Source organism: Arachis hypogaea, chromosome 6 (genome assembly GCF_003086295.3).
Source record: "Arachis hypogaea cultivar Tifrunner chromosome 6, arahy.Tifrunner.gnm2.J5K5, whole genome shotgun sequence".
Classification (NCBI taxonomy): Eukaryota; Viridiplantae; Streptophyta; class Magnoliopsida; order Fabales; family Fabaceae; genus Arachis; species Arachis hypogaea.
The window spans coordinates 111,913,887-111,975,251 of NC_092041.1; the positions used below are offsets into that span (position 1 = coordinate 111,913,887).

At 32.1% G+C, this 61,365-nt stretch overlaps 1 protein-coding gene, 2 long non-coding RNA genes and 2 pseudogenes across 30 annotated transcripts; 2 read left to right on the forward strand and 3 right to left on the reverse strand.

Moving 5' to 3' along the window:
- The first annotated feature begins 23,292 nt into the window (after window positions 1-23,292).
- On the forward strand, window positions 23,293-29,150 carry LOC112755739 (subtilisin-like protease SBT4.8). 27 transcript variants are annotated; one of them, XM_025804018.2, is made up of 5 exons: window positions 23,293-23,531; window positions 23,803-24,021; window positions 24,818-24,958; window positions 25,088-25,140; window positions 27,142-29,150. In XM_025804018.2, exon 5 carries the CDS (start codon window positions 27,161-27,163, stop codon window positions 29,015-29,017), a length of 1,857 nt encoding a protein of 618 aa, XP_025659803.1. In that variant the 5' UTR covers window positions 23,293-23,531; window positions 23,803-24,021; window positions 24,818-24,958; window positions 25,088-25,140; window positions 27,142-27,160; the 3' UTR covers window positions 29,018-29,150. The 27 variants fall into 27 exon arrangements, with proteins under 27 accessions (XP_025659803.1, XP_025659809.1, XP_025659801.1 ...); XM_025804016.2 differs by having other exon boundaries at window positions 23,295-23,531; window positions 24,818-24,900; XM_025804019.2 differs by having other exon boundaries at window positions 23,320-23,531; window positions 23,897-24,021; window positions 24,818-24,900.
- Window positions 29,151-31,376: 2,226 nt separating this feature from the next.
- On the reverse strand, window positions 31,377-33,694 carry LOC112755740 (protein PHOX1-like; annotated as a pseudogene).
- A 142-nt stretch (window positions 33,695-33,836) lies between these two features.
- LOC112755741 (mitogen-activated protein kinase kinase kinase 5-like) lies at window positions 33,837-37,374 on the forward strand (annotated as a pseudogene).
- Window positions 37,375-38,188: 814 nt separating this feature from the next.
- Window positions 38,189-39,605, reverse strand: LOC140173521 (uncharacterized). The gene is made up of 3 exons (XR_011862681.1): window positions 38,854-39,605; window positions 38,650-38,765; window positions 38,189-38,440 (listed from the first exon to the last, which is right to left on the reverse strand). It is a non-coding gene; the product is annotated as an uncharacterized lncRNA (long non-coding RNA).
- A 526-nt stretch (window positions 39,606-40,131) lies between these two features.
- Window positions 40,132-46,446, reverse strand: LOC112755743 (uncharacterized). Of its 2 annotated transcripts, XR_003814619.2 has the most exons (4): window positions 45,104-46,446; window positions 42,982-43,067; window positions 41,100-42,727; window positions 40,132-40,724 (listed from the first exon to the last, which is right to left on the reverse strand). It is a non-coding gene; the product is annotated as an uncharacterized lncRNA (long non-coding RNA). The 2 variants fall into 2 exon arrangements; XR_003179070.3 differs by lacking the exon at window positions 41,100-42,727 and having other exon boundaries at window positions 40,340-40,724.
- Between the last annotated feature and the right edge of the window lie 14,919 nt (window positions 46,447-61,365).

Sequence of the window (61,365 nt, forward strand, 5' to 3'; positions counted from 1 at the left end):
CAACCGATTTAAATCGGGTCTTTCTGGTTTGATTTCTTATTCGGTCAAAAAGCTCATCCGGACCAGTTTTGTCACCGGTTCACTGATTTTCCGTTGTCTAAACCTATCTAAGAGAATGGTTTTAAGGCGTTGCAAAATTTGGCGTTGCTAAAGGCCATATTTGTTGTAGTAGTAATACTTGAAACTAAGGTGGATTTGGGCCTAGACGTAAGGTCTAGACTCCTTTGGATGAAGAATCTGACTTGTTCTCTGGGATGGTGGATGTTCCAGCATCCTCGCTTGGACGGTGGTAGGAGTACTTGTAAAGAATTTCGATGCTTAAGTTAGCACAGGTTTAAAACAGGTTTAAGTGAATTGAGATTAATACCTTATTTTGATGAGGTTATTTATACAAATAGGTGATGGCTTGGCTGTCACTCCTAATCTTTTCACTCATAATAGTGGGCAGTTTCTTCCTCAATATATGGGGATTTATCCCACGTTGAGGTAGTGGTTCAGCGGTGAATAATATCTGAAGTAGTGTTTGACATGGTCTTACCTGCCATGCAAATTGGGTGGGATTCGGATTATGGCGCTCATGTCCAAGTAGATCGGGTAGGTGGACCCGTACGTCTAACTGGACTAGTATGGTTAAATCTGTTTGGCTTCTATAGATCCTTTGTGGAATTGGATTTGTAAAATTGGGCCATGACTTTTTTTTTGGGTCATGGTATGAATAGTGCCCCTACTCATGAATGAGTTTATTGAAGTTGGATCTCGTGCAAAGAAGTTTGTCGAGCTATTACTTTAAGGGCTTGTTTGGATGAGCTTTTAAGAAAAGATCTTTTTTCGAGTTATCTTTTTTTAAAAGATCTTATAGAGAAGTAAAAGTAATTTTATGTTTGGATATCTCATGTAAAAAGGTCTTTTTATCAATCAATTATGTTTGGGTATAACAATATAAAAGTACTTTTTTGTTTATTTATTACATGAAAAACATCTTTTTTTAAGGAAAAAAGATCTTTTAAAAAAAGATGTAAATTACAGCTTCTCAAAAAAGATCTTTTTTTTATTTTACTAGTGCTTTTACTTTTACTACTAGAAATTTGCCAAACACGTTAAAAAATAAAAAAAAGATCTTTTTTCATTGAAAAAAGATCTTTTTTTAACAAAATAATGGCGCCCAAACATGCACTAAGTCTGTTGAGAAGCCGTACAGGAGCAACACGTCTTACTTGAGTAGGTCGATATTCTCGACGTGATTTGAAACAACGTAGATAGACAACTCGATGTTATTTAATTAGACTGGCGTTTTATCTTTCCATAATTGTTTGCGCGTCTTTTCAATTTTTTTTATAACCATGCACAACATTTAGAAAGGGTAGAGTTACCTTTTACCCCTACTAATAGTTATATATACATAGCCTCCTTCTTCTTCTTTCTTTTTCTTTCATTTCACTTTTTTTTTCTGTAAAAACTCCATATTTTTCTTTGATTTCTCATTCTACCAAAGTTTCTAGAAGCACTCATCCTTTTTATTCTCTTCTTCGTATTTCAGGTTGGCGTTTTTTCTTAGAACATCTTCTTTATCTTGGGGCATTACTTTCAATGTAGTTTGCTTTATGTACCAGTTTGGTGAATAAAATATAGATCATACTTTATGATTTGTTGATTATAGAATGCCATTAGTTATATAATGATTATTATCAAAATCATCTTGCTTCTGACTTCTTTTGTATAGTATCACTTTTATTTCTCAATATTTTTATAATGGTCAATTAGTGATGTTTTGTTTGGTAATGTAATCGTAATAGTAGATCTTGCAATAATGATCAGAATATTCAGGAGTGGGCTTTATCAATCTGGCTTTAATTTTGATGATAGATCGACTAACTTTGATAAAGTTGATATATAACTAAAGCTGCACTAATAAAACTGATATGTAGTTGATTAACTACTGTATATTATCTGGTTCAAAATAATCTTTTATTTGGATAAATTGATATCTATTAAACTGAAAAACTCTGAGCTAAATCTTAGAATTGTGAGTTTTTTTTTTTTAGATTGATGATGAAAATGGTGTCCATATTTTTATAAGTTTTTATAATTTTGTCGATAGATCCAGACTAAAAGTTAAGTTACTATGTGTTAGGATAATGTTTAGGTTTAGGAATTAAATTTTATGTAATGTAAAAAACCGAAGTTTTATTACTTTTGCTATAATTTTTAAAGAGTTTTGTATTTTGACTTTTGAGCTTTTGTTTTGTGTTGGTTATTTATAAAAAAAAATTATTTTATTTCATTGAGGATATAAAATATAAAGTACAGTACATAAATTAAAATAAAAAAAATAAATAAAAAATTTAAAAAAGTAAGATGTTTAAAAGAAATTCATCTTTTTAGAGAATGTTGATATTTATTTTTAATAAAAAAAATTTTTTATTAAAATAAAAATTGATAGTCATCTTAGATTAATGTCTTAAATTTAAATTATGCACATCAAGTATAAATTATAGTTGTTAGATAACGAGTATTACACTGTTATATGTTTGAGCTTTTTCTATTACTATATCGATAATTTTTATATTATTGTAATTTTTTTATTTTTTTAATCATATTTCTTTGCTAAACATCGTATTCTAAATTATATATATAATTTTTATTTTTTTTGGTGACTTTATATAATTTTTATTTGATATTATTTAATATAAGTCAGATTTTTTCCAAAATTAATCTTAAACAATAAGATATGCTGCCCGGCATTCGCACAGGCTACTCTACTATTAATATGGATTTGAATGTAGAATTTGGACTATGAAAAGTGAGATTGAGTCAAATTTCTAGGGAGCATGTGACATAGAACAAGGAAAATATTTTAATCGCAAACGCGTTCCCGTAAGTCCATAACATCCTCTGTTTTAATTAACCAACAACTTTTGATTGTTTACGAAGGAAAACTTTGTTGCAATTTGTATCTAGTAGGTAAAAATTTATGGACAATTATCTTTATATAAAATTAATATTTAAAAATTATTAAATGAGTTGATAAATTTAATTAAATTATCATTTAATAATTTTTAATTATAAATTTTATATAAAAATAATTATATGTAAGTATTCACTTGCATAATATCTACTATGTTATCACTTTTAATTAGACTTTGATAAATATAAAAAAACCTAATACATATATTTTTAGTTGCTAATTATCAACAAAAATTTTATATATATTAAAAGTTAATTATTAAATTAGTTATCATGTATTTATATATAAACTAATATTTTTACTCGTAATTATATTATAGGAATATAAATTTTTTAAAATTATATCGATTTTATCCAGACATTATAGATTATAGCACAAAAGATTTATAGAATCAAACTACTTTTACAAAAAGATCGTAAGGGACAAAAGTTCCCATCGGCTAAGAAGACCAGGATCTCCGTAGATAAAAATTCAAATAATAAGATTTTTAGTTTTTATTTTCATGTGAAAGAGTTTGATTTATTACTAATAGTTAATTTTAATATTCATTATCTAAAATTTAAAAAGATTTAATTTGTATACTTTTGATTAGGTGTTAAGTTTGTTGCACAAATAGAAATAATTATTTTTTATGCTTGCTATTTAAAAATATTTTTTTTCTTTATGTATATAAAAATATAATTAAATATTAGCATAAAAAATTATATTGATAGTTATAAAATTAACTCAAAATCAATTTTTTTTAAACAATTGAATCTTGATTTTAACTTTTAATCATAACATTAGTATTATCTCTAAATTATATTTAATAAATATTTAAAAGAAGAGAAATAAAAATAAAAATAAAAATTAGAAAGATAAGCAGTAAAAAATTAAAACTAAATAAAAAAACTAAAAAAATATGTTTATAATAATAATAATATGTTTTATTTGAATAATATTATTTTGTTAATTTTATTTTGTATAGAACAAAAAGATAGAAAAAATAGAGAATGAGAAAAAAAAGAGAGAAAGATAAAAATAAAGATTGAGAGAGAGAATTTGTTAATGTTAAAAGAAAAATTTTATTTTAATTATAATAAAAAATATCAGGTGACACATTTTGATTTGTCTAATCACTAATATAAAATATAAATTATAAATTATATATATAGTGGAAAGGGAAGAGAAAAATAGAAAAAAGAAAAGAGATAGATGAGAGAATTTAGGAATGGAGTTTACTAATTTTGCAGGAAAATATTTTCTCTCAATTTTAATAAGAGAATATCATGTGACACATTTGGTTATTAAATTAGATAATAATATATAATAAATTATGTATCGAGTGAGAAGGGTAGAGAGAAATAGAAAAGAGAGAGAGGTAGATGAGAGAATTTAAGAAGGTGGTTTATTAATTTTGGAGGAAAATATTTTCTCTCAAATTTAATAAGAGTGTCATGTGAATATTAGGAATTATAGAGGCATGCTACACATACAAGCATTTTTGGCTTACAAGTTGGCACAAGCCCAACAAAACATACGCTCCCACATTCAAGAGTAAATACTAAATACACACGTTATTCAACTACTTCCTGTTTCCAAAGCGCGCTACTCACCATACATTATGAACGATTCTTCTTCTTCTTCTTCTTCCTCCATGAAAACGAGTTTCTTGCCAAATTTGTTCGATCTCCTTCGATTTTCATGGTTTCTGAATCAAGCTTTGAAATCGTTTTGAAGATAATGGAACTTAAAAAATACACTCAAACGATTATAGAAATACACCCAAACGATTACAGAAATACACCCAAAAGATTATAGAAATACACCCAAACGGTTACAGGAATTCACCCAAACGATTATAGAAATACACCCAAAGGATTACAGAAATACACTCAAAGGATTACAAAAATACACCCAAAGGATTTAAGAAATACACCCAAAATTCGTTGAAGTACACCTTATGCATAATTCAGAACTCTTCCTCTTTCTCTTCCTCGTCTTCTGCTGCTTCTTCTTCATTTTCTTATTTCATATTCTCATAATTCTTTTTGGAGGAAAAAATTAAACAAAGAAGAAAAAAATACATAATGTTGCAAAATCAAAAGAAGAATGAGGAGAAACACGACGATGAAGATGAAACACTTCAAAAACGATTTCAGAGTTTGATGTCAAAAAACAATGGAAATCGAGAATAACGAAGAAAGAGAACAGAGAGAAAAGCATGTAAATGAAAAAGGAGAAAGAGAAGACAGAAATTCGAAAAAGGAAACGAAATCCTTTCAAAAATTAAAAATCTGTTAGAAGCACGTTTGATTAGAGAACTTGTAAGACTTGTATAACAAAATCACTTATATGTAGAGATTAATTCAATAATATATAAAAGAGATAGAGTGAATGAAGAAATAAGAAGGATAGATAAATAAAAAAAAAAGAGGAGACAACTCTTTAAATAAATTTTAATTAATAACTACAAATACTACAATAATTTATCTTGTATGTTTTGTTAATAGGCACTTATTTTGAGGAAGTCACAAAAATACCAAAAATATGATTTATTTATATCTTTATATTTTAAATAAAGATAATATTTTTATAATATACTAAAATTTAATTTTATAATTTATTATTTAATAATAAAAAAAATATTTATATATAAAAATAATTATAATATTTTTATTAGAGTATTTGTCTTGCTATTAAAGCGTAAATTACTTTTCAATGGTACATAGGTCTTACCATGTCAAAAAGAAGATAGGCCTAGCGTGATGTTTGTAAATTATTATACAATCTCGCTACGTTACCAACATCATTTTTGCCAACTCTTATTTATAAATATGTTTAATAGAAGTGTTTTTGTGGATGTGTCTAATAAAAATATTTTTTTTATGGCTGTATCTGATAGAAGTGTTTTTATAGATGTATTTCTTGGATGTGTCTCTTTATACATATATTTAAAATATAATACATACTTATTGTTAGTAATAAATTGACAGATAATATATTGGTACCCTATACTTTTCCATTATTATATTAAAATTAAAGAGAAATTTGTATTTAAAGAAAAAAAAATTGTTTTAAGGGTATCTTGTATTTGCTTATTAAAATTTGTATGCTTTTGCCAAAAAAATGTATATTATAGAAACTAAACATTTTGTTACTTATCACTTATCATCTACCATTCAGTTACAAAGAATTAATGATCCTCACAAAATTGGGATATAAAAAATTGCTTCCAAATTCCATAAAAATCAGAATTTCAGATATTACTATTTTTTTTTTTAAAAAAGACCGAATATAGTAGAGGTACAAAATTAAAATTTCAGATATTACTAAACAATTTAAAAAAAAAAAGAGAAAAATGAATAGTAACGATGTAAAGTAAAGAAGTGGATTAACACTATTAAAAGTATCTAATATCTATACCAAAAAAAGAAAGAAGAAAACATTATTTTTTTTCCTCTTCATTATAAACAAAATTTATTCCTGGATCAAATACATGATATGCAGCTCTTTTTCTATATACCCATTAATTTGTTTTTACAAATTTTTCTAATATTACATTTATCCTTCAATGACAAACTCATGAGCCAAACTAGTCGTCTTCATTCCTTCATTCATCCCTCCTTTCCTTTGTGAGAATGAGTTTTTCAAATTTGTCTAAATGCATCAACAAAAACATTTTTAGTTTCTAATTACTCTTAGTATTGCCAGTCATCTTTAGTTTCTAAACCACCTACTACCTTCCAATTTTTTTTATTTGGAAATTGGAAAAGTTGTTGAATAACCTCAATCCTCATCATAAGAGAGACAAAAAAGTAACTCGGTCTTAAAACTATGTGATAAGAATAATACAACCTAACCTACTCTGTTCAAGATAACATATTCCTAACAGCAACATCTATGCTACAGTAGTCTTCCCTTTAATGTCTTGGTCTTCAGCAGCAAACCTGTCCACAATGGATAGGGTCATGAATTATTAAGTTTGAGACATTATAATAATAGAAAGAACAGTGAGAAGAGAAAGGTGCATGCTTACACATAGTACTTCATATGGGGACCAACTTTAAGATTACCCTTGGATTCAACCTTAGCAGAAAAATTACCATCGGTTTGGAGCTTGACTCTGACATAAGGAACAAAGTTAATATAATCATTTGGACCCTCAATATCCATTTTAATATCCATATAATCTGTATTAATGAAGACATAGATCAGACTTTCTTTGCTTGTGTGGTGACAACAAAAAACGTCAGACACCATCCCTATCTCATCCAAATCATTCACATGCACAACTGCCGCGGGTTTCTTCTTAGACAAGTCATAGATCCACCAAATAGATACAAAATCAATAATAAGAAGAAAATCACTGCAACCCAAACGAACGAATTTCCTATAAGCTCGGTAATCACGAACCGGCGGAAAATTGCACTCAAAGGGGCTCCAAATGTTGGCATTCAAATCATATGACATGAGCCATTGATTCACATCATCAGAATAATACAACACAATGAGGGTTTCCCACAAAAAGTAAGAGTGAGGATCCATGCGCACGCTAGCGGGCACTTCCCTCTTTTCCCAAAATTCTGATTTTAGGTTGTAGATATCAACCCATAAATCATCACCAATGAAGCACAATTTGCCATCGTATGGAATTATTATGGGGCGCAATTGGTCAGGGAAGAAGATGGTTCTGCATAAACTCCAAATCCAAGTATGACCATCATACTTGAGGCACCACATTTTTTCAGCGTAATCAAAAACCCGTTCTGTTGCAATATTCTCATCCAGGTAACCAATAAAGAACAAGCTGAGACCAACGGAACAAAATTCTTTAAATGGTAATCTAGAATAGGTTGCTTCACCATTTGGAAGAGGCCATTGGACAGTTACAGGACCTCCGTCTTCAAGATCAACAGTTCCACTCTTCATGAAGTTGGCCTCACTGATAGTTAACATCCGGCGCCTGTAGGGTGTACTTCTATCTCCATCATCCACATTTTCCACCAACATATATATGCATTTTGGATCACAACAACCAGCATCATCTTGTAACTAAGAAAACAATCATAATATTTAGGACAAAATTAGATCACCAGTTTAAAACAATTATCTATCAAATAGAAAGCATTTCAGTATTTAAGTATTGATAATAAATCGAATCCTGGCGAGAGATGGGATATGAAACCAAAAATTATATAAAGGATAAGAGCATGCAGAAATCTACCTCAGCTTCAGACTCCCTGCACATGCCATTAGCAACTTCTCCCGAAACCGCCGCAACAACACTTCCCCACCACTCTTCAAAATCAGAATCGTATTGAACATGATCCAAATCCCTAATATGATTGACGGCCTTAGCCATCAAATTCTTACCATCCCTTTTGCCCACCACAAATGCAGTGAAACTGCAAGCCTTCACAACAACCGCTCCGATCCCAAAGCTTTCCGCGTTATCCACGAGCCAACTGGCGAAGTCCTTTGCCCCTTTGCTGTTGTCGGCGAACGGTAGGGGAGGTTGGTTATGCGAAGTTGAATGAAGGAGGAGGATGAGGTTCTCCTTGGGTAGGTCTTCGGGATCGTAAGTTCGAGCATCTACGACCTCCAAAACGAGGCCTTTCGACTCTAACAAATCGCAGAGGCGCTTCGCTAGGGCTTCTGCAGTTGAAAATCCGATTCGCGAAACGAACAGGATCTTGCCACGAGGATTGCGTTTGGGTTGCTCTTGATGGAGTGTTATGAGATTCTCTTTGTGGGGGCGGAGGTGAGACTTGTAGATTAAGAAGGATGCGGCAGCGGCCGCCGCCGCCGCCGCCGCCACGCTGGACAGGATAGCGGATACCGATACATCCCTCGGTAACGAAGGCAACCAAAGGGGCATTATTGGCTATAAGCTCAATTTTTTAATAAGGATCCCGCCAGTAATTATAATACTCCCTAAACTTCCATTATACACATTGTATAAATATTTCATTAGCTCCTTGTACATTTTCTTTTAATAAACATAATAAAGATAATTATAATAGTTAAAATATGGCATTAGTAGACTTAAAATGCAAATACTTTCTTATATTAGAGTAAATGTTAAAATATAAAATAAATACATATTAAAAATAAATTAATTTATATATATTTATATATAATAATTAATTTAGTAAATAATTTTTAATTTGCAAAAAAATTAAATATGTTTGCTGATATTCATATGTCATATGAAAATATTAGCTTAGTAATATGCTTAATATGACTATAATATAATCCCGACATACTTTTCTTTTTGTAATTTTTTCTATTATAAAAAGAACAATCTTTATTCTTTATGAAAAGATAGAATGCATTGGACCATTATCCTCTTAATTTATTCGAATTATTTAACCATAATAACTATCACATACAGATATTATTATTATTATATAAAGACGATAACTAAGATATGTTAGATAATTTTACATAAAAACGTGTTCATATGAATAGTTATACGTTTAGCCATGCGAAACATCTTAATCTTACAACTCACCGTCAGAATTGAAATTACAACAGGTATGGCCTTAGGCAACTTCTATTCTTAGACATCTTACAAGATGACTCAATGTCCTTCATTCATCCCTCCTTTTCTTTGTGAGAATGAGTTTTTCAAATTTGTCTAAATGCATCAACAAAAACGATCATCAACTTTCTTTCTCCCCTGCATAATTGGACACATTGCTCTGTCCCACTAAAATCTTAGCAGAGCCAACTTTTGTAATTTGTACATATCTAATTTCACAGGTCCATCTAGTGTACAGATGCATTTTGGTACAGATTTTTGTTTTTATTTGGTTTAAAAGCGTGTCACTAAAAGTGTGGCTTAAAGAGAAAGTGTTACCCTTAATCGTTAACTTGGCTCTGATACCAATTTTACTCTTCGTATTTTACTTCGAATAAGTTTATAATTTGCAAAAAATATTGACAATTTCTACTAGTATTTATAATTCTGATTTCATTTGTATATTTTTTTTTTAATTTTGTTTTAGTTTATAATATTTTTTTTTGCAAGGATTATTGTATATAAAATCTTTTATCTGTTTGTCTTTTCTTTAATATAATTTCTCAAATCTTCAAAAACTTCTTTTATTTCTACACTTTCTGTTGTTTCTAAATATCTTTTTAATTTTTCAACCTCATTCTCCATTTTTTCTTTCAACAGCTTTAATTCTTTTAAGTCATAATATGGTCTTTCAGGCATTTATAAATTTTTTAAGTTTAACTCCAACTTGTTTATATTTATTCTTATTTCTATCCTTTTTATTATAAGGTCATCAATTTCGATCTGAATATTAATTCCCTTTTATACTCTTTTATTTTACTTTTTAATTTTTTCGCTCTTTTTCTTTTTATTTTATTTTCTGGTCTTTCAATCTTTGTATGCTTCATTATTTATTTTAGAATTTCTGCAAATTCTATCATCGCTTCATCACTATTTTCTAGAGATTCTATTAATTTTTCTAGCTCTTCAACTTCTCTTTTTAACTTGTCATAGATTATTTTTAGAGCTTCAAATGCTCTTTGATTTATTTCAGAAAACTGCAAATAATTCAAACGATTTTCTCTTTCAAAGAGCTCTTGTTTCTTATCTTGATAAGTTACATATATTTCTTCTTTATTTATTGTCATAATTTAGTATTTAGGGTTTCATTTAATTTTTCGACCTTTTTTGTTAATTCTTTTATTTCAGAATTTTCTTCTTTAATCTTTAACTTAGATAAACTTAAAGGGCTATTAATTTTAGATTCTCTTATTTGAAAATTTGATGAAACCAATTTTTCTGATGGTTCTTTTAATAATAGAACTGAGTTTTCAATAGCTTTATATTTTGGTATTTCTGTTTTTACAATTTTCTGAAATAGTTCATCGACATAAATTCTTTCTCTGTTTTTAAATATTATACTATGATGGCTATTTGTTAAAGCATAATTTATTGCATATGTTATTGAAAATGGTTCATCATCTTGTTCCATTAGATTCTTTCTATGAAATTTATAAGCCAAACTTATAGATCTTCCAAGATTTTCAGTTGATAAAGGTATAGCATATCCAAGATGGACATTAAATTTAACATTTACGTTTGCCAAATTTCCATGAACAATTCCAATTATTTGATCTATCGGGTCATCAGTAATTCTTTTGTCACAGATTGCTAAACTTATTGGTGAATTAATTCCTTTCATATATGTAGATTTGAGTAAGACTTGTATAGTACTAATATGAATCCATCCAATTTTAGATCTTTTTTGTTGATCCTTAATTTTCTCAATCTGTTTACTTAATTCTTCATTATTTATCAAAGCTATTTCAAGTTCTCCATTGGCAGATTTTATCTTTATAGGAGCTTCAAGTTGAATTTTTCCATAGTATATTATATTTTTTCTATTAAAAACTTCTTTTAAAAGATTTTGTTTATTAAAATTTTTATTTGATTTGAGATTTAATTCTGTTTTTAGAACAGCCTGCTTTTCATTATCTAATAAAGCAGTTAATCTATAATAATCAGATTCTTCTGTTAATTCTAAACTTTATAAATAATTCATAATTGAAAGACTAGAATGAAGATGTACCTTTCTGGAGAAAAACTTCCTTTATTCAGTATATTTTACATAAGGAGTTTTTATCTCCAGAGGGGAGATTGTAGATATTAACTCCAGAAGGGAGTTTAGAACTATTTTTCCCTAAGGGGATTCTTCCTCAGACTATAGAATCGCCTCGGCAGCTTCCTCCTTGCTCTCCTAGCATATGAGTACTCTTAGCCTCCTGCTTTCTATTGTCTGATGCCTTTACAATTGCCTAAGCAACCTATTTATAATAGTTGGGTTTGATGGACAATTCCCATCCTTACCCTTCTTATGACGTCATTGCTTACGTCATTGTTTGTTCTCTTTCACCAGCTATATTGTTGGTGCTCTATGACCTAAGTGCTTACGTCACTATGCAATAATGTTGAGAGATGCTTCAGATGCGCTGTCCTCTTCTTTTATCATGTGACCGTCAGATACATTGTCTTCTTCCTTCATCATGTGAGTTGATTCCGTTTCATTATTGCTTTCTTCAGATATCTCTGAGGCACATAGCTGGCACTTGTGGTCTTCTCTGTCTTTTATCAAATAGCAGAGATTCCTCTTTATCCTTTCAGGGAGCTTTTCTAAAAGTCTAGATAAGTTGTAGAATGCTGATTCAAATTCCACCAAGAGTCTCATCTCTCTTTCTTCAATTTCATTTCTTTTACTGGACACAAGCAGAGTATTTCTACTTTTATAATTAATCCTTGTGTGAGATTCCTTCGTTATTTTTTGAGTTCTTTCAAAGACCCTTACTAATGTGCTGGCTAGCCTTCCTTCATGACTGTAAATTGTTAAATCTTGAATCTGATCAATTGGTTGAAAATTTCCTGGGAAGACGGACATGAATATTACTTGGTGTACTGGAACTAAGCATTCTTCTTCTTCATTAAAAATAGGTTGACTGTTTGTAAATTTTAGGGATATATCCCTTGGATTTACATTGTCAATCATATTTTTAAATCTCTTTACTGCATCAACGAATCCTGCAGGAAACTCACTAATAATTTTTAGATCATTAAAAATTAAGATTGTATCAATTAATCCATACTGAAAAAACTGATAGGTGTCAGATGGGGAAGCATCTGGAAATATAACCAGCTTTGTTAGCTGTTCTTTGGCAATAGGATAATATCCCAAAATTGCCCTTTTTTCTTCAGTCCAATTCAGGACTATGTTAAGGGTTTCTCTGAGATTTGATCTACAGACCCTTTTCTTTTCCTTGATTTCAGCCCTTGTAGGAATGTTTCTGATTATCCCTGTTCTCTGGGTTTGAATTGAAGCTTTATCTGCTCTTTTTAGGGTTTGCTCTGGATGGAGAGCTTCATATTCCCTGAAGGATTCCTTTGCTTCTTCCAGTGTTAGAAACCCTCCTTTATGAATTATCCTTGATTGGTGTGTGAATGGTGCTACTTTTTCCCAGGCATCATATACTCCTTTCATGGGGCCATTATAAATTACATAATATTTTTTATCTTGGGTGGATTTTTTAATGATTTCAGCAATTGTTTTATTTTCTGAAATTTTTTCTTCACCTGATTTGTCCACCACGCTTAGCTGGCTGAACTCTGATGGTTTTGCTTGTTGTGTTGATTTCATTGCTTCGATGGCCTTCTTGAGAGATTGGATCTGTGTCCTTATTTGCTGACAATGCTTGCATTTTTCGAGTTCTTGCTCATATTTTTGAATTTCTTGATCTAATGCGTTGTAGACGAACTCCATTCTCTTGTTAATGTATCTGCAATAACATTTTTGTCACCCTTAATATATTCAATTTTTATTGGATATTGTAACAAAAATAATTGCCATCTTACCAATCATCCATGATTATAATCAACTTTTAAATTATATCGTATGAAACCTGTTAGGTAACTTGAATCTGTCCTTAATGTAAATTCTTTGGGTAGTAAATCAATTTTCCATTTCTTAAGAGATTTAATTGCTGCTAGAGTTTCCTTTTCATTAGTGGTATATCTCTGTTCTGTTGGAGTAAAAGTCCTTGAAATATACCTGCAAAGTAATTCCTTTGGGGAATCTTTAGAATCTAGTGATTCTTTTTCTTGTTCCAAACTTTTTATAGCTTTCTTAGCTTTTAGACATCCTGACCAGGTTATGTCTGAAGCATCTGTTTCTACTATTAAATAGTCATTTTCTTCTGGAATATAAAGTTCTGGAAGTTTTTCACATAATTCTTTAATCTTTTGAATTTGCATACTATCTTTTTCATCCCATTTCTATTCTTTTTTAGTACTTATTTTTGGAAATAAGCTTTTAGTGTATTCTGTTATATTCTTTAAAAATCCTTGATCAGAAATATAATTTATACACCCTAAAAATCTTTGTAATTATTTTCTATCTTCTATTTTACTAGGAAATAAATTTACCTTTTCTAGGACATTTGGCTGAAGTTTTAGCTTTCCTTGAGTGGATAGAATTAATCCAAGAAACTCTATTTCTTGTTTTGCTATTCTTGCTTTCTTTTTGCTAAGAACTAATCCTTTTTCTTTACATCTTTCTAAAACTATTAATAATTTTTGAAGATGATCTTCTCTATCCTGTTTTATAAAAATTAGTATATCATCAATGTACACTAAAACAAATTCATTTAACTCTTTTAGATTTTCTTCCATAAATCTTTGATAAATACCTGGGGCTTGTTTTAATCCGAATGGCAATACATTCCATTCATATAGCAACACACTTGTTGATTCTTTTGTTGGACAAGTAAAAGCAGTTAATTTCTTTGTTTCTTCGTCTAAACGAAGTTGCCAATATCCTGATTTTGCATCAAGAGATGAAAACCAAGTTGCTCCTTTGATTTTTTCTAAAATAGAATCTTTTCTTGGAAGTTTATGAGCATCACCAATAGTTGCTTCATTCATCTTCTTATAGTTAATAACCATTCTTTGTTTTCCCCTTTTAATTTCATTATTGTTTTCAACATAAAAAGCTGGAGCCGCATGAGGACTTTTACTTAATCTTATAATTCTTTTTTCCAAAAGATCTCTACATTCTAGTGAAAACTCTTCTCTATCTCTTGCGGAATAAGGAATTTTATTTGGAACATTTATCTCTTTTGTCGGATCTTTTAATTTAATACTTACTAATTCGTTATTTGTATTTTTAATATCTAAAGATTTTTAGCACAAATTTTATCTAAAAGTTCTTCTATCTTTATTTCAAGATTATTTTTTGGGATATTTATCTGAAAGTATAAATTTAAATAACATGTTTCTAATATAGAAAATATTTTAAATTTTAAGATCTTATCTATAGTAGTAGTCGGTATTTTTATACGTTTTGATTTTTGATTTATTGAAGAATCGTATGGAGCTTTTAAAACTATATATGTTAATTCTTGAATGAATGGATGATATAGTTTTAAAAAATTATTTCCTATGATAAAATCCATTCCAGAATCTAACATATATATAGATGGAACAATGAACCTATAATTTTGAATAAAAATTTCAACCATCTCTGCTTTTTGGTCAATTTTATGTATTGATTTGTCAGCTATTCTAACTCTTAATGGTTTCTTTAATTTTTTCCAATCAAGTTTTATATTTGAACTAGCAAAGCATTGTGTTGCTCCAGAATCTATGAAAGCATTTATAAACTTTTCTGTTATTTTTATAGTAATAAATGTAGCATTATTACTCAGTCTCTGAGTCTGTTTCCGAGACATATTCAAAAATATAGTCTAAGTTATCATCAGATTCCTCTAAAGGTTCCATGAAACAAGACTTAGCAATTTCTATTTGTTTAGTAAGATCTTTTTTATCCTTCTTTTTCGGACATTCATTTGCATAGTGTCCTTCTTCTTGGCAATACCAACATTTACAATTTTCTTTTTTATTCGGGCAATAGTTATTTCTTTGTCTTTTGTTTTTATTATTATTTTTCTTTCTAAAATATCTCTTTTTTCTCCAGTTTGGATAGTATTTTCTTTTTCTAAATTGATATTTTTTTTTTCTTTGAAAATTTTTATTAAGACCATATTTTTGAGGTATCTCTTCATTATCTTGACAGCAAATTCTAATTATATTTGCAAATCTTTTTTGAGTTGCTTCTTGCATACAACGTTCTTTTATTTCCTCTCTTATTGCAGATGTTGCTCCACCAAAGTTATTTTCAATTGTTCCTCTATTTATTTCTCTTATAAATCTTCCCATTATAAATTCATTAGCAGGATATGGAAGTTTTGTTATATACATACTAAGATAATGATTTTTATCTTCTTCTTTTAATTTGTAATAATGTATTCTATATTCACATATATAAGACTCCACATTACATAGATCATATATCTGAATATTAGCTAAATGATTTTTTGCTTCTTGATATTCTTTATTATAAACTTCTTGTCTATGATCTATAATATTTTTTCCAAAAAATTCTTTATATAGAATCATCATTATATATAATATCTTATCATAAGCTGTAGTTTTTGTTGCTAATTCTTCTATTATTTGGTTTTCTATTGATGTCATATAATCTCTTATAGTTCCTTTAGTATGAAACCCTATGTAATTCCAAATATCTCTTCCAGACAATTCACTAAGTTTTGGATTAGTAAAGGCCTCTAATAAAAAGGAATTCAACCAATTTTCGAAAATTTCTTTTTTGTTCTTTTTACAGTCTAAATCGAGCATTCTTTCTCCTTCCATTTCCTGGATTTTAGGAACATATTTTGATGGTATTTTTGTATATTTTGAATCTTTATTTATAAAACCTTTTTTAAAAGCATAATTATCAAAACATGTTTCCCATTTAAATTGAGATTGATTATCCTTAAATGTTCTAGCTTCATTTTTTACTTGTATTGGAATTGCTGGTTCTTCGTCACTTGAATAATCTAGAATGTGTTCTTCATTTTCTATATTTTCAGAATTTACTAATTCTTCTTCTATTTGAAAACCCTGTTCCATAATATTATTTTCTTGAGCCATTTTTAATTGTTTAAAAAGCATTGTAACTTCTTCTAATCTTTCCTCAATATTCATAATTTTAGTGGTGGTTTTACTTTTAAATCTGTTATGTTGATTATATTTTGAAATTTTTCTTCCTTGGGATTCTCTTTTTCCTTATTTCTTTGAAATTTTATGGTTACTAATATTTCTTCAAGCATATCTACTATAGAATTTAATTGTGGGTTAAAAGTATGGTAAAGATGTGGGGAATCATTTCCATGGTAACATTTTTTAGAAATTCCATGTGAAAAATAAGTTTTTTCAGGTTTTTGAAGTCCTTCAATAAAACTTATAGTAAAATAAAGATTTTGAGAAAAATCATTTTGTATTGATTTTAAGAATTCGGTGTCATTACAGTTAACATTAGTTAAAATCATTAATTTTTGATCTATTAATTTTGATAACTTAATTATTTCTTCTCTTAAATCTTCTAATTTACTTTTTTTCCATTAGGTGACGCTTTTCTTTGTGAAGAGCTACGGTTTTAAAAAGTGTAGTTTAGTAAACAAATCTTTAAATCTGTATAACTTTTGATCTGTACCCTATAATTCACTAATTTAACATTGAAGAAAATTCCTATATGATCTTATATCTTCAACAAAACATATTCTTATTAATATAATGGCCACCACACTAGTATGATGCACAAAACTAAGCTAAGCTACAATCTTCTCTTTAATTCAGTGTCTTGATCACCAACAGCAAACCTGTACAAAGAAACTCAATGGATAGAGTGAGCAAGTTTGAAACAGTATAATAATTATAAACAAAGAAAGCAGAGAAAGGTTCATGCTTACATATAGAGTTTGCTATAGGAACCAACTTTAAGATTACCCTTGGATTCAACCTTGGCAGAAAATTTACCATCAATTTGGAGCTTGACTCTAGCATAAGGAACAGAGTCAAGATCACCACCACGTTCCTCAACAACCTTTTCATTTAGTTCCATGAAGAGATAAATCAGACTTTCCTCGCTGCTGTAGTGGCAACAAAAAACATATGACACCCGTCCAGTCAGATCTTCCAAACCATTCACGTGCACATCTGCCACGAGTTTCTTCCTAGAAAAGTCATAAATGTACCACATAGCTGCAGAGTTAACAATGAGTAAATAATCACTGCATGCCAAACGAATGAGTTTCCTTGGATAAGAATCACGAATTGGCGGAAACTCCCACCAGCAAAGGACTTCCCAAAGGTTGGCCTCGAAATCATATGAGATGAACCGCTGTTTCTTACCAAAAGAACAATAAAACACAACGAAGGTCTTCTTATGAGGCTTCGTTCTGTCCTCCCACAAAAAGTAAGATTTAGCATTCTGAAACAAATACGTATCTTTGGACACTTCCCTTTTTTCCCATAAATCTAATTTTGGATAGTAAATTTCAACCCAATATCCACCTTCAGTGTCACCCCCAAAGATGCACACTTTGCCATGGTATGGGACCACTATGGGATTCATCCGGTAGTAGAACATGCTTCCGCATAAACTCCAAATCCAAGTAGAACCATCGTACTTGAGGCACCACATTTTTTCAGGGAAAAAATGTTCCGATTCCAGCTCAAATTCAAATTTTGGTCCATTATTACACATGATACCACCAGCAGTGAACAAGTTGCCACCAAGGGAACAAAATCCTTGAAAAGTTGGTAATTTGGAATTGATTATTAGATCATCTGCAAGAGGCCACTGGGCAGTTACAGGACCTCCATCTTCAAGATCAACACTTCCATTGGCCTCAGAGATGATTAACATTCTGCGCCTGAAGGTTCTTTTTCTATCTACTACATCCACATTTTCCACCAACATATATATGCTTTTTGGATCAGAACAACCAACATCAACCTAGAATTAGAACAACAATCATAGTGTTTAGAATAAAATTATATAAGAAATTAAAACGTCATAGTTATAAACTGACCTCAGGTTCAGATTCCCTGCCATTAGCAACTGTATCTCCCGAAACCGCCGCAACAACACTTCCCCACCACTCTTCAAAATCAGAATCGTATTGAACATGATCCAAATCCCTAATATGATTGACGGCCTTAGCCATCAAATTCTTCCCATCCCTTTTGCCCACGACAAATGCAGTGAAACTGCAAGCCTTCACAACAACCGCTCCGATCCCAGAGCTCTCCGCGTTATGCACGAGCCAACTGGCGAAGACCTTTGCTCCTTTGCGTTTAAGGGAGTACGGAAAGGGAGGTTGGTTCCAAATATGCGAAGTTGAATGAAGGAGGAGGATGAGGTTCTCCTTGGGTAGGTCTTCGGGATCGTAAGTCCGAGCATCTACGACCTCCAAAACGAGGCCTTTGGACTCTAACAAATCGCAGAGGCGCTTCGCTAGGGCTTCTGCAGTTGAATATTGGATTCGCGAAACGAACAGGATCTTGCCACGAGGATTGCGTTTGGGTTGCTCTTGATGGAGTGTTATGAGATTCTCTTTGTGGAGGCGGAGGTGAGACTTGTAGATTAAGAAGGATGCGGCAGTGGCGGCCGCCGCCGCCGCCGCCACGCTGGACAGGATAGCAGATACCGATACATCCCTCGGTAACGAAGGCAACCAAAGGGGCATTAATGGCTATAAGCTCAATTTTGATGCAGCCGTCGAAGAAGGTGGCGCTGGGGTAGTGATTCGATGTTCATGTAGTAGATTTCACGTCAAATTCAGTCAAATTATTTAATAATTTTTAATGTAAAATCGACTCCACCTGAGTTTTTACTTCTTTCTTCTTTTCCTTGGTAATTAGGGATTCGAGATTCTGATGGCAACAACATGGAAGCATCAAGCATCCCTTAACAGTTAAGCAGTACGTAACACTCCCCAGTCCACAGTGCTACTACATTCTGCATGTGTCTTTGGCCTGAAACTTCTTGTACACGGGCCGTATTTGTCAATACAGGAAGCCGTATAAAATTTTGAAAAACACCCTACAATTCAATAACTAAGTGTTATACTTACACCAAAGTTTGGTTAATATCTAAAAAAATAAAAATAAAGGTATAAAATATAAAAAAGGATTTTAACTAATAACACAAAATTATCTATCAAAAAATATTATTATTTTGTTCTCTTCATTAAAAACTAAAATTGCTTTTTGGATTCGATAAAACATAAATAATATCACACATTCAAAAAATATCAAAATACAAGCTATATTAACATTCTAATTTTAATAAAAATTAATTTTACAAAAATACGTTCATACTAACATTTATTTTGTAGAATTAATTTTAATTAAAATTAGATTGATGTCAATGTAATTTATGTTTGGATATTTTTTTGTCAAATGTAATTTTAAAAAAATGAATATTATTTAGATAATATTAGCCAAAATTACTTTAGAGTATAATATTACTAAAATATTACTTTATAATTTATTTTTTATAATAATGAAATATATTTAACAATCCCAAATATTATTTTATAATTTAAAAATAAAAAATTTACATTATGAAATGTTTAAAAGATATCAAATTAACACTAAGATTGATTTTAAGTAAAATTATATTATTTGGTCAATTTATTTAAAATAAGATTAATATTATTTCAAAAATATAAACTTATATATAATTATATATAAACTATAAAGTGTTCAAATTTTACCATATTTTAAATTTCAAACTAACAGTTGAAAAGCCATTGTCATATTATTAAGAAGCATTTTAATAATAAAAGTAAGTTAAGATAAAGACAATTTTAATTTTGTCTAGTTTATTTAATAATAAAAGTAAGTTGGATGCATCATGAATACCAAGGCAATAAAAATTTGCTTTTAGCCTTGAGTAAACATGATAGAAAAAAATTTTGGATTAAAACACATAAGACTTATTTTAAGTCATTTAAAAAATCAAAGCTCAAAAAGTACTTTTGATGAATGAAACTGCTAATTAACCAGACACTTAGAATTAATCTTGAGTAAACATGCACTATTTTTGTGTGGACAGTGCTATGTGAGGATGATAAAATTTTTCAGCATGTGAAAAAAGGAGGTGGATATCTTCTAGATGGAGACACGTGTTAGAGTGGTCTTGGTTAGAAGAGACAGGTCCTGTTAGAGGTTCAGGTAGTGCAGGTGTTGTAGGCTAACCTGATGTTGACTGATACAAGATTAGGTTAGCAATAATTGTGATGTGGTGATAATTAAGTTATTAAATTGTTGGGTGTTGAATGCAATGATTTTTGTTAAGTGGTGGGCTTATATTGTTACTTATTGGAACATAATAAAAGAAGTTAGGGAGATAACAAAAAAACAAATGAATGAATAAAAACTTGGGTTATTTGGGCCGAGTAATTGTTTTTTGTAGCTGGATTATTTTTGAAAAATAAATATATTAGGATAGTGTTATAACTCTTCTCCGTAGACTTAGTCCTCATTTAATAATAATAATAATAATAATAATAATAATAACTATATGAAAAGAAATGTTAAAAATAACGTGAATAAATTATTTTTATAATTAAATTTAATTATTTTTTTATATTTCTCATAAGTTATTAGATTAATTTAGTTGAACTTAGTTACTAATTAAAATGACTCAATTATATAATATCATCGTATTATATTTATATATTATATATTATATTTATTTATTTATTTATTTATTAGGTATATTTTTCACCGAATATATTATACTATATTTATTTGTAATTTTTAAATAAATTAATGAAACATTTTTTGCCAAACACTTAGACGATCATTATTTTAGTTGTTAAAATTTTCGTCAAAAATTGGAAAGAGTTAAAAATCTAAAAAGTGCTTTTTCCACCAGAAAATAACTGTATAACTCAAAATGTATTTTATTCTTTTATTTTTTTTTTTGGATAGAAGGTGTTTTTTCTTTATTTTTTATTTTTTTGAACATTTTTATTTTTCGGACATCTTTTTTTTTTGGGTGACTTTTTTCCGTACATCTTTAATTTAAAAAATAGTAATACTATGCTTATTTTTTAATTTAAAAACTTAGTTTATCAAAATTAAATAAAATTGTTAATTTAAATTTTAAATAAATTTTTTTATAAATGTAAATTATTTAAATAAAGTTAGATTAATTTCATTTAGCAGCTGAGAAAATAGATTCATTCAGCACAGTAGCATTGACCTTACTTTCATACTGTATCCTCTGCACAATTTCATTATATATAGGGCTGTCAAACAGACTAGTTCGGTCCATTTAGGTCCGGCCCGTTAAGCTCGCGGGCTAAACGGGCTGACCCGTTTAATCCCGCTTTATTCGCGGGCCAGAATTTTCTAGCCCAGACCGTTTATGGCCAACCCGATTGGTTAAACGGGCCAGCCCATTTATCATTTTATTTTATTTTTTGAAAAATATTTTTGACCAAAAATACCACTTTTAGGTCAAAAACCATTAAAAAAATAATATTTTTTTTAGTTGCTGGATCGGACTTTCGGGTCGGATTGGAAGAAATATTAGCTAAAAATACTACTTTTTCTAAAAAAATTAAACGGGCCACCCGTTTAGCCCGCGGGCTAGCCCGTTTAACCCATCATTTTTTCCGAGTTAATCGGGCTCAGCCCATTTAGCCCAAAATTTAAACGGGTTTAATTTTAGAGGCAAAACCCGCCCATTTAAATGGGTAAACGGGCTAGCCCGATGAGTTTAGTCCATTTTGACAGCCCTATTTATATATAAGTAGGCCAATGCTACTGTACTGAAACCAATGAATTGGATTGGATGGGATGGATAATAATTATTTTTGTTTTTATTTTTTAATTAATCTAACTTTATTTAAATAATTTATATTTATAAAAAATTTAATTTAAAATTTAAATGGATGTAATTTAAATTAACAATTTTATTTAATTTTGATAAACTAGGTTTTTAAATTAAAAAATAAGCATATTATTACTATTTTTAAATTAAAGATGTCCGAAAAATAAAGATGTCCAAAAAAAAATAAAAATTAAAGAAGAATTCTATCCAAAAAAATAATAATAAAAGAATAAAATACATTTTGAGTTATACAACTATTTTGGTGGAGAAAGCACTTTTCAGATTTTCAACTCTTTTCAATTTTTGACAAAAAATTTGACAACTAAAATAATGATCGTCTAAGTATCTAGCAAAAAATGTTTCATTAATTCATTTAAAAATTACAAATAAATATAGTATTATATATTCAATGAAAAATATATCGAATGAATAAATAAATAAATATAATATATAATATATAAATATAATACTATGATATTATATAATTGAATTATTTTAATTAGTGACTAAGTTCAACTAAATTAATCTAATAACTTATGAAAAACATAAAAAAAATAATAATTAAATTTAATTATAAAAATAATTTATTCACGTTATTTTTAACATTTCTTTTCATATAGTTATTATTATTATTATTATTAAATGAGGACTAAGCCAGGGAGAAGAGTTATAACACTATCCTAATATATTTATTTTTCAAAAATAATCCAGCTACAAAAAATAATTACTCAGCCCAAATAACGCAAGTCTTTATCCATTCATTGGTTTTTTGTTATCTCCCCAATCTCTTTTATTATGTTCCAATCAGTAATAACATAAGCCCACCACTTAACAAAAACCATTGGATTCAACACCCAAAAATTCAATAACTTAATTATCACCACATCACAATTATTGCTAACCTAATCTTGCATCAGTTAACATCAAGCTGGCCCACAACAGCTGCACTACCTGAACTTCTAGGTTCTAGCAGGACCTGTCTCTTCTAACCAAGACCACTCTAACACGTGTCTTCATAAAAGGATATCCACCTCCTTTTCTTACATACTGAAAAAATTTACCATCCTCACCATAGCACTACCCCACCAAAAAACGCAAAGGTTTCACATGGATTAAGGACTATTTAGCTGTTTGCTTACTCATTTACTCTCTCTCTCAGAATAACAAGCTGATTCTTCTTCAACCTTCACCACTTTCTCTTCTTCCTCTCTTCCTCCTTCTTCTCTTACAAGAATTATGCCTATTGGAAAGAGATGTGTGTCCCTCAAATATAATAACACCAGGTAATTAGTCCCTGTTATTGTAAGGTTCATTACATGATAAACTGTGTCTATTATTAATAATAGTAGTTCTTGTCACAATTAAGAATCTGATGATAATATAGGTGAGATATTTGAATTCTTTTATCATGTTTATGTTTTCTTCTTCTTTTTTCTTGTGTTGTGCTTTTATGTCAGGCAGTTGTTCTCTATTTTTCTGATTTAGGGTTTCTGATTTTCTAGTTCAGTAATATTGTTTGGTTTTGTGTTTTGTTTGATTTTGCTGAAATAATAGAGTTTGCTCCTCCTCCTCCTCTTTATTGTTTTTGGGCATTTTCTGGCTTTTCCAATATCAATGGGTAATCCAATTAGAAGTCACTTGAATTCAGAACAAATGGAAGTGCTGGGATAGCGAGTACATCTGGTTTAACAGTGAGGTGGTGGGGCTTTTATTAAATGTTTTCCCTTTCATGCCATTCAGTGCTGCTGCAATTCCTTTGTCAAATTGTTTAAGGTAACACTTCTTGCATGTTATGTTGTGTTTAGTAAGAAATGGAAATCACAATAACTTATGTTCATTGGCGTTTTATCTCGATCTAATTGTAACATATGTTTAGGAATTTATGTCATTACTCTTTTAGTTACTGCTGCAAAGAACCTTGGTTTTTTCTTTTATAGACTTTTAGTGATTTCAAGTGTAAGGAATATGCCTTTTTTTAATTAAAAAAAAATATATATATATATTATTGTTCATCATTTCGTATCACCTAGATTGTTTTTGTAAAAGTTTTGACTACAGGGCTTCATCAATTTTATTATTCAACACTCTAATTTTTGACATAGATATTGATCATGGTTTTGGGGATACAAGAGTATATCTATTTTACCACTTGTTAACTGCTATCTTTCCCTTTTTTTTCTCTGGATTTTCTTCTTAATGAACAAAATAACAAAAGAGTAGCAACATAAAACTTAGTAGTTTCCAGCCACAGAGTATTTTTCCCTGGAACCAGTTCAATTCACTGTCATGTATGATTCACTCTTGTATTCCAGGTCACTGGCTATTTTATTTTATTTTTTATATTTTTCTTCGAGATTTTGAAAATTGTATGCATATAGATGCATTTAATGGGTAGTGCTAGATATCATGGTTGTTTCATGCAAGTGCTCTCAATTTCTCACTAATTTGCCCCTCAATGTTGAAATCTTTTCAACACTTTAGTTTGTTTGCTGTCTTTGAACTCCAATTTTTTTCTTCAACTATCTAAGATTCTGAGTACCTTTTAACACTCATATTCAAATTTTTCCAGGTCTTATTTTTCTATCCTCCATAAAAAAGTGGCCTCTTAAATGCATGGATCTTCTCTCTTTTTGCTTCCCTGGAATATTGGAGGTTAGGTTTCAGTATTTTTGGCTTCAATTATGGTCCATTGAGTGAACCCCTTCCATGAGTGAGTTGAATGAAATTGTGCTATGCAATACTTACATTAGTTTTAGTTTTAGAACAACTTTTAGCTTTTAGTTGGATGTTTATCTAAGTGGTTAAACATTGATAACAAGTGCTCTGCTGTATATTGCAGGAATGCATCAAACAAAGGGATCTATTATTTGTGTTCAGGTTACAGACTTAGAGGTATGTGAAGCTATCTTATTTTAACAAAGGCCGCCTTTTCCAACCATGTTTTAAAACTATATGTAGCAATTTATTCTACTATATTACTCTTATAAATTATAAATATTATTTTTATATGCACAATTAAAAATAAACAAAAAGAATTTTGTGAACAAAAAGAAAAAGCAAAAATAAAGAGATTAAGACTGACAGTCAATAAAATCCAGTTTGGTAAATCGTTTGAGAGTACTTCACCTTGTGTTTGATAGTAAAAAGGATATGAGATTGTAATTTTAGCCTTGAAAGGCTGTTGGTGCTTTTGAAATTAACTATAAAAATACTTTCCCAAACTAGCATGTGTTTTTGAAAGTTAAAAAGTCTAACCTAATCTTATATCTTAATGAATTTATAACATTATACATTAATGAATATTTGTATCTATTTTAATTTCGTGTATATAATAATTTATTAGTTAATAATATCAACGACGGTTCTGCTATCCAACAGCAGCAACAGATTCAGTCTCCCTTTCTTTTCCCTGTTCTCTGCTTCCCTTTTTTTCCCTTCCATCTTCCTTGATTCCCCCCGCTTTGTTCTCCCTTTCTTTCCCGTGTCCGTGTGTTGTGTTGTGTTGTTTTTTTTTTTAAGGGAATGGCGTTAGGCTAAGAAGGGTTAGGGTTTTTCATTTGAAAATTAGGGTTTATTTTTGGGAAAAAGATGAAATTAAGTATTTTTGGATAAATTAAAATTTAGTTATTTTAATTAAATTAAGATATAAAGTATTAATTAGTGTTCTAATTTAATTTTTTAAAATTATTTTAAAAATATTATTTGATTATTAATTTATTAATTAATTTTTAATAAAATATTTTAATTTAAAATTAAAGATAATATAATAAATTTTTTTATTTATAAAAATTAAAGTATTAAATTTTCAAAATCTCATTTATTTAAACTAAATTATATAAATTTTTTATTATTTTACATTTGTTAAACTTTTAAAATTTAAATATAAAAAATAATTTGATAATTATAAAACCGGATAAAATCTAAATTATTTTAAACTCAATTAATCGAAATTTGCTATAATTATCTTTAATAAAATAATTTCTGAGATTAAAGTACTTAATGAATGAATAAATCGAAATTAGTTCTTAATAAGATTTTTCGAAATTTCTAGGTCTTACAATATTTAAGTCTTTTTGTAATATTAAATAAAAATTGTTTTTTATTTTTACTAAATTATAAGGGTGATTTAATAAAAGTATTGATTGATATGTATTTAAAAAAAAATTAATTACTAACATGAAAAATATAATCCATGTATTGTGTTTTAATTTGTCCATATTTTTATTGTATCGATACATAAAAATTTATCATCATACCAAAATAAACACCATTAAAATATATAAATAATTAATAGCAACCGTATTTTTTTACGAGGATTAAGAGTGTTTGATGAATGGCTAATATTTTTCTTCAATTTTAATGTTGCATAATAATTAAAAGCAATTATATATAAGAAAATTTATTAAATTACTCTTTTATCTTAGGTCTTAACCCATGACAATAATAAAAAAATTTCGTGACTCATAAATGCAGCCCAATAAAATATATGAATTTAGTTCTAATTTTAGTATTTATTATTTTATCTTATCTTATCTTTACTTTTATCTTTGGTAAACAATGCTCTATATATATTTAGTTTTACCTTCACAATTCAATCGATCAATAATCAATAAAAATTTCTTCCTCTTCTCTTCTCTTTTCTTTTTCTATTCTTTCACAATTTTATCAAAATTTATTTACGACCGAAGGAGAAAAAGGTTCAAAATCTCATTTTATTTATTTTGATCTTATCAATCAACTTTCGTTCTCTTTCAAGACATCGATTATATTAATCAAGCCATTGGATACATGTATCTAACATAGTTGAACAATGGCCAAGTATAATTTTCTTCTTTTCTTATTCGCCTATTTCATCATGAAATCCTTAGTAAGTAGTGCTGATGATGCTGTTAGGAATCTTCACATTGTATACATGAGATCACTCCCAAAGCATAATTATTCTCCAATATCTCACCATCTTAGTATGCTGCAACAAATTACTAATGATAACGATGCAACAAATCACATGGTTAGAAGTTATTATAAGAGCTTTAATGGTTTTGCTGCAATGATCACTAACCAAGAAAGAGAGAAGCTGAAAAAGATGGAAGGAGTGGTTTCTGTTTTTCCAAGCGAATCACTCAAACCACAAACTACAAGGTCTTGGGACTTCATGGGGTTCAAAGAATCGATACAGAGAAACAAAACTGCTGAGAGTGATGTTATAATCGGAGTTATAGACACCGGAATCTGGCCGGAGTCAGAGAGCTTCAATGATCGTGGTTTCGGTCCAATTCCCAAAAAGTGGAAAGGCGCATGCAAAGGTGGTGAAAACTTCAGATGCAACAATAAAATAATCGGTGCAAGATACTATCTAAAAGATCAAACTTCAGCAAGAGACTTTGTTGGGCATGGAACTCACACAGCATCAATTGCAGCAGGGAATAAAGTTGTGGGAGCAAGCTTCAATGGAATCGCCGAAGGAGTTGCAAGAGGAGGTGTCCCATCAGCAAGAATTGCTGCTTATAGTGTGTGTAGTGAACGAGATCAGTGCAGAGCTGATGCCATATTGGCTGCTTTTGATGATGCCATTGCCGATGGTGTGGATCTTATCACAATTTCACTTGGGCTCCAGGAGCAAATAACCTTTGATAATGACATCATAGCAATTGGATCTTTTCAAGCAATGAAAAAAGGGATCCTCACCATAAACTCTGCAGGTAACGATGGTCCTAACAATACAACATCTAGTGTATCACCTTGGTTGTTCACTGTTGCAGCTACCACTATGGATAGTAGAAACACTGATAACGTTTTGCTTGGCAATGGATTAATGCCTTCGGGGAAGTCAATAAATGGGTATGCATCAAATAGTGCTGAAATACTGAGTAGCACAGGCTTCATAAACAATAGTGCTCCAATTGTTGCTGAATTCTCTTCTGGAGGACCCAATATGCAAATCAGAGAAATTATGAAGCCAGACATTAGTGCTCCTGGTTTAGAAATTTTGGCTGCTTACTCACCTCTTGCACCACCTTCTCATGACAAAAGAGAGAAAAGATCAGTGAAATACAACATACTCTCTGGAACCTCAATGTCGTGCCCCCATGTTGCTGGTGCAGCTGCATATGTTAAGACTTCTCATCCTGATTGGTCTCCGGCAGCTATAAAGTCTTCTCTTATGACCACTGCAAAACCAATGAATGGAAGTGAACTCGCAGAATTCTCCTATGGATCAGGGTTTTTGGACCCAGTTAGGGCCATAAATCCTGGTCTAGTTTTTGATGTTTCCAAAAAGGACTATGTGAAGTTGCTTTGCAGAATTGGGTATAATACAATGGAAGTTCGAAAAATCTCAGGAGACAAAAGTGTTTGCCCTTCATCATCGTTTCATCATCGTCTGCCCATGGCAAAAGATTTTAATTATCCTGCAATTGCGGCTGAGATTGAACCAAGGAAACCATTTAAGATTAATTTCACAAGAACAGTTACAAATGTTGGATTCGCTAACTCTGCCTATAAGGCTTACATCCAACAACATTCTGGCATCAACATCACTATTGTGCCTAACGTACTCGAGTTTAAATCTCTCAAGGAGAAACAATCTTTTGTTGTTCATGTTGATGGAGGGAAATTTAGTGACAAAAGTGTAGTTTCATCATCACTATTGTGGAGCGATGGAACACATAGTGTAAGGTGTCCAATTATTTTACGTGTTATAAAAAAGGAAAATGCTACTTGTAAAATAAGATTTAGTCTAAGATCAGTCTTTAGCTGTTCATATAAGTAACACAATTTCATTAAAAAGGGTCTTGTTCCATGTACAAAAATAATAGTCAATACTAGCCAAGTAATTGCTAATTGTAGTCAGTGACAAACAAATTTATTTCTAACCAAATTTCCCTTTCCGTTTTTTTCTCTCACTTTTGCCTTATGTTCTGCATTTACCTTTTTTTTTTTTAATTTTCTTTATTTCCCTCTGTCGCCCTCACCCACTTACCAGTTACTACCGTGTCTTTCCCCCTTGCCTTTTCTGCGTTTTTTATTTCTATAATTCTATTTCTCTTTGAAAAAGATATTCATGTTCAGAATGACTATGTTAGTTTTAAAAAAATTTCTATTCTTTTAAAAAATAACTCTTTAAAAACTTAAAACGTAATTCCTTTACAAAAATACTTGTTCACTTAACATTTTTTATAATTTTATATGCTATAGCATTGTTGAATGTTGATTACTGTGTCAAGTCTCAAATAAGTATAATTTTAAAAGAGAAAAAAAATTCAATCCAAAATAAGTGTTCGGTTATTTTTTTTGTTATGCTTTTGAACGTATTATGTATAGATATGGATGATGAGTGTGTTTTTAAATAATATGAAAATATTTTTTTTTAATTTAAAAGTACAAATTGAAGACAGTTCTTGAAAAGTATAAAAAACTGAGGCTTCAGAGTTATGGAGTGACAAATTCAAATTTGAAGGGTTGCAAGTCGGAGCCTCCGATTTGAGGTTTTTCTTTTCTTTATTAAAGGTTGGAAAATTGGCCGACCCTCCAATTTGTGGCCTTCCTAAATCAAATTGTCCGATTTGTTTCTAGCCCTTTTTCAAATTTCACACCCCAAGATAACACACAATGAGCCAATAACAACTTGTAACAACAACAACGTTTCCTCAATATGTAAATTAAAAAGTGGAAAAGGAGAGTATATAATAAGTTAGTAACAAAGGAATACAGGATGAAAATACATACTTTTTGCTATATGACAATCATATAATGTTACAAAATGGCAATTTGGCAACCAAAATAATCAGCAAACCTCAGCTGACCAACACCTTGAACAATCATTTTATTGGTTTTTCCCTTTTTCCAACTGAAAAATTCAAGTCACGTCACTACCTTGTCAATAAATGAAATCATATAATGATATTACAACCATATAATGATATTACAACCGAAACGAATGACAACCTTACACCATAATCCCCTAATAAAAGATTTAAAAAATATACATATAACAATGCTTTCTAGAATGACATCCCAACTTCATTCAAAATTGACATGGAAATGAAAAAATAATCCAATCTCAGTAACCATCAATGAGCTATCAAAGCAGTATGGAGGGGGAGAAAATATAAAAAAAATGAAAAAAATCTCTGCAATCAAAGAGATACAATGTCATCATTGACATTATATAGATACAACTTAACAGAAAGGATTAGAAGAAAATAAAATATTGAATTATATGCACTATTATGCAATCCAACAGGAGTAACAAAGCCTTATTCTACTAGGCAGGTCGGTTATATCATGTAATCCGACAATGACCAAAAAACAAATCATCATGAATTATGTCATTTCAGAAGCCAATCCTATTTTGCAATCCCTGGTTTCTGCTTTATTCTTTCTGTTTGTGATTGATATTCTCTTATAATTTTCAATATGTAGACAACAATTACAAGGCCATGAAATTCCTCAAAATGTTTTCAGTTGGAGAAATAATACTATTCTTCCCCATAAGAAGCTTTTCAGTTAGTTGCGGAATACTTCCTAACATCTTACCAAAGCCTATTTCTCACACAATCTCCACATAAAAACAATTCAAATTTGAAATATGATGATCCTTCTCCCATAAATAATACTAAGCATGTCTTAGCTGACCTAACCTAACTGGAGTCTTATCAGTAACTCATATTGCTTCTTCAAAGAAATCTCAGGTAGTACTAAAGACAGCAGCATCAAATTATAATACAAGGAAACATGAACCTAAGCATTTGTCAACTAATCACAATTATCCAGTCAGTAATAGTTATTCTAAGGTCAATCACATGCACCCCATGTTTCCATACATGCGTCTCCAAAGCTTTGTTACTATCATTTCCACCACAAGAATACTTGTAAAAACATCTCTCAAGTTATGAATGGGAAAATTATCATTTCAACTTTGCAAGACAAAAAACACTTAATTTTCCTAGCAAAAGTAAAATGCAAATCTAGCATTTAATTACTAACGAAAGCAGAAGCATCATGCAAAGAAACTGGAGTATAAGCACAGTCTTACTTACCTGTCTTAGAGGAGGAGGAAGCCTTAAAAAATATGTAATAGACAAAACAGAAGCATTATATAATATATATGCTTCTAAACAACAACAAACTCTAAGTAAGAACACTCAAAATTGCTCCATGTCATGTAGTTTTGGAACACGCCGACGAAACAATGGTTCAAGTTGAAATGATGGAACATCAAATTGCCACCCATCATACATCTCATTCCATGCTGCACTATCTCGTCAATTTTGAACCCTGTGATTATTAAAATTTAAAAATGTGTTCTTAGTGCCCTGAAATAATTGAGACTCAAAATGGATGTGAGATGTAAACATGATGAATCATATTTTTGAATTACATACCTCCAAGTGCTGATGTATTAGAACTATGATTCTTTATCATGACACCTATGTCGGTCGAAGAAGCTCCAGCTAGTTCAAACTTTTCAACAGCAACCTCCAAGCATTCCTCCCATGTGGGTAGGCCTAGCTTATATTCCACAACAGAGCGCTCATACAACAACGTTCCCCATAAAAGATATACCTGTAACCTCATCTTTGAAGCCTGCTCTTCGGCTTCCTCCGGAGAAACATCCCGGAAAAGATTATGCAAATCCATTTTCTCTAACTGTTCTTTATGTTTGTTGAATTTGGATAATCCATTCAAACGCTGCTCCTCAATCTCTTCCCACATCAACATGCCTTTCTCCATGCTATCCTCTGCCTTGTTATAGTACTGCAAAACCTCTTCAGAAGCACCAATGTCCAGGTCCTTATTGGTTGCCACCGAATAACACCAATGAAGCTTTGCTTGCTCAAACTGCTGATACCCGAGTGCAAGAAGTCCTTCATAGAAGTCGGGTTTGATTCTCACAGCCTCTTCGTATCTCGTTTCTGCTTTTGTGTACTCATTTTGAGCCCAGTCATATGCAGACTTGATACTCTCCAAAGACTCTCTTGATCCATCCTCTGCAGAGGATACACGCTTCCTCGCCCTAGACATGTGAACATTCCCCCAATTAAACAATGCCAAAGCTGCCATTTCTTGAAATTTATCTGCTGCAATTTCAAACAGTTCTTGAGCATCATCATCCGATGCAGTATCCTCCATTGCTTCGGAATATAGCTTCATTCCAACCTCGTGAATATCTAGATATGCATCAGAGTCAAACCCAACATGGTTCTTGAACAGCCTTGCAAACTGGACAAGCCAGTCCTCCACAGTAATCACCCGGTTTGCTACCGGTTCGGCTCTTTGCCTAGCTACATTCTCTATATCCTCACCTGATTTGCTAACATAAGTTGGCACCCCACTCACCATGGTTTTATCATCATAAGATGGTTCCTGTGAAGGATCCACTTCTGTAATATAAAGTCGAATTGATCCCAGCACATTACCGGAACTTTCAGCTAGCCTTAAATCAGCAACATTGGTTATTGTAACAAAATCACCTTCTCCATCCTTATACTTCACAAGAACACCCTTCAATTGTGGAAACCGATCCTTTATTGTATCCCTTATCATCCTCAAACTACAATTCACCGGCAGCTGCGCCCATCTTATATCCTCTCCAAATATGAACTTCACTGTCCTTGTAACCGGCTTTTCTCGCCGCTTAACAGGTCTTGCTTCCAAATTGTCTTTCTCGATTGTGTTCTTGACCACTTCCTTATCCTTATCCTTAACATGACTCTTCACATTCTCCTGCACATGATCCTTTTGCACCACCTCCTTGTGCACAACCTCCTTATCCTCCTCCATCTTCTCGTCACTTTTCTGGTGATGACCTTTCTTCTTCTTTAGCTTCTCCCTCACCACTTTTCGCAACCGGGCACCTAGAGGCTCTGCGATTGTAGCCAAAGCAATCTCAGTCTCATCTATAGTGATACCCTTTTCTTCCATTGTAATTCTCAGACTATCCTGGATCTCCAATGCTGTAAGGTTATTAGGCTCCCAATTCAAAACAATCCTAACATCCCTCATTGCCAAATCCAACCGATTCAACGCTGCATAGCACTTTGCCCTCTTCAACAGAGCCCTGCTATATCTAGGCGAGACTTCTAACGCCATATTGCATTCGTTGATGGCATGAGGGTACTCCCCTAGTCCCATTTGCATGTAACAGACGGCCATACTTGTGTGAAGGTGTGCAGCATCAATGTGATTCTTCGGTAGGAGCTTCAAAGCCTTCTCAAACTTCAACATGGCAGCTTCATGATCCTTCTTCTGATATAGCCTGTTGCCTTCTTCCTTGAGCTCTTGTGCCATGTTGATGAACATGGCAGTGTCTTCATCAAGGACCTTTGAGGCGCTACGGTCCATAGTCTTATTAGTAGCAGGAACCTTAGCTTCTTTTTCCTTGGGACTTTCATGATCTTTCTTTTTCCCTGTTGGCTTCCCCATAATTGGTCACTCAAAAACCAGTAAAAAAGCAAAAAATAATCTGAGAGTGCACATTCCAGCTAAAAGTTTCTTGGCAGGTTAATTTCTTATCCATTCTCTGCTTTTTTGTGCCTCTTGAATCAAATATTGGTGACTCCATTTAGTCTCATATTGATTAGTTAATTATGGTGTATGAGTGGAAGGGATTCATCCTCTTTTACTTAAATGTTAATGGTTTGATCTTCTTTTTGGAAGTTGTATTTCTCTCCTTAACGATTGATGTTAATGCAGGGAATAGTTCATGCAAAATTGCCGCATCATTGTGTCATTATGATGAAAATGATGATGATGATTGTGTGAGTATTTCTGGTCTGAGCATGCATGTTGCTGCCAAGAGTGCTTCATCAAGTGTCTTCTCTAGTCCAGTCACTAGTCCACATGGATCAAACAACAATGCACAACATTTCTTTGATCATCACACCATCAATAATTTCCTTCAACAATTCAATGACAATGATTTGAATTTGGATCATCATCATCATCACCACCACCTACCACAAGCTAATAATAACAAAAATAATGTTCATTTTTGCCCTGCTAGCTTAAGTACTGCTTATTCTTCTAATCCCAAAAATAACCATGTTGATGCACATCCCTTGCCACTTCCTCCTAGAGTTTCATCATCAATGAAAGGCCAATGGCAGAAGGGGAAGCTAATTGGTCGCAGCACCTTTGGAAGTGTTTATCATGCAACCAACCTGTATACAATTCTCTGCTCATTCTTCATCTTCATACAATCCACTAATATGCTTGATTTTATAGCTATTAATGTGTACGATTTTATAGAGAAACTGGAGCTTCTTGTGCAATGAAGAAAGTGGATATAATTCCTGATGATCCTACATCTGCTGAGTGCATAAAGCAACTAGAACAGGTAAATTACATTAACCTCTCTACACACTACTGCTTAATATTTAAGTTATATGACATTCGCTGTCCTTGTGTAATCTATAAATTGTGTGACCGTGCAAAGCTTTCTATGCATCAAAATTAAACTCGTACCGTTATACTTAAAAATATATCAGAGAATCAACTCCACATAGCACTATCTATTTGGGCCCTGACTATGGCAATTGACATTACAGGAGATATGAACTATGCCATAAATATTCATAAAAACAGCTTCAAATAGTGTAGTTAATTTTTTGACATGTTTTAGCTTATTCCATCTTTGTCTCAGGAAATCAAAATCCTTCATCAACTACACCACCCAAATATAGTGCAGTATTATGGAAGTGAAATAGTGAGTGACTTCATTAATTTTTTCTTTATTTGTTCCAAGCTTGTGGTAACACCACACATCCAGGATAATTAATATTAAGGATAATTAATATTTTGTGAATTTGTGATCATTTGTACATATATATTTAGTATGTTCATCCAGGATCAGTTAATAAATTTATTAGGGAGCATTGTGGAGTTATGACAGAATCTGTAGTTCGAAATTTCACAAGAAACATTCTATCTGGATTGGCCTACTTACATAGCACCAAGACTATCCACAGGTCATGACATTCTTTGTTCAAAACAATTTTTGTTTGTGTTGTGTTGAATGAAATCAATGTGATGTGTTTAATGAGTAAAATGTCATTTTGATTTTCAAGAAATTTTACATCGAACAATTTAGTTATTCGGATAATTAATACTCTCCTACATGTGTATCAATTCTGATAAATAGTACAAGACAAATTTCTTGTTTTAAAATTTTGATAGATTATTTTGATGTAATTGACAAGTGATTTATAAGCTGAATCTTCCTATAAAGTAAAATTGATTTTATTTTTTTATTTTTTATTTTTATAATAAAGTCTAAATTGGAACTTGTTGACTTGTTCTTTAGGGATATCAAAGGTGCAAACTTGCTTGTTAATGAATCTGGCATTGTCAAGCTTGCAGATTTTGGGATGGCCAAAATTGTGAGTTTCTTTATATACATTGTAACTTCTTTTTTGGTTTTTAGTTGTGATTGTGGTGGTCATGATATCTGAAGAACAATAATGTAATGTGCTATTTGCAGCTTTCAGGGAATTCATATGAACTTTCTTTGAAGGGAAGTCCTTATTGGATGGCTCCTGAGGTATTTCATTCATTACTCTCATCATCATCAACTATATAATATAGTGATTTAGATTAATAATAAATACAATAAATACCCCCTTTTGAATTAATTGAAGGTGATGAAAGCTGCCATTAAGAATGAATCAAATCCTGATGTATGGAGCTTAGGCTGCACCATCATTGAAATGTTGTCAAGGAAAGCCTCCTTGGAGTGACCTTGAAAGGGTAACCAAACTACCTTACTATATATAACGCAATAATTATTTACGTGAAGATGATAACTGAAATCGTGGATAAGTTACTTAACATAAATATGTGTACGTCTTAACTATCAAATACATTTTTATAAGATCAAGTATTATTTTGGTCTCTAACGTTTGAGCTGAATCCTAATTTGGTCTCTAACGTTTCAAACATTCTATTTCAATTCTAAAAACTTTCAAACGTCTTATTTCAATCCCAAAAAAAGCGTTTAAGTGAGTTCAATGTTGTCCCACCATTGAATTTGACACAAACAATTTGCATATTGAAGAGCCAGTAGCATTTGACTTCAGTATGCAAGTGATTGTCAGTAAAATCAGAATTTGGTGTTTTGTACAAAAAGGAAATTGAAGAGAAGTATTACAAGAAAGTTTTAGTTATGTTTTTCTAACACATGAAAAAAGATATAACTTAACCAGTAATGTTATTAACGTCCACATCACTTATTCCGTTCACTATTAGTATCAAATTTAATGATAGCACCACAATGAACCTCTTTAAAACTTTTTGAAATAAAATAAAATGTTTGAAACGTTATAAATCAAATCAGAATTCGACCCAAATATTGGAACCAAAATAGTACTTTATCCAATTTTCATATTAGTATTCATCTAATAACATATAGTTTTTGGATTTTTGTATTTGATGAGTAGCCATCAGCAATGTTCAAGGTACTACAGAGCACACCACCAATACCAGAGAGTTTATCAACAGTGGGAATGGATTTCCTGCAGCAATGTTTCAGAAGGGACCCTGCTGATAGACCTTCGGCAGCAATGCTTCCTAACCATCCCTTTCTCCACAATTTTCATGATCGAGATAATCCTCTAATTCATCCTCATTTAAATTTGTGTCACAAAGGAGACCAAGGAGTAAGTGCTAATCACACTTCAATTCATCATCATTCATTCATTCATAATTTATTACATTTTCAATGGAATAACAACTATATTCAATTATTTGTAGGATACTTCGTCTAGTCCCAAAGATAATACCAAAAATAGACATGATGTATTGCCAGCCTCCATGAGCACAAAGATTTTCAACAAAACTCATGATAGAAGCTTAGTGTCTATTAAGCTAGTTTGTAAAACTGTTTCAAAAGAGAAGCAATGCAATGATTTTGCAAATAGGTTCAGGGAAGTTTGTTACTTATTATTTTGTTTCCCTTACAAGTGATTTACAGCATATCATTGTTGTTAAGTTAATGTACCTGAAAATATGTTAAGCCAGTTTGTTTCTGTAAATAAGTATCAAGTCACAGAATTAGTTTGTAGGCAACTGCATCAAACATTGGTACATTAAAATGCCTTATTTTCACAAATATACTATATTAACATTGTCACACAAGAAATGTTAGTTGAGCACCCATTTTACATTACCACTACCCATATCTTCAAAGTAGGTAATACAGATTACAAAGATTTTGAATATGTTAATGCAAGTTTGAAGGCATTGTAGATTGCTGTAGGATTCTTTGTCTTAGTGTTCAATAAAACTGTTTTTAATTTTGTACCTGGTAATGTCGGTTTTGATGTGATGACAAATTTTTGAGCACTCACTATTCAACTATAAGCTGTTGCTTGAATTTATTAAAAAGGTATCATACTTTTTGTAAGAAAAAAATGTGTATACATCTTAGTAATTGTGCTTATTTTGATTGATCTTGAATTATATATAGGCTATCATCAAGCCTCAGTATGTTGACCACATTCCAAAAGCAGTGCAAGGAAATGTGGGGCAGGTGCTTGATCAGAAAGATGAGAGAGATAAGAAGGCAGAGCTTTGTGCTGATCTAGAGCTTAACCAAGTTATAGATAGTAATGTTGGTGATCTTCCTGGTGGAGAGCTCTAAAGGTTTGCCATTGCAGTTGTTGCCATCCAAAATGCAGAGATATATATGTTTGATGAACCCTCTAGTTACCTTGATGTGAACCAGAGACTAAAATCTTGTTTAGGTTTTTAGGATTCCTTTCTTGTTATAAAAAGCCAAGGCCCTCAAGATACCAATTTAACATGTCTGGAGGAATTTAATATGGAATAGATTTACACTGTTTGGGTATGCTAAATTTATCGTCATAGTTGAAGAATGATAAGACATTCTAACTTCTACCTACTTTGTAACTTTTTGATTTGTCAAGGGAAATTCTGCAATTCCTTATAAACTGAATTCAATTCTCTTGAATACATCACTAAATAAAGCAGGTGATACAGCTGATATTGTATAGTGGAACAAAATTTATCAGTACTAAACTTATAAACTGAATTCAATAACTGCACTGTAAAGTACAGTAAAGTAACGTCCCATTAAAAAAATAAGGAACAACCTCTTGCTCAGGTTCCTGCCAATTCAGAGAACTGTTCCACTACCAATGCTCTCTAACAATAGTTTGCTATGAGAAGATCAACCCTTATGAAAGATCAAAAGGTAACATCAGATCAATGAAACTCTAGATCAAACATAGATAGATAGAGATAAATATAAACTAACCTTTTTTAAATGTTTTAAATGTCTAATCCTTCCACATATAAGTTAAATAAAGGAGTATTACTAAAAAAAACGAAAATAAAATAAGTTTAAAATAATAAGGAAAAAATTATAAATTAATTAGCACTTACTATGAATCATTGATACTATGTGCTGTCCCACAAATTGTATTCGTGAGCTCTATGGATGGTGACATGATTTCGTAATGCTGTACAAATAGCTCTTGAATCTTCAGAAGTGAGTTTGGCTGCAAATATATATATATATATATATATATAATTAATTAATTAATTAATATATAATAAAAAAATCAAATAACATAAAATTTTAATTACCTTTTCATTTTGGATTTCCAGGAAATCTAAATGTTGCATGCAGTTTTTATAAACTCGTCAGGATATTTGTCTTTTGCATGATTGTAGACCGTAGACATCGCTGGATGTATATTTTCTTTAAATACCCATTGTCCAAATGCAGAGACAATATAATTATAAGTCAGCTTGGAAAGAAATCCATTTCTATAAACCAGCTAATACACATTGTTCAAAATTCTGATTCTCTTGGTGAGGCTCCAAAACAAAACTGAATTCAGCGTTCATCTTAGTGTTAAGCCGGTTACATGGTTCCTAAATTGAAATAATTTCTGTTAAAAAAAAACAATCATAAAAAAAATCATAGAAGGCAAAAAAAAATTATACCGGTTTCTATATCTTTAAAAGAGAAAATCAAGTTGATGATAGCATAGCTTCTCAACTTCAACATTGTCAGGCTTGTCAATAAATGGACAATTAATGACTTGTGAAATTATTGGTCTCAGAGTCTGGACATCATGCATTTGTTTTTCATTAATATTAGTGGCATTCTGTCTTTCTATATCGTCAAAATACCACGAAACTGCCTAAAGCGGGATAATTCAACTTTAATGAAATCGATATTTAAATTACCATGGTATTCCCCTCCATGAACATCTTTTTCAAAACCGCCAAAACATGTTTGAAGATCAGTATAAATTCCACCCTTATGTACAACCACCAATCTGTTGCTGTTTGCTTCTGGAATTTCTCTTCCATCCAAATACTTAAAGCTCTGTTTATAATAGCCCGTGATTGCCTTTCCTTTGAAGAGATGCAAAAAATGCATTCGGAGGCAATTTTCATAGTTGATATTGCAGAAAATTTGTCTTTGATACCATCTTTTAACGGTATCAAAGTCAGCATTTTCACCAAATTCATGAACCACTCCCTTTTTCCTTCCACAAAAAGCAGTGGTTCATGGATTTGGTAAAAATGCTGACTTTGATACTGTTAAAAGATGGTATCAAAGATAAATTTTCTACAATACCAACTATAAAAATTGTCTTAGAAGGCATTGTCTGCATCTCTCCGAAAGAAAGGCAATCACGGACTATTATAAACAGAGCTTAAGTATTTGATTGGAAGAGAAATTCCAGAAACAACCAGCAACATGGTTGTACATAAGGGAGGAATTTATACTGATTTCAAACGTGTTTTGGCGGTTTTGAAAAAGATGTTCATGGAGGGGAATACCATGGTAATTTGAATATCGATTCCATTAAAGTTGAATTATCCCGCTTTAGGCAGTTTCGTGATATTTTGACGAATATGGAAAGCCAGAATGCCACTAATATTAATGAAAAACAAATGCATAATGTCCAGAATTTGAGACCAATAATTTCACAAGTCATTAACTGTTCATTTACAGACAAGCCTGACAATGTTGAAGTTGAGAAGTTATGCTATCATCAACTTGATTTCCTCTTTCAAAGATATAGAAACTGGTATAATTTTTTGCCTTTTATGATTTTTTTTTTTTTTATGATTGTTTTTTTTAACTAAAATTATTTCAATTTAAGAACACTGTAACCGGCTTAACACTAAGATGGACACTGAATCCAGTTTTGTTTTGAAGCCTTACCGAGAGGATCAGATTTTTCGACAATGTGTATTGGCCAACTTACAAAAATGGATTTCTCCCCAAGCTGACTTATAGTTATGTTCCTGGGTCGATGCTCGCTGGCGTGGCTAGGCGCGGCTGCTGGGAAGAACGCTGCTGGCTGCTGGGTCGGTGCTCGCTGGGAACTAGGAAGAAGTCTTCGGTGCTGGTGGCTGGTGGGAACTGAGAAGTGTAAAAGGCTTCGAGAAGAGCCTAAGAGCAGCAAATTGTATAAGCTTCAACTGACATCAAACTGCATAAACGAATACATTGAAAAACAAAATAAATTTAACACCAATTTACAAAATCAAGATCCTGATTACAAAATCAAGCAATTTACAAAATCAAGATCCTGTTTACAAAATCAAGCAATTTACCAAATCATTAAACAACCAGCAACAATACCAACAATAACTTAATTCAACAAAACTAATTCAACAATATCCTGTTTCTCGTAACATATACTAAATCATTCAACAATATCCTGTTTCAACAGAACAGCAAAACAAAACACAACAGAGACAGTTTCAGTAATTCAACGGAATAAAACAAACCAGAAGCAGTTGAAGTAATTGGAGATGAAGTAATGAACAACAAACAGAACAGCAATTTCAGTCAAGTTACATACCTGACTCGGTGGCTCGGGCTCCATAGACTTGAAACGGTGCTCTGTGTCCGCTGGGTGAGTGGGTGGTGCTGGGTGCGACTTGCGAGGATGGTGCTGGGTGGCGGGTGCTCTGTGCTACTGCTGGGTGCGACTTGTGAGGGAGGTCCTGGGCTGCTGGGCGCTGACTGTGGCTGGGTGTGTGCGGAGCTGCTCTGTCCACAAGGAGGTCCTGGAAGCAGTGGAAGGGTGGCGCTGCGAGGAAGGTCGGCGGCGCTGCAACGTGGTGGGAGGAACGGTCCCTCACCGGCGCTGGGAGGTGCAGAGAGCGAGGCTTTGAGACCTAGGGAGAGAGCGGCTAGGTTTCGTTCTTCGTTTGGGGGTGGGGCTTGGGGGTAAATGGGGTTAGGGTAGGCTAGGTTACGTTCATTTGGGGGTGGGATGGGCTTGGTAGGCTAGAGAGGCCGCTGCCTGTGTGGCTGTGTGGGTACGTGCTTCTGTGAGAGTGACAGACTGACTGAAGACGAGCACAGACTGGCGGCACACAGACAACACAGAGGCGCCCGCGAGAGGCGCGAAGAAGTGGCAGCGACCGTGCGGTGGCCGTGAGTGAGGTTCAAATTCAATTGAGATTTGAGAGGGAGAGCCGTGTTGTGGGAGTGACATGACTAGGGTTTTCGAGTTCCGGTTCGAGAGGTTCCTGGGTCTGATTTTCAAAAGTATGGGTTTTCGGGTTTTTCCATTTTTTTTATAATGAGAAATATAATCAGTTAAGATGGTAAGATGTTTAATTTCTTGTGTCAAATGGTTATATAACTCATGACTTGTGGCTTCAAAATTTAAAGTGAAAATTTTATTTTTAATAATTTTTAATGGATTGTCAATGTAGAAAAATAATTTATATATGATTTTTGTTATTATTATATGGTAATTGATTCAAATAATTTTGTTGAAGGATTGTGAGATGAGAATTTGTGGAGCAAGTATGGATTGTTGATATTTAATTTCTTCTCTTTTTTTATTTCATTTGGCTAATAAGTCCTTTTTTTTTGTATTTGTTCACTAACTTCTTTTAACAAGAAAGAAAATAATGATCCAAGGAGATAGAGACAGAAAGCAAGAGAGATTGTTAGAGAACGAGTCATAAACAAAGGGAGAAAGCATCCAAAAAAAATGAGACTGAGGTAGTAATAAGGGGTTGTGGTAATGGGTCTAAACGACAATAGAGGGGTCGCAGTAGTGGGGTGGAATGGGTTAGGACTTAGGATGGGAGAATGTTGGTGGGTAATTATGAAAATGGAAAGAGAGATATAGTGAAAGGGTAATTTAGTAATTTTATAACCGAATGTGAGGGTCATTTTGGTGTTATTATTTTTTGAAAATAGTTTTTGTTAAAATTTGAATCTTTTGGGTGTCAAAATGATTATTTACTTTTAATTTTATTATGAAGGAACAAAGATGATTAGTTTGGTTTCATGAGTTTTCAGTCGAAGAATAATTTGTATAGCTCAATCACAAACAGGGACAAAGAATTTCTTGTCCTTGTGGTCTCCCTTTAGAAAAGGCAAAATACAAAAATGAATTAACACCATGTTGGTAACTCTCAGTATGTTTTGGTAAATTAGTCCACCTTTTGTCCATTACTTTGTCAACTAAAATAAAAAACACGGCCATATGTTTTAGACTAACTATAAGTGATTTTTCCAATCAAAAGCTTATTACTTCTAAAGGATTTCTAGAAGTCATCCACAAATGTTTAAAAGAGAACATCTCAACCAATCATAAAACTAACAATTTGTATCTAACAAATTATGCAAAGAAGCTTAAGCAATCAATCAATCACTAAATATTCTTAACAATTAAATCTTCAAACAAATTTAAAAAAATAATATATTAAATGATTTACCGTAGTGCAACTCAATGTCTAAGATAGTGGCAGCTACCGAGAGACGCACTATTTGATTCCCTTTTTTCTGGTTTTAAAGAGACAAACTACAACAGCAACAAAGAATAAAAATATAAGCAATTCATAACCATAACTCTAATACTAATGTTACTATCACTTCCATGACTACACACTAGCATTAGCACCTATAAATCAAACAAAACCCACCAAAGACACTAGTTATCACGTAACAAAAGCACCTTCAACCTATCTACCGGCACAAATAGACAAATTCACTATACTTAGTGAACCAAAACACTTTTCTGATTTATGACATCCAAAAATTAACAACAAAATCAAACTTATTTGCATTGAACTGTTCAAGGAGACTCAAAATAATAGCACATGAGTAGAAGCCACCAAACCAATCAACCATATACAAATCTTCATAATTGTGGTAATATTTTTCTATTTTAAATCAATGACCAAAACAAAGCAATGACCAAAATCAATATTAAAAACAACACAAAATCAGAACAGCATTTTTAGATAACCAATTACCAAATCAAAATCAGAATAGCACTACACCAAATCAATATTAAAATCAAAATAGCATTTCCAGAGAACCAATTTCCAAATCAAAATCACAGAGTAAATCAATATAAAATTAATATTAAAATCAAAACAAAACCAGAACATTTTCAGAGAACTAATCATCAAGGTTCTGAAAACCGGATCAGTCATTAAACCGCTTTAGTCACTGGTTCATTGGTCCAATCGGTCCAACCGGAAAAACCATTTTAGAATAAAATAATAAATAAATTATAAAGGACCAAAGATGAGGGTACTCCAAGAACTCCTATTAGATGCAACAGCATTCAACATTATCACATATTCTCACACACACATACAAAGCCTTAACTCAAAGACCAACCACAGCAAGTGACTTGGAAAGAAAATGTAAACACCGAAACAATCACAAGCATACAGAACATGTGAATATTATTATAGCAAACATAATAATAAAATAGCTCTTCTAATGCGTCTCCGAAAATATACCAAATCAAGAAAACTACCTAATCTGATCCACTTGATTCAGAAAGCTACATATATTAGAAAAATTAAGAATCAGCTAAAAGAAAAAGAAAAGGAAGGCCTGGTTGATTCGATTCAATTGCCTGAGATGAAGAATCAAACAGGGCTGAGAAGCTGAGAGTTTAAATGTTAAACCTCAATATTCAAATAACATGACTCCATTATTGTTATTATTACACCATTCTAATGTCACAAACTCAATATATATTATAGTCCGTTGACACTTGTGTATTCACAACTTGGCTTCATCATTCTGATTCATACCTTAAGTAGAAGAAAAAGTCCCAATCAGCTTTCGTTACAATTTTATCCAGAGAGTTGGGGTTTTGGTTCGGAGTTCATGCCAATGATAATGACAAGAGGGATGAATCCGTGAATCAGTCACATAGGCAGGGCAAATTTTAACAAAGTTCATCACAATGATTAACAACAACAAAAAGCACCGAAGGAACACTCAGTAATATAGGTAGTGCAAATTTTAACAAAGCTCATCACAATGATTAACAACAACAAAAAGCACTAAAAGAACAGTGAATCAGTAACATAGGCAGTGCAAATTTAAAATTTAAAAGTTATCCATTTAAAATTTATCATCAAATACAATCAGTGAGCAAAGCCAATCAATCAAGCACTGACTGAGCATTCTGTTCTGATTCTGTGACTGGGAAGCAACAAATTCAGCAACAAATTTAACAAATCCTAGTAAAGTCCCGATTTACAGCAAAAAGGCAAATTTATTGATTACCAATTCAGCAATCAGAGTAAGTATTACTGACTAACAGAGCAATCAGAGTATAGTGAATACAAGACAGAGCAATCAGAAGTTCAGAACCATACATACAAATTTGCAAAATTCAAAATTTGTAACATTTCCACCATTAACCACCATCAAATACAAGGGAATACCAAACTGGAAACCAAGACGGAAGACCAAAGAAGAAGAATTGAAGAACCAAACTTCAAAGTTCAAACCAAGACCGAAGAAGAATTGAAGAAAAATGGAATAAAAATTGAAGAAGAAGACCGAAGATGAAGACGAGCCACTTACCTGGTTCCGTGCCGAGAAGCCAGCGAAGATGAAGAGTACCTGCCGAGTTACTGGGTTAGCGTTCGACGACCTGGGGACGGCGGCGGCGCTGACGACCTGGGGACGGCGGCAGCGCTGACGACCTGGGAACGGCGGCTTCCGATGGAGGGCTAGGGTTCCTTCGCTTTCAGAGTTCTCCAATCTCCAGTACAGGGAGTATAGTGACAAATGATGAAATGAATGAATGATTGGGGGAAGGGGTTGGTTCACGCGTGGTTCCCTCAAGGTTCTGAGAACCGGACCGGTCAATAAACCGGTAGAAGTACTGGTTCAACGGTTTAATGGTTAACCGTGGTTGAACCAGTTTAATTAAATATTAAAATAAATATATTAAAATTTTTAACTTGGTGATCACTGTCTCGTTATTCCATCTTCAAAATAAAAAATTCCTGAATAATTTTACTCAGCAACAAGTCAATAACTAATAAAGTCACCAAAAAGTCAATAACTAATAAATTAATTTAGCATCAGAACAAATACCAAGTCAGACAATAATAGTCCAAAAATCAGAACAACAACACAAAAATAACTCAGAACATTATATATAATTAACAATAATAGTCCAAAAGTCAGATCAAATACCAACAATCCAGCTCTCTTCACAACAACAATGAACAATGAAAAAACTTAAGTCACATAACAAGCATATAACCCAGAAAAACAACGATTCACGATCAACATATTCCAGAAAAACAGCAATCAACTCCCAGAAATCAAACTGAAGAAGCACTGGAGGAGCTTACCGTTGACGACGTCGAAGAAGCAAGCAACGAAAAATGGAGAGGCAACGATGGACAGAGAAACCCTAATCCCCAAATCAATTTGGTCACTCGACAGTGATCGAGGCGATCGTTCACCGCCGTTTATCGGATTTTTTTCCGCGACTGAGCGCCACCAATTCGAACCTTTCGTCTCGCCTGTAACCTAGTTCAGTTCGATCAATACCCTTTCTTCTTCACTTTCCAGTCGCCACCTCCAGTCCGCCACACTCCCAGAAGGCCAACACCGTCCCGTTCTGCAGAAGCCACCAGCGTCCAGTTCTTCTCTAGACTCCGCCGTCCTTTCTGTTCCGTCGTGATCGTCTCCCTCATCTCCGACGGTGCATGCGCTTCCTCTCCCAGAGATTGAAGCTGCGAGTTCCTCTGTCCCCCACTATGTGAGCTCTATCGTCGTCTTCTGCCTCTCGCCGCCTTCTCCTTCAGCGCGACTTTGGTGTGTGTTAGCAAGGTTTTGGCTTTAGGGTTGGATTTTGGTGAGAGAGAGAGAGAGAAGGGAAAGGGGGGTGTCTATCTCTCTGCCCGTTTGGGCTTTCTTTTCAGTTTTCCCCAATTTTTATTAATCAAAACGGTGCAGTTTTGGTTAGAAATAGCAAACCGGCACTCCTGAAAACCGAACTGGTTCACCCGGTTTACCGGTTAACCACCGGTTTGACCGGTTTTTTGCATATCGGTTTTTTGCCATCAACTGGACCGGTAAGAGGGCCGGTTTCCGGTTAATCCGGTCGAATCGGCCGGTCCAGTCCGGTTCTCAAAACACTGGGTTCCCTTTTTTTTTTACAAATTTAAAAACGATCTCGTTTTATCCGAATCGGCCAGTTACCGGTCCGGTCCAACCGACCGGTTCTCGGCCGGTTCGGCGATTCCTCAGCGGTTTTTTCAGGAGCAATTATGGGTGGAGGACCGGACTGTTTGCATCGTCGGTTTCTGATTGAACTGGTTCAACCGGCCGGTCCGGTCTATTTTTTAGAACTATACTAATCATAGTTGTCAGAATCGAACCGGTTAGATTATTGGGTCACTAGATTACTGGTTCAACTGGTGGGTCACTGGTTGAACCAGTCCCACATAAGTAAAACATATAAAATAGCTAAAAGCTTAAAAATTAACAGTTAAAAACATATCTCCAATAACATTTTAATAAACATTAAGTCTCAAATCCTAAATATAAGTAATATGAAAATAAACATACAATTTGTTAGTACTATTATATAAACAAATCAATTTAACACAATGAAAATAACAATTCATGGATTATATTCAAGGAGTAATTTCAAAGTCTGGATATCTTTCTTTATCAGACAAATCTGGAGCTACATCCTGATTGGTTTCATTCTAATTTGTATTTTCCACAGATCTTCAATGTTTTGATTGAATTGGTGTCTCACCACACCTGGCACCTTTCGACATGCCTCAATATCTCCGCTTTTTCCAGCCAAATGATGCTTAACCCGGTTAATTCCTCCACCCCTAATAAGCTTCTCGCAATAAATACATAGCAGAACAGTTTTTCCTTTATCCACAACTTGTTTACAATGGCCCCATGCAGGATCAGTTTTTCCTCTATTACTAATTTTTTTGGGTTCCAATTGTTGGATCAGGAGTTGATTCTTGTTCCTGAGAAGTTGGTGTTTCTAATGGTGTATTTGATGAAGCCATCCTAAATTCCTAATCAACCAAGACTAAATGACTAATCTCCAGGAATAATGTACAACAACAATCCACTAACAACTAAGAATAATATACAACAGCAACCAACATATATAACAGATAATCAACAATCAACAATCTAACAACAATGGATAATCAACAAACTGAACAGAAATCAAACATAAATCAATAATCAAGAGAAATCAAACAAAAATCAACATATATAACAAATTAACAACAATATGTTACAAAAAACTGAACAATCAACAATCTAAATTCTAACATAAATCAGACAGAAATCAACATACATAATGAATATCATTAATCAATTAATTCTAACTAAAGTACTAAATGATTGAAAATTTGTAATCCTGACTAACTTAAAAAAAATTAAAAATACATACCTGGAGGCTGGAGGGACGAGCAGAGAAGAGGGAGATCGGAGGTGACGAACAGTAGCAATATCAGTAGGCTGGTAGCAGTAGGCAACGAGCAGTAGGCGATAAGCAGTAGCAGTAGCAGGAGGCGACTTGAATCTTCGATGGAAGTGCTTCTTGGCTGTGGTGGGTGGCGCACTGGTGCGGTTGCCTCCTGTGAGCACGGTGAGCCGGGCGAGGTGGCGCTGCCGCGCTGGCTGAATGGGTCTCCCTCACAGCCTCACACTCTCTGTTTCAGGCTCTCAGCTCTCAGCTCTCAGGTGGTCTCTCATGGCCAAAAGGTTTGGGAAGGGAAACAGGGAAAGGGGATGGACTGATCGAGGCGTTAGGATTTCAGGTTTAGCAGCTCAGTTTACTGAGTTTGTTTTTTTTTTTTTAATTTTAATCGAAACGACGTCGTTTCAAGGAAGGAGAAAAAAAGAAAAAAAAAAAGAGTTCGAACCGGTCCGGATTAAATGAAACCGCCGGTTCACCGGGTTTGGCCAAACTCGACCGGTTCAAATCGGGTCTTTTTGGTTCAATTCCTTATCCGGTCAAAAAGCTCACTCGGACCGATTTTGTCACCGGTTCACCGATTTTCCGTTGTCTAAACTTATCTAAGAGAATGGTTTTAAGGCATTGTAAAATTTGGCGTTGCTAAAGGCCATATTTGTTGTAGTGGTAATACTTGAAACCAAGGTGGATTTGGGCCTAGAAGTAAGGTCTGGACTCATTTGGATGAAGAATCTGACTTGTTCTCTGGGATGGTGGATGTTCCAGCATCCTCGCTTAGACGGTGGTAGGAGTACTTGTAAAGAATTTTGATACTTAAGTTAGCACATGTTTAAAGCAGGTTTAAGTGAATTGAGATTAATACCTTATTTTGATGGGGTTATTTATAGAAATAGGTGATGACTTGGCTATCACTCCTAATTCTTTCCACTCATAATAGTGGGCAGTTTCTTCCTCGGTATATGGGGATTTATCCCACGTTGAGGTAGTGATTTAGCAGTGAATAATATCTGAAGTAGTGTTTGACATGGTCTTACTTGCCATGCAAATTGGGTGGGATTCGGGTTATGGCGCTCGTGTCCAAGTAGATTGGGTAGGTGGACCTATACGTCTAACTGGACTAGTATGGTTAGATCTGTTTGGCTCCTATGGATCCTTTGTGGAGTTGGATTAGTAAAATTGGGCCATGACTTTTCTTTTGGGTCATGGTATGAATAGTGCCCCTACTCATGAATGAGTTTATTGAAGTTGGATCTCGAGCAAAGAAGTTTGTCGAGCTATTACTTTAAGTCCGTTGAGAAGCCGTACAGGAGCAACACGTCTTACTTGAGTAGGTCGGTATTCTCGACGTGATTTCAAACAACGTAGATAGACAATTCGATGTTATTTAATTAGACTGGCGTTTTATTTTTCCATAACTGTTCGCGCGTCTTTTCAATTTTTTTGTAACCATAGACAACATTTAGAAAGGGTAGAGTTACCCTTTTACCCCTACTAATAGTTATATATACATAGTCTCATTCTTTTTCTTTCTTTTTCTTCCATTTCCCTTTTTTTTCTGTAAAAACTCCATATTTTTCTTTGATTTCTCCTTCTATCAAAGTTTCTAGAAGCACTCGTCCTTTTCATTCTTGTCTTGGTATTTTAGGTTGGCGTTTTTTCTTAGAACATCTTCTTTGATTTCTTATTTTTCTATGCATTTTATTGTTATTGTGCATGTGTTTGAATCCTAAAGTTAAGTTATTGATATTGTAGCCTTAAATTTTTTATGTTTTTCTTCTGAAAATGTAGATTTTTTATGATATTTTTGTCTTGTGTAAAATCTATAAAATAAATAAATAATTAGTCAATAAATTAATTATTATTTAAAAAATAAAAAATTAAATTTTATAAATTAAAAAAAATAATTAAAATATAAATTTTGGCTTAAAATTTGGTTAAACAAGACAAACCGATTGAACCGGGCCTATAATGAGCCCAAAGTCTAACTCAAACCCCATTTTAATGAAGAGCTCAGCTATTTCTTCTCCCAAAACCTAAGATTCTATTGTGACTCAAGAATATAATCTTAAGCTAAACGAGCGTAATTAGGGGAGAAAAAATTTATAAATGGATTACTCCTTATATAAATTGAGCTATTATTTTTTTATTGTACTTTGTTAGAACTATAACTTAATTATAATGTTGACTGCAAATTTGAATTCAAATTCTACTATAATCTGTCGTGTTCTTTTTTTCTTCAGTCATAAATCTGGCATGGTCACACTATGTAAAGGAGGTTCTATGCTTTTTATATTCCTAATTGGTTGTGTTAGTTTTACTTTTTTATATTTGAATTTGAATCTTTAATTTTGTTGTTTGTCTTGGGGCATTACTTTCAATGTAGTTTTCTTTATACACCAGTTTGGCGAATAAAATATAGATCATACTTTATGATTTGTTAATTATAGTATGCCATTAGTTATACATAATGATTATTATCAAATTCATCTTGCTTCTGACTTCTTTTGTATAGTATCACTTTTATTTTTCAATATTTTTACAATGGTCAATTAGTAATGTTTTGTTCAGTAATGTAATCGTAATTGTAGATCTTGCAATAATGACCAGAGTGTTCAGGAGTGGACTTCATCAATCTAGCTTTAATTTTGATAATAGATCGACTAACTTTAATAAAGTTGATATGTAACTAAAGCTGCACTAATAAAATTGATATGTAGTTGATTAACTATTGTATATTATCTCGTTCAAAATAATCTTTCATTTGGATAAATTGATATCTATTAATCTGAAAAACTCTTACCTGAATGCCATATATAATTCTCTTAGAATTGTGAGTTTTCTTTTTAGATTAATGATGAAAATGATGTCCATATTTCTATAGGTTTTTATAATTTTGTTGATAGATCCAGGCTAAAAGTTACTATATGTTAGGATAATGTTTAAGTTTAGGGATTGAATTTTATGTAATGTAAAAAATAGAAGTTTTATTATTTTTGTTATGGTTTTTAAAGAGTTTTGTATTTTGACTTTTGAACTTTTGTTTTGTGTTGGTTATTTATAAAAAAAATTTGTTTTATTTCATTGAGAATATAAAATATAGAGTACAGTACATAAATTAAAATAAATAAGAATAAATAAAAAAATTTAAAAAAGTAAGATGTTTAAAAGAAATTCATCTTTTTAGAGAATATTGATATTTATTTTTAATAAGATATTTATTTTTTGTTAAAATAAAAATTGGTAGTTATCTTAGATTAATGTCTTAAATTTAAATTATGCACGTCTAATATAAATTATAGTTGTTAAATAACGAATATTATACTGTTATATGCTTGAGTTTTTTCTATTACTATATCAATAATTTTTATATTATTGTAATTTTTTATTTTTTTTAATCATATTTCTTTACTAAACATCGTATTTCAAATTATATATACAATTTTTACTTGATATTATTTAATATAACTCAGATTTTTTTTAAAATTAATCTTATCCTTTTTAAATTTAAACAATAACATATGTTGTTGTACATTGCACAGACTACTCTATTATTAATATGAACTATTGTGGACCCCACGCGATGCGCGCGACTGTGTATCTAATCTATCTTATTATATTATTGTATAGTACATTTATAAAATGGGTAAAATATATTGAAATTACACTTGAATATTTTGTAATGCATTCGAATTTTAATATTGACAAAAAATATTTTTAAATAATTAAAAAATATAATAAAAATAATTAAAAATAATATTATTTATTTGTAAGTGATAAATAATTTTGCATTTAACGAACTGTTTATATATTTGATCTAAAATTTTATAAAAAATATTTAGATAACTTTAAAATATACATATATAAAATGGGATAAAATTTTGATCTCTCATTTTTATTTTATCTTTTAAATTTATTTTTGGATATTAATAAAAAAATCACCAAAAAAAATATAGACATAAAAATTATAAAATTTTAGGGATAAAAATATATCTTTTTTTAGTTATGCTTGCAAAAAAACGTATCAATATTTATTCTCTAAAGTATGTTTTGAGAATATATATTTAATGTTGGTAATTTTTGTTGCTTTTTTAGTTATTTAAAAAAATTTTGTCGATAATAAAATTTAAACGTATTTTTATCAACGATAAAATTATTAAGGTACATTTTTTATGGTTTATCTTTAAAAGAATTTGTAATATATTTTTTTAAAGGGCTAATTTACAAAGTATACATGTAATATATTAAAAAAATAAACCCGTTTGTTATATCGATATAATTTGTTAAAAAATAAATTTTATGTTTGATTAATTGAAATAGGATTATTCAACACCTTTATGTCCCTGAAAAATAAAATATATAAAAAAAAGACAAAATAAGAATTTGCATAATTGTAAATGGAAAATTGATTAATTTTAGTATCATTTTATTTTTTTTTTATTTGTATAATTTTATTTGTTAAAGTTAAGTTGCATAATTTTTCTTGTTGTCTAATTAATGACAATTTGTCAAATTAAAATCAATTTAGAGTAATACATATCATAAAATAAATATTAAGTACTGTTGTAAAATAAAAGAGATATATAAAATAAAGATGTATAAATAGATGACTCTAGTATTAAAATAATTAGTTCAATAATAATTTATATATATATAATAATATTATATGTTGTATTGTGTATATATATACAAAGATAGAAAGAAGTATTAAAAATAAAGAAAGAGAGAATCGCATTTGTTTATTGTTACAATCTCAATATAATAAAGATGATTAATATTGCTATTAATATTATATGTAAAGAGTAATAGAAAATAGAATTTAAAATACTTATAAAATAAAAGAAGAGAAAGAACTGTAGTAGAAATATAAAGAGAAGAGTATTTGATTGTAACATAAAGAGAGAGTATTTGATTTTTTATTATTGTTGTGTATATTCTCTTGCCTCAGATCATGCTTTTATAGGCAAAGAGAAGTTTACTTTTCAAACTACATTTATTTCTTTCATCCTAAGAACTTGTTCTCTTCAACGTAGAAAATGGGTTGCCCATTAAATGAACATCCATTCTTATCCTTTCCTAGTCACAACACTCCCCCTTGGATGTCCATTTAGGATTATTGCCTCGTTAAAACCTTACTGAAGGAAAACCCTGTGGGAAAAACCTTAGTGAAGGAAAAAGAGTACAATATCCTTTGTAATGGGGACTGCCTCATTAAAAACCTTGTCAAGAAAAACCCAATGGGAAAAAAACCTGACCAAGGGAAAAAGAGTACAGTCTCCCCCTCTTGCCGACATCATTTAATGTCTCGAAATCGGCGCATCCCAATCTCATGTACCAATCTTTCAAAGGAGGATTTTGGGAGTGACTTTGTAAATAAATCTGCCAAATTGTCACTTGAGCGGATCTGTTGGACATCAATTGTCCCTTGATTTTGAAGGTCATGAGTGAAGAAGAATTTGGGAGAAATATGCTTTGTTCTATCACCTTTGATGTATCCACCCTTAAGTTGAGCAATGCATGCTGCATTATCTTCAAACAGGACAGTTGGAGCTATCTTATGATCAATCAGTCCACATGATGATAGAATATATTGAATCAGACTCCTCAGCCAAAAACACTCGCGACTAGCTTCATGAATCGCCAGTATTTCAGCATGATTAGAGGATGTTGCAGCAATCGTCTGTTTCGTGGACCTCCAAGATATAGCTGTACCACCATATGTGAACAGGTATCCTGTTTGAGATCTCCCTTTATGTGGATCAGACAAGTATCCGGCATCTGCATAGCCAACTAGTTGTGACTTGGATCCATAGGGATAAAACAATCCCATATCAACCGTTCCATGAAGATATCGAAAAATTTGTTTGATTCCACTCCAATGTCTTCTGGTTGGAGAGGAACTATACCTTGCTAGTAAATTCACCGCGAATGATATGTCAGGTCGCGTATTATTAGCAAGATACATTAGCGCTCCAATGGCACTAAGATATGGTACTTCAGGACCAATGATATCATCATTTTCTTCTTTAGGACGGAATTGATCCTTTTTCACATCCAAAGATCTTACGATCATTGGTGTACTTAATGGATGTGACTTGTCCATATAAAATCTTTTCAAGATTCTTTCTGTGTATGTTGTTTGATGAATAAAGATCCCACCTTTTATATGCTCGATCTGCAGGCCGAGACAAAACTTAGTCTTTCCAAGATCTTTCATCTCGAACTCTTCTTTTAGAGTTTTTATAATTGTTGGAATCTCTTCAGGAGTCCCAATGATATTTAAATCATCAACGTACACAGCAATTATAATGAATCTAGAAGCAGTTTTCTTTATGAAAACACACGGGCATATATCATCATTCTTGAAACCGTTTTTGGCCAGATACTCAGTAAGACGATTATACCACATTCGTTCACATTGCTTTAGACCATATAAAGATCTTTGCAATTTGACTGAGTATAACCCTTGCGAATATTCATTGGATGGTTTAGATATCTTTAGTCCTTCGGGGACTTTCATATAGATATCCCGATCTAATGAGCCGTATAAATACGCTGTTACCACATCCATTAAATGCATATGCAGTTTATGATATGCAGATAAACTGACCAAATAACGCAATGTTATCGCATCCACTACTGAGGAATACGTTTCTTCATAATCTATACCGGGCCTTTGTGAAAAACCTTGTGCCACAAGTCGGGCTTTATAGCGCACAACTTCATTTTTCTCATTTCGTTTTCTCACAAATACCCATTTGTATCCAACAGGTTTTACATCTGCAGGTGTACGGACTACAGGTCCAAAGACTTCACGTTTTGCAAGTGAGTCTAATTCAGCCTTCATGGCTGCTTCCCATTTTGGCCAATCATTTCTTTGTCGACATTCTTCGACTGATCTTGGCTCAAGATCCTTACTTTCATGCATGATATCTAATGCCACATTATATGCAAATATTTCATTGACAATTGTCTTATTTCGGTCCCATTTCTCTCCTGTAAAGACATAATTTATCGAGATCTCGTCATTTTCACAATTTTCAGGTACCTGAACGTCTTCTGGCGTTATATCAGAATTTTGGACAACTGCAGGTGTCTTTACTATGTCTTTTTCAACAGGAATCATATTTACCTCTTTTCTCTTTCGAGGATTTTTGTCTTTGGAACCGACAGGCCTGCCACGCTTCTGGCGTGTATTTGCTTCAGTGGCTATTTGTCCTACTGGGACATCAATTCGAATTGGGACATTTTCCGCCCTGCCACGCTTCTGGCGTGAATTCGCTTCAGTAGCTACTTGTCCTACTGGGACATCAATTCGAATTGGGGCATTTTCCGCTGGTATATAAGATTTGGTTATCCTCTTTGTATCGGAAAATACATCAGGCAATTCATTTGCTATTCTTTGCAAATGTATAATCTTTTGAACTTCTAGTTCACATTGCGCTGATCGAGGATCTAAATGCATCAACGATGATGCATTCCAATTAAGTTCCTTTTCAGGAAGCTTATTCTCTCCCCCTAATGTTGGAAATTTTGATTCATCAAAATGACAATCCGCAAACCGGGCTTTAAACACATCACCAGTTTGTATCTCAAGATACCTCACTATAGAGGGAGAATCATATCCAACATATATCCCCAATTTTCTTTGGGGTCCCATTTTGGTGCGATTAGGTGGTGCAATGGGAACATATATTGCACACCCAAATATTCTTAAATGGGAAATATTTGGCTGCTGGCCAAAAGCTAATTGTATAGGAGAGAATTGATGATAACTCGTTGGCCTCAAACGAATAAGTGCTGCGGCATGTAAAATAGCATGCCCCAAACCGAGGTTGGGAGATTTGTTCTCATAAGCAAGGGTCTAGCAATTAATTGGAGGCGCTTAATAAGTGATTCTGCTAACCCATTTTGTGTATGAACATAAGCTACTGGATGTTCAACACTTATTCCATTAGCCATACAATAAGCATCAAAAGCTTGGGAAGTAAATTCACCAGCATTATCAAGACGAATTGCTTTAATTGGGTTTTCTGGAAATTGTGCTTTTAATCGAATAATTTGAGCCAATAATCTCGCAAACGCCAGGTTGCGAGAAGATAATAAGCACACATGTGACCATCTCGAAGATGCGTCTATTAAGACCATAAAATATCTAAAAGATCCACATGGTGGATGAATAGGTCCACATATATCACCTTGAATCCTTTCTAGGAATTCAGGAGACTCAAATCCAATCTTTACTGGTGATGGCCTTAAAATTAACTTCCCTTGAGAACATGCAGCACAACAAAATTCACTAGTTTTAAGAATCTTCTGGTTCTTTAGTGAATGTCCATGAGAGTTTTCAATGATTCTCCTCATCATGGTTGTTCCCGGATGACCCAATCGATCGTGCCAAGTTATGAATTCATTTGGGCTAATAAACTTCTGGTTTACAGTGGCATGTGATTCAATTGCACTAATCTTGGTATAATACAACCCAGATGAAAGAGAGGGTAATTTCTCTAATATAACTTTCTTATTTGAATCATGAGTTGTGATATATAAATACTCATGATCTCCCTCATTCATAATCTCAATATGATATCCATTTCGGCGAATATCTTTAAAGCTCAACAAGTTTCTTCGAGACTTGGTAGATAACAGTGCATTATTTATTATAAATTTTGTTCCTCCAGGAAACAAAATTATAGCTCTTCCGGAGCCTTCTATCACATTGCCTGAGCCAATAATAGTGTTAACATATTCCTCTTTTGGCACAAGATGGGTAAAATATATATCACTTTTGAGAATAGTGTGTGAACTCGCACTATCCGCAAGGCATACATCTTCATTACATATCCTTGCCATTCTTCAAAAACAAATAATAATAAAATGAGTAGTATGCACAGTTAAATTGAATACTTGATCAGAATTATTTTTCTAAGAAACACTGTACATAAAATAATGTCATATACTGAAATTTTATTTTAAAATTTGACACATTTAATAATTTCAAAATTTATTAATATTTTATTATTTATGTACATCACATTTGAAACTTAAATACATAGAAAATAAAACTTAACAATAAGTTTTTTTTTACATTATTTATTTACATATATACTTCACAATCCCACATATTAAACTATTCCATCATTGATCAAATGACCAATATTTCCTTCAGGGTCCTCAAAGAAATCAGATACATCATAATGAGTGGTGGAGTTCTCAGCATCATTTGAAACAAAATTTGTTTCCTTTCCTTTGTCGTTCTTTTTCAAAGATGCCTGGTAAAGATCGACTAGGTGCCTTGGGGTACGACAGGTACGTGACCAATGGCCCTTTCCACCACAGCGGAAACACTTCTCCTCGGTTGATTTATTCTGCCCGATATTCTTTTCTTTGTCCCACTTCTGGTGAGATCCTCTCTTTTGAACATAATTCTTTTTCCTTCCATAATTTTTCTTGTTATTAAAAGCTTGCCATTTACCTCTTCTGGGGTAATGATTTGCCGCATTTACTTCAGAAAATGGGGCGGCGCCAGCTGGGCGCGCTTCATGATTTTTCAATAACAACTCATTGTTGCGTTCGGCAACAAGAAGGCAAGAAATTAACTCAGAATATTTCTTAAACCCTTTCTCTCGATACTGCTGCTGCAGGAGCACATTTGAGGCATGGAAGGTTGAGAAAGTTTTCTCCAACATATCATGATCAGTTATTTTTTCCCCACACAATTTCATTCGTGAGGTGATTCGAAACATTGCAGAATTATATTCATTTATAGATTTAAAATCTTGTAAACGCAAATGCGTCCATTCATACCGGGCTTGAGGAAGTATCACCGTTTTCTGATGATTGTACCTTTCTTCAAGGTCTTTCCAAAGATCTGCAGGATCTTTTAATGTAAGATATTCATTTTTCAATCCTTCGTCAAGATGACGACGGAGAAAAATCATGGCTTTAGCTTTATCCTTCTGGGATGCATTATTTTCAGCCTTAATGGTATCTCCAAGATCCATTGAATCAAGATGGATTTCAGCATCTAATATCCATAATAAATAATTGTTTCCAGATATATCAAGAGCATTGAATTCAAGATGAGAGAGCTTCGACATAATGAAAATTTGTTACCTGAGTCTTCCTAAAAATTTGATCAGAGTCTCGTGCTGATAACGTGTTGTAAAATAAAAGAGATATATAAAATAAAGATGTATAAATAGATGACTCTAGTATTAAAATAATTAGCTCAATAATAATTTATATATATATAATAATATTATATGTTGTATTGTGTATATATATACAAAGATAGAAAGAAGTATTAAAAATAAAGAAAGAGAGAATCGCATTTGTTTATTGTTACAATCTCAATATAATAAAGATGATTAATATTGCTATTAATATTATATGTAAAGAGTAATAGAAAATAGAATTTAAAATACTTATAAAATAAAAGAAGAGAAAGAACTGTAGTAGAAATATAAAGAAAAGAGTATTTGATTGTAACATAAAGAGAGAGTATTTGATTTTTTATTATTGTTGTGTATATTCTCTTGTCTCAGATCATGCTTTTATAGGCAAAGAGAAGTTTACTTTTCAAACTACATTTATTTCTTTCATCCTAAAAACTTGTTCTCTTCAACGTAGAAAATAGATTGCCCATTAAATGGACATCCATTCTTATCCTTTCCTAGTCACAACAAGTACTGGATCAAATATATTCACGCGTATGATTATAATACAAAATAATAAACAAATAATTAAATACTTAGCTATTTAATAAATTTTGACAACAATGTCTTAAAATCTAACAATATTTAAATAATTATAACAATTTCATTGGGATGTTTTAATGGAATCTAAGACTGCATTAATAAATTTTGTTATTCAAATTTTACTTACAAATTTAACTTCTCTATTACTTTTGTTCATAGCATTGGGACCTCCTGAAGGAGCCACATGCCATGTGATGTGTCAATTTCTCACATTGCGTCTCAACACTTGTCTCCACATCAAAGAGACACTTTTAGTATTTTTTCACTCATCTAACCTTTTATAAATTCAGCAACTGAAAGCAAAAAACAGTAAACGCTAATTATTTATCAAGTAATTTGTAAAACTTCTTTTTAGTGTTCTTCTTTGTGAAACTTTCTTTATCATCAAGTGATTTGTGAAACTTGTTTTTAGTGTTCTTCTTTAATGGACTTGTTTTTAAAGAGGAAAAAGTTCAAGCTTCCATGTTTACGTTGAGTGGTGGATAACTTTACTATTTTAATATATCAAAAGTTAGTTTTTAAAAAACTGAAGGTCTGAATTTAAATTATACTCACCAACACCAACCACTCATGAACCATGACTCATCCTACATCTACCAAGGGCATTATTTTCAGATTCATCCATAACAAATGAATTGTGAAAACAGATCTGAAATGATCCTAAAGAACAAACCACTTATACAACACCAGAAAGATATTAGATCATGTAACCATGGACTCTTCCACTCTGCTTGATGGATCTCAGCATTAATTGATCCCAGATGAGCCCAATCATGTCTTAGCGATTATTCATATCTGATTCCTTGTTAATTAAGATCATGTTTTTGTTGTATTGGAATATTCTTTGTTAATTAATCTCACTTCAATGGTTGTCTTTTATTCATCTACTCACATGCATATCTTGTTAACATTTTCCTTTTTTTTTGGGGCCTTATAGGGTTATTATCTTGCTTCATTTCGGGAGTTAACTTGAGTGGATCAAATTACCAAAGAACCTGTTATTCATCACTTTTCCGAAAGCATTTTGGGGGGTCATGACAGTCCGAGCATTCAGAAAGCATAGAAGATTTACCGAAGAGAACATGTACATAAAAGGGTGAATGCTAATTTAAGCATGGATTTCCACAACTATATTTCCAATGAGTGGTTGCGCTTACGCTTTTAGAATTGCTTGGAAGTTTGGTTTTCTGCATTTCCGCCATGTACATGATCCTCTTACCAAGCAAGATCATAAAGCCAGGTAAGCGAAAACCTCTAAAAGCCTAAATTTTAGTTTTATATTCTTGTTGTTATTGCATTCACTTTGTTCACATTCCCCATTTATTGGTTTCAGGATCAAAGTTGGAAACGGACCGAATACTCAAGCTGGTCCCAGAGTGGCCTAAAAGCGTAAGTTTCTATAATTTGATAAATATACCACGATATACAGGCCATTAGAATTACTATAAGTTTTCTGATCTGATAGTTCCAATGTATAATAGGTTCAAGACTGGAGCTTCTTAATCTTAATTGAACCACTGGTTGGCAAGATATTTGAAAATCTATCAAATGCAACCGTTGTGAAACTCTTGATTTATATATGTGAAGACCTAGCAAATGTTGCTGATCTAGTATTGCATCATGTTATGTTGCATGTTAGAGAACAGACAGAGTTAGTATATCTATATCTATAATATCTATCTTTTTATCTAGGCAAAGTATTTATGCATGATATTCCTCTATACTCTAAAGACCTTTCTTATGTGCCATATTTTTTTTAATTTGGATAACCTTTTACTTGATGAGTTTAACCATCCAGTGAAACTCTTAAAATCTCCCAAAAGGGTATCTAAGAAAGACATGATGGGAGATAGGAAAAAGAGAAAATTTGATATTAAGATTGTCATGTTACTATATAGCTAGTTACATGAATTATTTTAGTTATTACTGATGTGAAAATATTTTCGTGTGAAAAAATGTCATTCATTCTGAAATTTTTGGCGGAGCTATGTATATCTCTGATTAACCACTGTTATGTCTGCTTTGAAAACAGTGGTACTGCACAGGACATGTAAAATTTGTCTCCGATTTTTTTTATATTTTTGTCAAGTTTTTTGGACCAAGCCTCTACTTTTATTGTCAATACTATTTTGCAGCAGCCAAATATGCACTTAGATTAAACTATTTTAAGGCTTGAATTTTAGTTGTGCTTGGAAGTATTATACTGAATTTATGATTGAATTTGCTTTTTACCTTATCTGTAATATTATTCATGATTAGTGTTGTATCACCATGGTTGTTTATGGTATTTACTATTACTATTATTATTATTATTATTATTATTCAGTTCTCGTTTGAATCATGTACAGGTTCCTTCATCAAGGATCAAACGGCTGGATTCACTTTCCCTCACATTCAAGGGAAGGATATATTTATCTGCCAGTTAATCTGACTTTGAGTTTGAATGATTTTCTCTATATTTATCATAAAAAAATAAAATTCCCTAAACAAATTCATTTCATCCATTGCAATTTTTGTTTTCAGTTATTGAAATGTATTAAATTACATGACACCTTTAAAATATTAGTCATTGGTATTGATGCGACTTAGTTCGTTGGATAAGACATAAC

Bases quoted from the DNA above. Each gene is read 5' to 3' on its own strand.
- LOC112755739 (XM_072197677.1), top strand. From the start codon at position 27,059: ATGGCCAAGTATAATTTTCTTCTTTTCTTATTCGCCTATTTCATCATG.